The sequence below is a fragment of the Staurois parvus genome, unplaced genomic scaffold (genome assembly GCF_062004578.1).
Source record: "Staurois parvus isolate SC_StPar_1 unplaced genomic scaffold, SC_StPar_1.0 ptg000498l, whole genome shotgun sequence".
Lineage (NCBI taxonomy): Eukaryota > Metazoa > Chordata > Amphibia > Anura > Ranidae > Staurois > Staurois parvus.
In genome coordinates this window covers 2,662,069-2,734,157 of record NW_028318294.1, presented here as the reverse complement: position 1 = coordinate 2,734,157, position 72,089 = coordinate 2,662,069, and positions in this window count along the sequence as shown.

Sequence of the window (72,089 nt, the reverse complement as noted above, 5' to 3'; positions counted from 1 at the left end):
GTTTGTAGTATGGAGAAGTGGTGATAATATAACCATGAGAGACCTTCAATGATGGCCAGGAAAATATACCAAGTATAGGCCAGTATGTTCATGAAACAGTCCATAAATCCACTAGAGGATCAATTGCAATCACTGCAGACCCATAAAGTCCCATGAGGAATAATCCTCATATATTAACAGGTGATGGTAATGGACACAATGATGCCAAAATGAATAATAGACTGTTATCACGGAGTGGGCAATGAGGCAGGAGTGATGTCCTGGACATAACAGTCTGGAATGCAGTGACCAACAGGTGGGTAAGTATGGATGTTTTGGCCGATATATTTGGTATATATCTTTCAATAAATAAATTGTTTTTCAAGCCACAGATTTGTTCTCTTGAGGACTTCTTTTCCAGTGGGTCCTTTACCCACTTGGTTGGTTTTTTTTGGTATTAGTTTCTTTGGTCCTGAGGACACCACCCTCAAGTTTGGATTAGTCGGCATAATAATAAATTAATAGATCTGTATACATCTTATTGCAGTGGATCCCATTTTTGTTTTTATTATTTTTACATGTAGATGGCCATATCTTCTGGAATAAGCATGGGCCCTATAGGTCTGGTGATATAGGTATAAGTTATGGTGTGTACTGCTACCTGTTCCCCTTTGTTTTTGCCAAATGGGACCCCAAATAGCTGGTCTAATTTTCTGATGTCAGCAGTTGTTTTTAGATCTCAGTTGAATCTCCAAACTCTACCCATATCAAGCAGATATATCAGTTGGGTTTCTGGAACCTCAAATACCCATAATGCTTTTTGGATTAAGTGAAGTCTAACAGTGAGGGCAACGCTATCCAGTAGAAAGCTTAACAAAAGTTGCAGCAACCTATAGCCCTGATCTAAATGTAGTTGCAGATAAATTGGTCCTGGCCATCTGTGCGGCCAAAGGAGTGTGACTGAGGGCCATCTTGGCCAAAGTGGTACAATAATTAGTGCTACTACTGGTTACTGGTACAAATCCCCTGAGATATTTGTGTATTAGCAGCAGCAGGGGAAACAGGCATATCATCATTCACTTCCACTGCAAAGTGACAGCATCCTTTTCCAACGCTTGGGCATATAGAAATCTGGAAATGAAGCAAGATAATTTTCTGTTCTGCTATAAGGCAAAAAATGTTCACCTCCGGACACCCCCATAATTGTGTCAGCAACTTAAATATCTCGGGTAGTAATGCCAGTCCATTGTTTCCTAGTGAGGAAGGCTGCCGTGTATTCTGAACCTTGGGAATATAGATCATGAAAATCTCAAACAGATTTGGATGACCCAAAACTATATGGGAGACACTTTTTTTAGGAACATTGCACTTTATGTTCATCTAAATACTCCACTTCTATTCTGTTGTCCTGCAACAGGACTGACCGGATTTTCAGATGGTGAAAAAAGGCTTTTAATGCACAGAATGTTGCTCTCAACTCTAGGATGGTGAATAAGTAAGTGTGATACTTTAAATATTATATGCTACATAGTAATATTCCAATGTGTAAACAAATACTAATATTAAATGCTAAATAATATTACCAAAAAGAGTTACCCAAAAGTTTGTGAAAAAAAATATACCAGAATACATTCATAATGTGCAGAATACACATCCTTGTCAATCATATACATTGCTCAAAAAAATTAAAGGAACACTTTTTAATCAGAATCAGGGGCGTATTTACCACAAGGCAAACAAGGCACTCGCCTAGGGTGGCAGTTTTCAGGGGGGCAGCACCTCCCCCCAGAAGAAGGGATGAAAGAAGGGACATGTACACCATGGGAACCAGGTGGGATCCGAGAGAGGCTGTGTGCTGCTTGATGGTGTATGTAGAGCCTGACAGAGCTGTAAAGATGAGTGTCTTTTTCTCTATCGCCGCGGGAGGGGGGTAGTGGAAGGCCAATGTTGGTGGGATGTTGTTGGTCAATATCAGCAATGTCAGGCTCTCTCCGCAGGAGGGGGAAGAGGGGGTGGTGTTGGTCGGTATCCGTGGGGGAAGGCAATATTTGTGTTGCCTAGGGCAGCACAAAGCCTAAATACACTACTGATCAGAGTATCGCATCAAGTCAGTTAAACTCCTGGGATATTGATCTGGTCAGTTAAGTAGCAGAGGGGGTTGTTAATTGGTTTCAGCTTCTTTTGTGTTAATGAAACAGGTGCACTAGACGGGCAACAATGAGATGACCCCCAAAACAGGAATGGTTTTACAGGTGGAGGCCACTGGCATTTTTTTCCCTACTCATATTTTCTGACTGTTTTTAACTAGTTTTGCATTTGGCTAGGGTAAATGTCATTACTGGTAGCATGAGGCGATACCTGGACCGTACAGAGGTTGCACAGGCAGTACAACGCCTCCAGGATGACACATCAATAAGTGCCATTGCCAGAAGGTTTGATGTGTCTCCCAGGACAGTCTCAAGAGCATGGAGGAGATTCCAGGAGAGAAGCAGTTACTCTAGGAGAGCTTGACAGGGACGTAGAAGGTCCTTAACCCATCAGCAGGACCGGTATCTGCTCTTTTGTGCAAGGAGGAACAGAATGAGCACTGCCAGAGCCCTACAAAATGACCTCCAGCAGGCCACTGGTGTGAATGTCTCTGACCAAACAATCAGAAACAGACTTCATGAGGGTGGCCTGAGGGCCCAACGTTCTCTAGTGGGCCCTGTGCTTACTGCCCACCTCCATAGAGCTCAATTGGCACTTGCCATTCAACACCAGAATTGGCAGGTCCGCCGCTGGCGCCCTGCTTTTCAAAGATGACAGCAAGTTCACCCTGAGCACATGTGACAGACGTGACAAGATCTGGAGAAGCAGTGGAAAATGTTATGCTGCCCGTAACATCGTTCAGCATGACCGTTTTGGTGGTGGGTCAGTGATGGTCTGGGTAGGCATATCGATGGAGGGACGCACATACCTCCCCATATGGAAGAAAAATATATTTGAAATATATTTTTAAAATATTCTTCCCAAATATATTGACATATATTTGAAATGCTACAATTTTGGCCATATTCAATATATTTCAAAATCTATTTCAATAAATATATATATATATACTGTGTACTGTATGTTAAAATGCATTTTTTTAACAAAATATGTGAAAAATATTTTTAAAAATACATTTCAAATATACTGTATGTCTTTAAAAATACAAATCTACATGCATTTACAAACATATGTAAAAATATATGTTAAAATTATTTTTTTATATGTTAAAAAAATCTGAAGAATATATTTTATATATATATATATATATATATATATATATATATATATTTATAAAATAGGAGTATGTGAGTATGTAAACGCACTAAAATGTAAAAGCAGCTGTGCACAAAGGTAACCAAGAAAAACCTCAATAGAAACAATACAGTAAAAGTGCAGCACTAAAAAGTAGTATGATCATAAATTACCTCATGAAAGGGATATAAATAAAAGTTCATAAAATGTATATGTATATGTGTATATATATATATATGTATGATAAACAGTCCACAGGTGACTATAGTCCTCTTAAAGTGCTTGGTGTCCTGGTAAGCCGGTGTCTGTGCAGTGATTATAGAGGAATTGCACACTCAACAGATTTGCAATTTAAATGCACATATAAATGTAACTCCAGATGACCTCAGGATCAGCCAGGTAATGGGGGAACTTCCCTCTGAAGAGTAGGTGGTCATCAAAGGATCCTAGGGCGTTAGTGGTGATCCAACACAGCCAGAGCTCCCCTAGAGGGTTACGTGGGTGCTGCTCCCTGGATGGGTAGGAGATTCCCTCTCTGGATACTGGGATGGATCTTGACCTTTGGCAGGGCGTCTGAAATTAATGCTCCACCAGAGAGTTAAGACAAGGACATGCCCATAGTGTAGTAGGTATGTATACATTTATTCAGAGAAACATAAAAAAATCGATGCATCATCAATTGTAAAGCAAGCTATCAGGACTAACCGTCCACATTTTAAGATGCTCCACGATGCTCCGACGGCTTGCGCACAAAATGCGTAGATTCCAGAAAAACGTTCTTGCCGGAGTACTGCAACTATCACTTTCTGGTTGAGGAGGGTTTCTATGTATTCCCATAAAACATCCTGCTTTTCTCTTGCCAAAGGTAATTTTGTCGGGACAAAGATTCTGCAGAGATCCCTCAGGAACTTCCAAGCATGGCCGAACCGGATGGTGGAAACTACCCAAGGCTCCTTTACCTCTTGTGCCCACACCTGACAGAACTTGAATAATCTGGCTCCTACGCAACAAGACTTCTGGGATTCCTGTCCCAGAGACAAAGTTGGCCTCTTCGACTTGCAGTTCGCAGCCATGTTGGACCATTGACAATTAAATTCTCTTCCTAGCCTGTAAGACTTAGCGTCTCTATCTGTTCCTTGGCGAATTTTTGTCAGCTGCACCACTTCTGCGCAGGAGCCTTTGATCCTGGGGAATAAATCACGATTTCCCGCCTGTGGCATCTGAGATGGCAGTGTCTAATTTATTTCCAAACAGGGACTGCCCCTCAAACGGCATCTTACACCGTCCTTGTTTGGAGGCTGGGTCCGCCACCCAGGGCCTCAGCCATGTGGAATATTTTATAATGAAAGTTTTTTCTCACAGTTCAGTTTTAAGGTATAAGATAAGCCATTTTTTTCAAGTTGGAAAAGAGTGGAGAAAGGTTACAATATCTGTTGGGGGTTTTTTTTTACTGCTATCTGTGTCCCTGCTAGAGAAATATACCCCCTCCATTTGTCCCAGTGACCACTGTCAGCAGTAATGGGAATTCCAAAATTTTCACAGTTGTCACTAGAATAGAAATAGAAGACAACTTTCAGTGGGGGCACTTGGTTCCAATGGTTCCAATGACAACTTGTTTCCTGCTGTTGGCTCCAGGACAGGTAGTGAAGAAAATCTCAACATCATAAAACTACAGGGTTTTATCCACACCCTATTCCACTCAATATTAAAAAAAGCTTTGTTTTTTAACATACTTTAGTTGATATTTTTTATCAATTAATCATATAAGTAATTTTATGATGTACAATCTTACAGCTTTGTGTTTTTTTTCTGCTCTAAAATTCTTTACTTTACTTCTTTTAAAAGTATGAGAATTAGTGAAGCTACCACGGAAGAATTTTTTGGCACAAAAACAGGTCCATCATAGCTGAAAGAAGCCATTTAAAGCCCACTACACCCTAAAAACAACCTAAACCCCCATAGTTTCACCTTCCCTATTCAATTTGACATATTCTCACAATGTTTGCCGAATGTTCAGGGAAATGAAAACTCTCAATTTCGCTCCAATATAGCTTACATTAGCCTGGAGTTCAGTTTTAATGTATCCATTTTCTAAAAGAGAACTTTCCTCTCTTTTAGACAAAGGTAGTAGATTTCATTTTTCATATTGTACTCCATGTCAGCGCTCTGTGTAGTTGCTGCTGCTACGGCAGACATATAAATCTATTTCACGATTGTGAATTTCAAGTTTGTTTTTCATTTTTTAACCACGCACATTCTATAAGATGTAATGTTTTAATGGAAACCTTCGGCGGCGGGGTGAAGGGTAGTCAGTACACCGAGATCTTTTGATTGTAGTCGGTGTTTAGATAAGGAGCTGGTTGCTGCAGGATTGTCTTCCAGCCACAAATATTAATAAATAGCTTCAGTACTAGCATTCATCAAATTCACCTCTTAAGTTTTTTTTTCTGTAATTTTTATTCCTAAGGATGTAGTGTCAACTATAAAATCCCTGCATCGATTTGTAATTCCATGTAGTGAGTCCTGTCACTTTTAAAGTGTTATATTCTTGTAGAGAATATATTAGAGTACAGTTCTACCTTCATGAAAGCTTTCAGGAATATGTGCAGCATAAACAAAATATTTTACCTATTGGAAGTTTATTTTTCACTCTTGTTCTGAGAGGTTTCTATGCTCCTCCATTTCTGTCTCTGAAAAATACTCACTGTCAGTCAAAGTTTGAAGAATCCTGAACATTTTACATTGAGCTGCACACATACCAGTCCATTGGGAATCTGTCTGCGTGATTTGGGTAGTGATGACCCCTAAGGAACTACTAAATATTATGGGCCCTCCTAGCTTTTCCACAGGTAATGTGACCTACAGCTTCCCCAAAACACTCATTGACCCACCAGGGGTGATGACCCCCTAAGAAGCCACTAGATTTTATGGGCCCTCCTAGCCTTTCTACAGGTAATCTGATCTACAGCTTCCCCAAAACACTCACTGACCCACCAGGGCAATAAACCCCTAAAGAGTCACTAGATTTTATGGGACCTTCTAGCCTTTACACAGGCAATCTGACCTGCATCTTCTCCAAAACACTCGCTGATCAACCAGGGGTAATGCCCCTCTAAGGAGCCACTAGATTTTATGGGCCCTCCTAGCCTTTCCACAGGTGATCTGACCTGCAGCTTCCCCAAACCACTTACTGACCCACCAGGGTGATGACCCCCTAAGGAGCCACTAGAATTTATGGGCCCTCCTAGCCTTTCCACAGATGATGTGACCTACAGCATCCCCAAAATACTCACTTACCTACCAGAACTGATGACCTCCTATATAGCCACTAGGTTTATGGGCCCTTCTAGTCTTTCCACAGGTGATTTGACCTACAGGTTCCCCAAAACACTTACTGGCCCACCAGGGGTGATGACCCCCTGTGAAACCACTAGATTTTATGTGCCCTCCTAACCTTTCCACAGGTGATCTGACCTACAGCTTCCCAACAACACTCACTGACCCACCATGTTTGATGACTCCCTAAGGTGCCACTAGACTTTATGGGCCTTCCGAGCCTTTTCAGAGATGATCTGACCTACAGTTTCTCCAAAACACTCGCTGACCCACCAGGGTTGATGGCCCCCCATGGAGCCACTAGATTTTATGCGCCTTCCTAGCCTTTCCACAGGTGATCTGCTAACAGCTTCCCCAGAACACTCACTTGCCCACCAGGGCAACAAACACCTAAGGAGCAACCAGATTTTATGGGCCCTCCTAGCCGTTCCACAGGTGATATGACCTCCAGCTTCCCAAAAAACACAGTGTCCCATCAAGGGTTATGGATAGACCGACATCCACTCTCCCAATCTTTATTTGCAGGTTTTATTATCTCAAAGATCAGGGAGAAGAGGACTAGGGATTACAGGATACCCCAAAACAGCAACAAGTATTCCTTCTGCTCAAAAATAATTCAAGCCAAAGGATAGTGGGGTGTCGAGACCGGCAATCTTCTGTTGTGTATCTTCATGCCGACACTGGCAACGATTGGGGCATGATATTGTGAAGGCGCTCTCCTTAACAGCACCCTCCTGTTTTCCATGCCCTATCATAGGTCAATTCTCAGTCCTTGGGGCTTGGCTCTGAAACTGTTCCCTCCCCGGACAGCAGGCCTGGGATGCAGAGGGCCTCTTTTTTTAGGTACATTCTCTCCAGGAATAGCTCAGGAGGCCAAGGACCCTTCTAGAAAGAATCCCCGAATATGTATCTTCTTCTCCAACCCACGTCACTGACAATAAACCTTCTAGTGATTGGTGGAAGTGAAAGAAATAATCATAACCCACAGCATTGTATCTTCTTGCTCTATCTTCTGAAAGACACTCCTCAGAAGCTAGCAGAATTAAACAATGTCCTAGGTTTAGGGGAAACCCAACAAATACCCAACAAGTGAGGAAAATCAGAGCTCATGACTTCAGTCCAGCTGCCCACTAAATTTGAATAGGGAACTGTTTTAATTCCATTTTCATCCTGCATCTTATTGATGCTGATCTCCTGCATCCTTTTTGTAGCCAATTCCTACCTACACACCATGCATCAACTTCACTTCACTGCTCAGACCTGGAATCCTGTCAAGAGTGAACCATGACTGTGTGCAATGTGTATCCTCACAGCTGCTTTTAGTCTCCAGTGCAGGGATAGGGATAACGCAGTAGCATAAGGGAAAAGTGTTGTCATTCTGTAACGCTTTGTTTACATTTGAATTTCTCTCTGAAGATGGATCCGCATTCAGATCTCTCTTCAGGGAGCATTTGACAGGCAGTGGGGAAGCAAAATATTGCCTCCTTACAGCCTGTTTTAACCCCCTAAATGCCACATTACAGTGCATGATCCTGTTCACTTGAAAGGGTCACGTTCAGTGGGCAATAGCAAATGAGACAGGGGGTATAACTCCAGCTGTGAAGCAGAGCACTGTGGCCATGGCAGCTAAAGAGGGTGACGTTAAGGGGCAGTAAAAACATGGCCACCCCAATGCTGGTGTTAACAAGCCCTATCAGGAATGCCTGAAGAAGGACTTTCAAGACAGGACCATCAGGTATTATTTTAATGAAAACTACAAATTTACGATGATTGAAAACATTGTTTGAAATTGCATTAATGCGTTAAACATTCTGTACACCAATATTAATTCAGATATTTTTAAGCTGAGGATTCATTTTAAAAGTTAGATTAAGTGGAAAGATTAGGGGTGGGATATGTTATGGAAAAGTGATACCTAGGTTTTGAATAACCCTGCACTCAGCTATCAGGTACCATATACTATGCTGAGCTACCAGGACCTACCCACTGTGGAATAGGGAACGATGGGGAGACCACTCAACATTACACTGTAACTCTTGGCAAAACCCCTCTCTCTTCACCCTGGAGGCTATTGTCACTGAGAAAGAAAGAGTGGTTAATGCCAATGAATCAACCAATAATACCCAAGTGCAATCACTCCTATAATTCTGCTTGTGAATATACGTATACTTTGTGTACTGCTGCGCACACTTATGTGTTCCAACAAGTTAAATAAATCAAAAATAAATATAGTCAGTGCCGCGCACTACTATGCAATAAACAGACCAATCTATACCCTTTAATTGCTCTTCATAAAGTGCTCCATGTCATCTCTCAAAAAGAAAATTAAAATTATCCATATGTACCAAACAATTTGTCCTTGTGTACCACTTTAAATATGAATGTCCCTTTAACCACTTGCCAACTGCGCTATAGCCGAATGCCGGCTACAGCTCGGTTGTCCAGTTCTGGGAGGGCGTCATATGAATACTGCACCACTGTGATGACAAATTGGAGGCTGACCAGATCCTTTGTTCCCTTGACTATAGAGGGGTCAATAAACGCCTGATATAAATACTTCCATCCAAACGCATATAATTCAAGTCAGATCACATGTATCATCAGAGGCTCCTCAAATCGTCCCGATCTTGTGGGGCTGACTTGCACAAATATAAAAATTAAAAAGGTGCCTCTCAAAGTGCAGAAAGTTAAAAAAAACATTTATTGAGCAAACAGAAATGCACTTACAAGCATCATAAAATGTATAACGATCATAAATCATCAAACAGCAAGGAACGGTAGAAATGACGATTCTTACGTGATGACGTCACAAGGGAGGCTCTGCCCGACTCATTTCGTCATATCAGACACTTCCGGGGCTAGGAGACACCTGTTTCAGGGACAGCTCTCTAAAAAGGAAACTCCGCTAGCTTTGGGAGATTTCCTCCCACGTACTGTTGCTTTTCTCCCCGTACTATCAAATTTGAAAACAGCGCATCCATGCGGGGCTCCGCCCATACAGACGTACCATTCATTCACGGACTTCTGTGAATGAATGAACTGCAAGTCCTGACAGCCTTGGCAGCTATCGGCTTGTATTTTTTAATGAACTACCACTGCACTGTGGAACTCCGTAGTAGTTCATTGAAGCTTCCTGCCAGAATATCTGCTTGACTGTACATCCCGTATGGCAAGCAGATATTCTGACAGGTCTGCAGGAGACCTGCATGGCACCAGTGATCTGTTGATCGCTGGTGCAATGCTTTTCAGGCTCCTATAGACAAAAATAATAAATGCACATTTTTTTACCTGCAAATAAAGTATTGTTTATTATTTTTGTCTAAAAGATGAACTGATCCATTAACCACTTGCCCTACTGAGGATTTACCCCCATTGCTGACCAGGCCATTTTTTGCATTATGGCGCTGTGTTACTTTAACTGACAATTGCGCGGTCATGCAATGCTGCACCCAAATGAAATTTACGTCCTTTTTTCCCCACAAATTGAGCTTTCTTTCGGTGGTATTTGATCGCCTGTGCGGTTTTTATTTTTTGTGCTATAAAAAAAAAGACTGACAATTTTGAGAAAAAAACTATATTTTTGACTTTTTTTCTATTAAACATGTCCAGTAAAAAAATTTAAAAATTCAAATTTCATAATAAATTTACAGCAAAATGTATTTTGTGACATGTCTTTGCTAAAATAAATCTCAACACGTGTAAATGAATTGGTTTACGTTAAAGTTATAGCGTCTACAAATGGCATTATAGATACTGAAAATTTTTTTTGTCAATTTTTATTGTTAATAGTAATGGCGGTGTTCAGCTTCTAGTGGGACTGCGGTACTGTGGTAGACACTGGGAGGAACTGACTTCCCAGCAGGGGCGGACTGACCATTTGGAAACTCGGGCACTGCCCGAGGGCCCAGGGTCAGTAGGAGGCCCCATGAGATGCCCCTGGTACCTTTTTCATACGCTTTTTTGAGTTTGGGCAAGGACACAGGGGCTCCATGATCCCCTATTGCCTGGGGGCCCCATGAGTTGTCAGTCCACCCCTGATTCATGCACATTTTGAAAGGTCCACTTTAAAACAGCTTCCCAGTGACACCAATACAGTGATCAGTGATTAAAAAAAAGCACTGACACTGTACTAATGGCACTGGGCTGGAAGGGGTTAACATGTGGGGCGATCAAAGGGTTAACTGTGTGTAGGGAGTGTTTTACTAGGGGGTGGTGTGTGTTTCACTGTAATCACACTGCTATGGATGGCTGTGCTGTGCACAGCCATCTACAGCAGTGTGCCCGAGCTGACAGGGAGGACAAAACAGTCCTCCTCCCCATCAGTGATCGTCAGAAATCACGGTCGGAGATGCTTGGCAATCACCGTGTCCCGGCGAGTAATCACTGGCCGGGGCCCGGTAATTGACAGCTGTGGCCGCAAATGGCGGTGCGGGTAGGGTGTGCACGCGGCTCGCATGTGCCCGCTACCAGGAAATACAAAATCACGTATATATATGTGATTTTGCGCACCCGTGCCACCCTGTAGCAGTATTTCTGCTATAGGGCAGTCGGGAAGCAGTTAAACACCCCTTAACAAAACATAAAACCCAGCTCAAGGATTGTTTACTGACTCTGAATGCAAGTCTGTGGGAAATGCATGTTGCCTGGCTGTACAGGACTATAAAGGGACCCAAATCAACAGCAACTTCTAAGGGGGTAGTGCTACAACTGTATAATGAATTACTATGAATGTATGGCCCAGCAAATAAAAATAAGGAAAAGAAAATGTTAAAAATTACTTTTAAGAAAAATTTGTCAACTGTAAAAATAAATATAGAATGAATATTTCCTGAAGTTACAGATCGGCCCCTGTATAGTAATCTATCATTAGTACATTTTGTAAGGCAATTCATTTTTGAAGTTTATTGGTGCTATAATAGTGGTGATGGAACTTAATTAAAATAACATAAGGGGAAGGAAATATAAAACTGGCCTAAGCCTGTCTAAAGATATGACATGTCAGACAACATACACTCACATGGCGTGTTGGTTTTATATGCATCACAAATGACTGCAGAGCAATGCAAATAAATACTTGTGGAACAACACCTGCTTTTACAGTTCAGACTCTATTAGATCACCGACCTTGACCACGTGTGAAATTACACACATAGCTATTTATTGTACGCTTCTTACTACAGAAATGTTTTAGCAGGTGTACACTTTATGTTTTTTTCTTTTTATTTTCTTTCCAGCCTTCTTAATTCTGGAAAATAATATTACAGGGAATTTCTCCCTTTAAGCCAAAATGTTCAGTTTAGATGTTAAGTTTCTTAAGGTGGGAATACACGATTAGAAAATCATCCGGCGTTCATTTGTTGGTGGAAATCGTGGCCCACATTAACCTCCCTAGCGGTATGATTATTTCAGATTTTTGGTGCTGAAAGCGGTACCATTTTTTTGCATGGAAATATGTCTTTTTTTTATTGTAGGCTGTAATTTAGGAATAACTCACTGAAATCTGTCCGAACAAGAGTCTAGTAAACATTCCGGGTATGATAAAACTTGAAACACAAAATCATAAATTATAATTTAATAAATAATCATAAAAAATAATAATATAATAATAATAAATGTAATTCAATAATATAATCAAACCAAAAACACTGAAATTTGAAATATAGCGCCAAGTTCGCACATCGCTGAGCAAAGTCGCAGAATCGTTTTCAGTGTCTGAGGACGAATTTCTCCACGAATCATTATCACTCAATTCTGCAAGTGGTTCTGATTTACTATCGCTGTTCTCTAGCTGGTCTGAAATCGCTTTTGACATAAAGGGACGCTTTTTGGACGCCATGGACTTTTCTAAATTTCCAGGCAGAAAGAACAGTAAAAATGTAGGCAGGGCACAGGACAAAGCAGTAGGGACAAAATGTATGTGAAATGTTTTGAAACAGCAATGTTTTACTATGTAATAATCATTTTTTAAAAAATGATTTTTTTTTAAAAATGTCAAATTTGCCGCCGGTTCTGGCGCCCGTACGTCCCGACGTCACAGGGACCGGAACACGGAAGCCGGATGCCGGCATCGGCCAGAGGAGATGGCCGGGGACGCTGCAGGGGACACATCGCGGGAGCGAAGGACAAGGTAAGTGCTGCAGGGACTCCCTATGCAACACTGCATGGTAAGCCCGAGTGTAGCTCGGGGTTACCGCTTTTGGTACTGAAACTTTACCCCGAGCTACACTCGGGAATACCGCCAGGGAGGTTAACCAATCTAACAAAATTGTTCGTCGGATAATACGTAGTGTTGACGTCTTCCATACAAGTGGAAGTGATGTAGTGTGCGTGTGACCTTGTAGCCACGCCCTTCCGGCCAGAACGAGCGATATACACAACAATTACCAGCAATGAGTATAATATCGTTTATTACATGACCTATATACATAAATAGTGATACATAAAATATAATCTGCAGAATTCTGCTTTCATTATCTCATTAGGCCAATCTACTTTTAACATTTGGATTTTTCGTTCGTGTTTACAAAGATTCCTTGGACATAGACATACAAGTCATCTTCTGTTTCCGCTCATGCATGATAGCGCTTGATAGATTTTTTTTTGTACGACCGTCATACCACCGCATAGAAAATTGGTTGTTCGTATGCAAAACGACAAAAAAATTTTCACTGTTGTTCAACCGGATTTTTTCGTTCACAATATCGTTATCTCTTAAAACATCCTGCTCATCAACAGAGAGAAAATCGCTCAATCAGTGGTTCCACAAAATTTTTCGGACGATTTTCTTATCATGTGTACGGGGCATTAGAATTCTGCATCCCTCTCTCCAATTCTGTCTGCTGCACACACCAAATCCTTTTTAAGATATCTTCATCTCCTGAATACCAAGCAGCCATGGATAATCAGCAGAATAGATGGGAAGAAGTCATTTGCCCCATTCCTCAGAGCACATATATAAAAAAAACAGACCAGGAAGAGAGCTATTGCTTAAAAACACAATAATATACAAAAAGGTGCAGCGCTAGAGTACAAATAAATGAACATATATATACATGTATAAAATCATGCAAAAAACATAAAGTGATGCTGTGCACTCCTATATATGCCACTATGTGGTGGCTAATATAATGTGAGGAAAAAACTGCTGTGTCCACAGATAAGTCCAACGTGAAAAATGTGAACAAGATCCCAATCGATCCATGGACTTCCAACCAACATAGACTGTGCACGCGGTGAGACAGTGAGGATATAGATTACGCACTCACCAGATGCGCAACCTTTATGCGCCTTTATATATTATAGAGACTTCCAATATGTCATCAGAGGTCTGGTCAGGTCTGGTCAGGTCCCCTTCGTTATCCCATAATCTGCATACAGCCTTCTCTTTAGGCGATGACCACTCTGTAGATGCACCTGGCTCCCAGAGGAGCTCAGAAAAAACAGAGAGGGCCAATAGTGCGGTATGTCTATGGATGCTTTATTCCCACATACAGAGACAGATGATAATCAAATACAATGCCAGGGATAATAATAAAAAATGAACTACTGACCCAGTGAAAAGTTGCCGCCGGGACCCCTCGTGGTGCCGGCGGTATTAGCGTCAAACTGCTGCAGCAGACTGACGCGTTTCGAGCGAAGAGCTCTTAGTCATAGGGTTTTGGCTAAACCCTATGACTAAGAGCTCTTCGCTCGAAACGCGTCAGGTCTGCTGCAGCAGTTTGACGCTAATACCGCCGGCACCACGAGGGGTCCCGGCGGCAACTTTTCACTGGGTCAGTAGTTCATTTTTTATTATTATCCCTTTCATTGTATTTGATTATCATCTGTCTGTATGTGGGAATAAAGCATCCATAGACATACCGCACTATTGGCCCTCTCTGTTTTTTCTGAGCTCCTCTGGGAGCCAGGTGCATCTACAGAGTGGTCATCGCCAAAAGAGAAGGCTGTATGCAGATTATGGGATAACAAAGGGGACCTGACCAGACCTGACCAGACCTCTGATGACATATTGGAAGTCTCTATAATATATAAAGGCGCATAAAGGTTGCGCATCTGGTGAGTGCGTAATCTATATCCTCACTGTCTCACCGCGTGCACAGTCTATGTTGGTTGGAAGTCCATGGATCGATTGGGATCTTGTTCACATTTTTCACGTTGGACTTATCTGTGTACACAGCAGTTTTTTCCTCACGTTATATTAGCCACCGCATAGTGGCATATATAGGAGTGCACAGCATCACTTTATGTTTTTTGCATGATTTTATACATGTATATATATGTTCATTTATTTGTACTCTAGCGCTGCACCTTTTTGTATATTATTGTGTATTGGAAGGTTTTATATGGTGCCTTTGGTGTACAGCTGCTACTATTTAGAAGGCGCTCACTTACTTACACATTTTCAATATTGCTTAAAAACATTTTTTAAATTTAAAATCCCACAAAAAATAAAAAGTAAAAAGAAAATCGGTTGTTCGTATGCAAAACGACAAAACTTTTTCACTGTTTTTCAACCGGATTTTTTCGGTCACAATATCATTATCGGTTAAAAAATCCTGCTCATCAATGAAGAGAAAATCGTTCAATCAGTGGTTCGGCAAAATTTTTCGTCCAATATGTGACGATTGCGGCGTCAGACCCCTGACCTTCTCACCAAACTCGTGACCGAAGGACTAGCCAATCTGAAACCGCGATGTCAGGTGCGTAACAATGCCACACCCAGCTGCACCCTGCACAACGATTTTCCAGCTCACTGGACCTCCAATCCATGTACCGGCAGCCTGAATGGGATTGTTACTGGGTCATGTTAATTATCTTGTGTACAGGGCATAAGCCTTGTGTTGGCTATACATACATTTCTAGATTTTCAACCAATTTCTGCTGGCTGGTCCAAAATTCGAGCAAAAATATGGCCATGGCAGCTCCCTTGGTTCAACAAAAGTCAACGCTTCAATCAACTTTTGTTGAAACAGTCTGTCGAACAATTGATGGACAAACAGTGCCTGAATTCCATCCAGCAGGGGGGGAAATTTTTTTTACAATTTTTCTTGTTGCTTCGCAGATTTTAACTGCAAAACACATAAAAAATGCATAAAAACCGTGGAAACAACTCAGCAAAAACGCAATACATGCTTTTCTGCAACATTCTCATTGAAGTGTATAGAACCAAAAACGCAATGTTTTGCGCTCAAAAAAGTTCCTGACCCTCTCCAAAAAAACGCACCGGGTGAAAACGCAGAGATGTCAACCTGTCCCATAGGAAATCATGTTAAATGGACTGTACTCCATTTTTCCGCAAAACGCTGCAGAACACGCTTAGCTCTGAACCTAGGGTCAGTGTTGCTAAACCCAGGACCCTGCATTCACTATATCTGGTCTCCCAGGACCCTGCAATCACTATATCCAGTCTCCCAGGACCCTGCACCCACTATATCCGGTCTCCCAGGACCCTGCATTCACTATATCTGGTCTCCCAGGACCCTGCAATCACTATATCCAGTCTCCCAGGACCCTGCACCCACTATATCCGGTCTCCCAGGACCCTGCATTCACTATATCCGCTCTCCCAGGACCCTGCATTCACTATATCTGGTCTCCCCAGACCCCGCATTCACTATATCTGGTCTCCCCAGACCATGCATTCACTATATCTGGTCTCCCCAGACCCCGCATTCACTATATCTGTTCTCCCTGGACACCGCATTCACTATATCCAGTCTCCCAGGACCCTGAATTCACTATATCTGGTCTCCCAGGACCCTGCATTCACTATTTTTGGTTTCCCCAGACCCTGCATTCACTAAATCTGGTCTCCCCAGACCCTGAATTCACTATATCTGGTCTCCCCAGACCCTGAATTCACTATATCTGGTCTCCCCGGACCCTGAATTCACTATATCTGGTCTCCACGGACCCTGCATTCACTATATCTGGTCTGCCCGGACCCTGCATTCACTATATCCGCTCTCCCTGGACCCTGCATTCACTATATCTGGTCTCTTAGGACCCTGCATTCACTATATCTGGTCTCCCCGGACCCTGCATTCACTATATCTGGTCTCCCAGGACCCTGCATTCACTATATCTGGTCTCCCCGGACCCTGCATTCACTATATCTGGTCTCCCAAGACCCTGCATTCACTATATCTTGTCTCCCACAGTACACACAACATGGAAGTGCAATTATTTTAGTAAATATAAACTGCTAAATACCTTTTCTCAGTTAGAGCAGTCTTGTGACTTCAGCAGAGCACTGGTTAAAGCTTGTAGGAGGAGTTTTCTATCTGCTCTAGGAGGATGCACAACCCCTGACCTCTGTCTGGACAGTGCTGATTGGCCCTGTGCTGATCACATGCACTCTCCCAAGAAAAAAAAAATTCTCTAGCAATACACACCAAACTGCATGCAACTACGGAGTCAGTCTATATCAGCATGGACATTTCAACAAGAGGAGGGGCCTCCATGTTATCCTATGTGTCCATGCACACATCGACTTTTAGAAGCTTTTAGTAGCAGTATTGTTTACCAGCAGGAAAGAGAAACCCAGGGACAGTGCATCCAGGAGCAGCAGCGTATTGGCAGAAAAAACGCTTGATGTGGCTAAACATTAGCTGCATTTACCACTTGAGCATTAATTCATTTCAATGGCCAGAATAAATGATCATTCTGGCCAATTAGATGAATTACCGCCCAGGCGCTTGATGCTTGTAAACGTGCCTCAACACTTGTAAAAGCATTAGATACTTTTTTTCTGTATTTTTTCTGTAAAAACGCTGCAGCTAGGAGGACAGCTTCTAGGAGAGGTTTTTTTTGTTTTTTTGTTTTTGTTTTTTAATGTCCTGTGTGCATGAGGCCTAAAGTTCAGCAATGTACCTTCATAATAACAGCTTGGGTTTTACAATATGTCCTCACCCCGTTTTCCTTCCCACAATGCACTTTAGAGTGAGGGGGAGAGGACATGCCTAGTTTTATGCAAATAACGACTTTCAGAAAGTCATCATTTCCATGGGACACTAAGGCCTGGTGCACACCTATGCGTGTTGCAATCTGCTGCGGGGGAAAAAAAATCCCTGACCCTTTTCCAAAAACACATAGTTTTCTGCTACAGAGTTGCTTTAAAGTGTTACTAAACCCACAACAGTAAAATCAGTCTGTATATGCAGTAAAGCATGCTTGTTATACTCACTGTGGAACCTAAGGGGTTAATCCTCTGCATTGTGTAAAAACGCTGTTTGATCCTGACTTCTCTGATGCTCCCCTTCTACTACTGTCCTCAATATATCTCCTGATAGTACAGAGCTCAAGGAGACACTCTGCACATGCTCAGTTTGGTGTGTATTGCTAGAGAGATAGGTTTTTGTTTTTTGTTTTTTGGGGTAGTGCACATGATCAGGACAGGGCCAATCAGCACTGTCCAGACAGAAGTCAGGGGCCCTGCATCCTCTTAGAGCAAAATGAAAATTCCTTCAAGCTTTAACGTGCTCAGCTGGACACTGATAGAAGTCATAAGACTACTCTAACTGCTGAAGAGAAATGGTATTTAACAGTTTATATTTGCTAAAATAATTGCATTTCCATGTTGTGTGTACTGTGGGAGACCAGATAGAGTGAATGCAGGGTCCGGGGTTTAGTAACACTTTAACTGCTTTAGCGCCCCCCCCCCCCCCCCATAGCAGAAGTACTGCTACAGGGTGGCAGCTGTGTGCAAAATCACGTATACATGATTTTGCATTTCTGGGTAGGGGGCATGCGCAAGCCGCACGCACAACCTACCCGCGCAGCCATTCACGATCGCGGCTGTCAATCATCCAGGCTGGTGATTGCCAAACATCCTCTTGACTTGGGGGGGGGGGAGAACTGTTTGTAAACAAAACAGTTCAATCCCCTTTAATCCCCTGCACACTGCTTTCCATGGATTTACATAGCACAACCACAGAGAAGCACACACACAGCACATAGTAAAACAGCACAGTTAACCCTTTGATCACCCTACATGTTAACCCCTTCCTGCCCAGTGACATTAGTACAGTCGGTGCTTTTTATTAACACTGATCACTGTAGTGGTGTCACTGGGGATGTCAGTAACACCAAGTTAGTCCCTCCAGTGTCAGAATGTCCGCCGCAGTCCCGCTATAAGTCACTGATTGACACCATTACTAGTAAAAAGTAAAAAAAAAAAAGCCCAGTATATATACCGCCATTTGTAAACGCTATAACTCTCACATAAACCAATTAATTTACACGTATTGGGATTTTTTTTTAGCAAAGACATGTAGCAGAGAAAATTTTGGCTTAAAATTAGATTTTTGGATGAAATTTGATTTTTAAAAAAACATTTTTACTGGACATATTTAATAGCAAAAAGTCAAAAATATAGTTTTTTTTTCCTCAAAATTGTCGTTTTTGTTTTTTTGTTTTTTTCTAGCGCACAAAATTAACAACACACAGGTGATCAAATACCACTAAAAGAAAGCTCTATTTGTGGGAAAAAAGGATATAAATTTCATTCGGGTGCAGCGTTGCATGATCACGCAATTGTCAGTTAAAGTAACGCAGCGCCGTAACGTAAAAAATGGCCTAGTCAGGAAGGGGGGTAAATCCTCAGGAGGGCAAATGGTTAAAGGTGCATTGATTGTTTTCATACACCATTTTCTTTGCAAAATGTTGTGGCTCTGTAGATAATGCTGTATCCTTGATAAAGTCTACACACGGGTGTCTGATTTGAACTGTATTGCACTTTTGCAGAGAAGGTAAAGTGCAGACTGTTATGTTAAAGGAAACCATGAGCTTCTAAGGCAATACTGCCATCTTTAGGAAATAAGAGGACAATGCGCCAACAATAAAGCATGTCATAAGAAAACAAATAAACAGACTAAGGACTTTATAACAATAATAAACTGCAAATAGCATACTATATATATATATATATATATATATATGTCAACTCTGCCCAGCATGAAACTATACACTTTGTCAACTGCTTTCACAAAAGTACAGCCAGATATAACTCAAAGTCAAGCGATCATATCTACTATATATTCATGGACTGAATGTTGGTTCATAGAAATAAAAGACTGTTTTAGAGCAGCCTTCATATGCTTTTTTTTTTTTTAACCAGAGAGGAGGATTCCTTGAAAATGTTTTCAGATCTCAAAGAACCCCCACTAAAAATTCGACCAGGTAACTAGTTGGTTGCAGAGTTAAAAAAAAATGAAGATGTACTCTAACCCCTTTTGCTGCCAGAGCAATTTTTGCATTTTTGTTTTTTGGGTTTTTTTCTGCACACATTTAAAAAATAATTTTAGGCCTGAAGGTTGCATAACCCCCCCCCCCCCCGAGAAAAAAAAAGCAGATAACACAGGAGAATAAAATAGTGGTAGTTCCAATTTTCTTATGTCACACAATATTACCACAAAGGTAGTAACAAATACACTAAATTTAATTTTAGGGCACATAAACTCAATAAATTGAACAATTTTTTTTAAATAGTAAATACATAACCAGCATGTCCAACCTTACATTTGTGAGCACCTGTGAAATGGCGACAAACTTCAGTACCCTATATTTTCCATAGGCACGCTTTAAGAGCCCCCTATAGGTCATCAGTTTAGCATTATGGAGGAGGTCTAAAAAATCCCCTCTGGCCAGGGACGGACTGACAATTCATGGGGCCCCCGGGCAACAGGGGATCATGGGGCCCTGTGTCCTTGCCCAAACTCAAAAAAGCCTATGAAAAAGGTACCAGGGGCATCTCATGGGGCCCCCTACTGACCCCGGGCCCTCGGGCAGTGCCCGAGTCTCCAAATGGTCAGTCCGCCCCTGCCTCTGGCGTGCACAGCGATATGTAACATGTATCACAATCGACAATTTCATGTGTAGGCACCCCCGACATGTGTCTTTTTGTTCAAACATGCGTGTATGTGGGGGTGGCCTCAAAAATGTTTTTTTTTTGGGGGGGGGGGGATTTTATATGTTTGGGTGTAACTTTAAATTTCTACAATGTTAAAAAAAAAAGTTTTTTTTTTTTTTTCCCCATCACATAGGGGACAAAAAGTCCCCAATGTGATGGTTTTTTGGTGACAGGTTCTCTTTAATGAGACATCCAGTGGAGTACAGGGGTGGATGCCTCCCCTGTACTCCACTGAATGTAATGCAGTGCAAATCAGAGCTGCTGGACTGCTTTCATGTGACAGTTCATATAAACCAATGTATAAAGTGTATAGTGACAGGCAGAAGTTAGCGTGTCAGATATGTTTAAAACTCCCCACTGTCAACTGGCAGAGAAGGGGTTAAAATGTACTTAAATTGTAGGGGTTAAAATTGTACTCCCAATGCCAGGAAATTTGAAAATCCTCCCTTGCAGTTGAGCTGTGCCCACACTGTAAGGTTTAACTGCATGTTTAGTCTAGGGAAAAGTAAGAGTACTTTAACTTACCTGATCCTTCTCTCCCCCCCAGCAGATGGCGCTCCCCCATGCTTCGGCAGTGGACTGACCCATGGTGTCATCTTATTCAGTGCAGGGCTATGGAATCTGCATTGGTCTTGATGACATCTTTACTTTAGACCACAGGAGCATGGGGGAGAGGATGCTGCAGGGATTGGTCTTGTAGTATGGAAAATCATGGAAGTAGATCGTGAGCAGTGGTAATCATGAAATTATATAAATGATAAAGAAGGCCAGAAAAAAAATTGGAAGTGAAAATTGCAGTGACCTCTTACATTGGTTATCAGTGTGGAGATCAATCTAGCACTGCTCCCTCCTGAAGGAACCCCTAGCAATTTCTGGAGGAACCTTAGGGTTCCACAGAACCCTAGTTAAAGGCTGGTTTAGAGATATGTAGCTATAACATAATTGCTGTGTGTTCTTCATCGTGTAAACTGTTATTAATTACCTTTTCTTTCCTCTTTACAATTTTTGTTACCTTACTGTGTCGTAGCCTCAAATTCAAGAATATGTAAACCAAACATATCATGTTCCTGATAAGTGCCTGCTGTACCATGTACTTGTATGAAAAATATCCTGTTCTCTTTGTATTGCTTCCTTTGTGTGACATCCCTGGTGTTTCTGCCAGTCCCTCTGCTTTCCTATTAAAAACTGACCACATTAAGCTTGAGAACACAGTCTGGTCAGTTTTATGGCTGTGCTGAGTGACACCACACACACACACACACACACACACCTTGCACAACCATTCACTAGGAAGACCAGTGTGCTGCTCTTTCACCTCCCCCAGCATCTGAGAACAAAGGGTATGTGATCACTTATAAAAAAAGGGAAAAAAAGGTATTTATCATGTTTTTTTTTATATTTATTCAAAAATGTTTTGTATTTCATTTCTATTTTAAACTGAATGGGTTATTTTTTAAGATGAGGGTTTACATATACTTTCATTTTCAACTACATTATGAATTGTTTGCAAATAATTATTTGCACGACTCCAGCCACTAAACCTAAAATAAAGGATTGGTGCGATTTTTTTTATGTTTTGATATAACCTGTAAATATTGTCTGTTTCAAGAAGGTTCTACTGTAGCACAGGGGTCACCAAGCTTTCGAATACTGTTAGTTTACTGTCCTTCAGAAGAGGCAGACTGTGGCCAGTAGGAGTAGAAAAGATCCTGATGTCAATGAGAAAAAACACTGACACCATTTGGTATTATTAGGAGGAATTGTGCCCCATTGTTGGTGTCATTGGGAGGAATTTTGATCTATCTTCGGTGTCATTGGGAGAAATTGTGCCCCATCTTTGGTGTAATTGGGAGAAATTGTGCCCCATCTTTGGTGCAATTGGGAGACATTGTGCCCCATCTTTGGTGCAATTGGGAGACATTGTGCCCCATCTTTGGTTTCATTGGGAGACATTGTGCCCCATCTTTGGTGTCATTGGGAGACATTGTGCCCCATCTTTGGTGTCATTGTGAGACATTGTGCCCCATCTTTGGTGTCATTGGGAGACATTGTGCCCCATCTTTGGTGTCATTGGGAGACATTGTGCCCCATCTTTGGTATCATTGGGAGCAGGGGCGGACTGACAACTCATGGGGCCCCCGGGCAATAGGGGATCATGGGGACCCTGTGTCCTTGCCCAAACTCAAAAAAGCCTATGAAAAAGGTACCAGGGGCATCTCATGGGGCCCCCTACTGACCCCGGGCCCTCGGGCAGTGCCCAAGTTTCCAAATGGGCAGTCCGCCCCTGATTGGGAGACATTGCGCCCTATCTTTGGTGTCACTGGGAGGAATTGAGCCCCATCTTTGGTGTCATTATGAGAAATTGCGCCCCATCATTCGTGTCGTTGGGAGGAATTTTGCCCCATCTTCGGTGTCATTGAGAGGAATTGTGCCCCTTCATTGGTGTCATTGGGGGGAATTATGCCCCATTGTTGTTATCAGTGGATGAAATGGTGCCCCGAGGGCCGGATAAAAGCAAGCAAAGGGCTGCATCTAGTCCTCGGGACGCAGTTTGGAGACCACTGCTGTAGCAGAAGCAAAATCAGGAGCCCTTAACACTTCTCTGTGCTGCACATCACATGCAATTACTGAAAATGGAAGTCCCCACAATAAGTTTAGGATTACACTATGGCATTAATTTGGATAATGAGTGAGTGGAAAATATTGCTTTATCTAATTAGTACATTGCTACTTTTAAATTACTTGCAGACAGATTCCCTTTAACGCCTACGGTATTTTGCACCTCCAGTTTACAAATTTTCCTATTTAGGCGATTAATAATTTTAGTTTAATGACACTTTTTTCTTACATTATCGTCCATTTAAATAGAAAGCATTTCTAGCCCTAGACCGGGAGGATGGAGACAAGCCGGAGTCCCAGCATGAAAAGGGTGAAGAAAGGAAGAATTAGAAGGAGAACATTGCCATCTAGTGGTCATGTATAATGAAGGGTTAAAGGGAAGCTATAATAGTCTATGCACAGAATTGCTATTAAATATCTATGTGAATATGATCAGTTTAAAGTGACCCTGTAGAGAAATAAAAACATATTTAGTCTGTCATTGCATAACAGGCACAAGAAAGTGCCAGATTTTACCTCTATCTTGTTCTTCTCGCAATTTCCTTATGCAGAGTTGGAGCTTACACGGGGGTATAAGCCAGCATCCCGTCCCCCCGCCATATGACAGTTCTTGAGCCTATTGATTGGCTGCTCAGGCTCCAAGCACTGCATTATAGGAGACTGTACACAAGTGCCTCCATCCAAGTTAGTATCTTGGTAATTGTAGGGGCTCTGGGGTCCGATCCTAACAACAGGATAGCAAGGTTGAGATAAAAACGTGCAATTTTTTTCTGCTTTCCAGTTTCCCCTAGCCTCTGTACACCTGAAATTTCTAGCTTAACACTCTTCTGCATGATTGCTAAAGGAAGGTTAATCTACATTCACTCCACTTTGACGAGTAGAAGCCAACACCAACACCACCGTCTCCAGTTCAGACTAATAATAAGAAGCCAACGAGTTTCAAGAGAAAACTCTCCCTTCTTCAGGGCTGTTGCTGCACGCTATTACATGGGAAAAATTCCCACATCGGTTTTACTTTGACAAGTAGAAGCCAACATCAACCCCACTGTCTCCAGTTCCCACAAATAATAGTAAACCCTCTTAGGGTCTGGGCTGCTGCCTTTCTGGTACGGCCTTGAGGTCACTGGTCGTAGGTGGGTGGTTGCGTGGGTGGGTAGGGAGAAGTCCTTCTAGTCAGTTGTACCCAATGGTGGATGTTGGTGGTAAACCCTCTTAGGGTTTTGGCTGCTGCGTTTCTGGTACGGCCTTTGATGGTAGATTAGGAGGCATTTATTGAGTGTAACGACAAGTAAATCAAGCCAACGAGTGTCAGGAGAAAATACTCTTCCTTCTTCAGGGCTGTTGCTGCACGCTATTAAATGGGAAAAATTCCCACATCAGTTTTACTTTGACAAGTAGAAGCCAACACCAACCAAACTGTCTCCAGTTCCCACAAATAATAAGAAACCAATCAGAGTTGTCCCTTTTATGTAATCACAATGTCAGTCATCACATGGTGATCATATGTAGGCTGGAGGCATGATTCACAAAACAAGCCTTCAGCTTGTCAATGCTACTGGTGATGCCACTAGCCTGAAGATGGCAATGTGCCACTGATTAATACTGTAATTTTTTACATGCAATTACAATATTTAAAAAAATAATAATCTATTACATTTTGTATAAAATTTTGTTTCCTTTTTTACATTTTTGTATATTTGTCTGTCTATAACTAAAAACACTACAGGGTTTTTATAAAATGGTGTATTAAATAAAAGTCTTTGAAAAAAATGTGAGTATGCAAATTAACCATAAAGATTTAGAAAAGTTAACTAACTCCTATATGAGCATCTAAGTTTACATTACCCTCAGCCATAAAAAGTTAATGTAAGTGATCTAAACCAGAGGTGTCAAAACCAATTTCATTGCAGACCACATCAGCATTATGGTTGCCCTCAAAGGGCTAGATGTCCAGATCACCCCACCCCCCTTTACATTAGATGTCAAGAGTAAGCCCACCCACCATCAGAAGTCAAGAGTCCCTTGCATTATAGTACACTCCCCTTGCCTTCTGCTGCTTCCAGGAAGAAGCTGGGGGAGGAACTGGAAAGCAGAAAGTGCAGATTCTGGAGGAGGACCAGAGGAGGGCTGGTGTCAGCTGCCAGAATCTGCTGAATGCTGAGACCAGGGGAGGTGGAGACAAGTGGGTGCTGCAGTTGCATAGAGAGGTGCAGGATCTGTACGAGGAGTTCTGTCCTCCTCTCTGTTGCCGACTGCTGAAAAGTGGGGACAGATACAAGCCCCTCCAGAGCCAAATGAAAAAGCGCAGGCTGTGGCGGCGGAGTTCTGTTTTCTCTGTTGCTAACGGCTGAGACAAGGGGTGCAGAGATGAGCATCTCACTGGCTGCACAGAGAACAACAGGATCTGGTGGAGGACTTCTGTCTCTCTGCTGCTGACTGCTAAGACGTGGGGCAAAAATTAGACTTTCCGTGGCTGCACAGAGAAGCACAGGATCTGGCAAAGGAGTCCTGTCCTCCTCTCTGCTGCTCACCGATGAGATAAGGTGGGGCATTGACAAGGGGAGGGGCTACAGCTGCAGGAGTGATACAAGCAGGGGCATATTTACCAAAAGACAAACAAGGCATTTGCCTAGGGTGGCATTTTTCAGAGGGGCAACACCCAGAAGAAGGGGCGGAAGAAGGGACACATGCGGCATGGGTAGCAGGTGGGATCCAAGAGAGGCTGCGGGCTGCTTGAGGTGTATGCAGAGCCTAACTCTCATTCCCAGGGATGTCCGGAGCTGCTGAGTGTCTTTCTAGCGCCGGGAGGTGGGGGTGGGGGGGTGGTTTTCCGGTGTATGGAGGGAGGTGGTAGTGGAAGCCTCTCGGGGGGCAGGGGTGTTGTTGGTCAATGTCAGGCTTTCTCTGCCGGGAAAGGGGGGATTTTTGTGTTGCCTAGGGCAGCACAGAACCTAAATATGCCACTGGATACAAGGGCTACATTAAATGGCCTAGTAGGCCAGATTCAGGCTGCAGGCCTTGTGTTTGACACGTGTTCTAAGCAGTTTGTAGTAATGTTTAAAAAAGCTGTTTTATATGTAACGTTTATAAATTTATATGTCTGTACTTGCTTATTACATATGCAGGTTATGCTTCCTACATAAATGTCACAGTTGGTCTCCCTTATAGCATGTCTTCATCCCTCATTTACTAAAGCAAGAAGTAAGGTAAGAAGCAGGAAAGTAAACATTAACCTGACTTACCAAAGTGGAAAATGATGGGAACCACATTGATCATCCATACTGTGAAGAAGCATACACTGTATTCTTTTCAAATCCCCCTGCACCTGATTGGATATTTAAAGTGAACATAGGGTAAATCCTCTTTGCTTTTCATTTTAGTAAATCAGGTTGAATTACACCACTTTGATGATCTTGATGATTGGGAAAGAAGACCTCAAGAGTTAGGTCTGACCTGACAAAAAGGCTAACTGAGCTTATCACAAACATGTATTAGGTTACGTTCCCACACATGCTAAATGGGGGTACTTGGCATGTGTCATTAGCTCTTGCCAAGTGTCCCCCAAAAGCGTAGTAGACAAGCACTTGGCTTGTTACCTACTTCTAGGTTCATCAGGGATCACCTTTTTCCAATCCAATAACTAAATGTGGTGTTTGGGCTGTGGTAGGCATTCACTAGAGGGGCTTTTATCAATGTCAAGAGCGTAAGAGTGAACATAACCTATAACAAACCACTAGGAGGTGCTTCCAAAAATCTCTGTATCAAAATCTCAGGGCAGCACAGTGGCTAAATGATTAGCACTTCCGCCTGGCAGCACTAGGGTCATTGGTTCGAATCCCAGCCATGGCACCACCTGCCTGGAGTTTGCATGTTCTCCCTGTGCCTGCATGGGTTTCCTCCAGATACTCTGTTTTCCTCCCACACTACAAAGACATGCTGGTAGATTAATTGGATCCTGTCTAAATTGGCCCTAATATATGAATGTAAGTTAGGGACCTTAGATTGTACACCCCTTGAGGGTTAGGGACTGATGTGAATGTATAATATATGTAAACCGCTGCATAAATTGACAGTGCTATATAAGTACCTGAAATAAATAAATAAATGCTACATTCAAAAAACTGAACAGCAATCAGGTGATAAACCAATTGACCCTCTCACTGCTGGATCACACCTTCCATCCTGTGGGTGTCCCTGTCCATCTCTTCCCTGCTCTGCTGGTAGGATGATGTTGTTGGTGGGGCAGGAGAAATTAATTAAAATCATGTTTAGGTAAATGCTGCAATAATGATTTGAAAGTTGTTCTTCAAGATTCAAATAAAATGAGTCATGTAGAAAAACATGTATGCCTACATTTGTGTGGTGCAGGGGCAGACTGACCATTTGGAAACTCGGGCACTGCCGGAGGGCCCGGAGTCAGTATGGGGCCCCCATGAGATGCCCCTGGTACCTTTTTCATAGGCTTTTTTTAGTTTGGGCAAGGACACAGGGGCCCCATGATCCCCTATTGCCCGGGGGCCCCATGAGTTGTCAGTCCGCCCCTGGTGTGGTGTGTTTTTATACATGGGTTAGCATACATAATGTTGTGTGCTGCATTACGGTAGTTCAATGTGTTTCTGATGCTCCAAAAACATCCTAAAAATCAGATATGTTGCAAAATTTTTACCATAACGCATGCGTTACACAGCACATACATTGCACAGGGAGCTAATCAAATTAATGGCATCGCAATGTGTCAGTGCATGTAACATGCTGTTATACATTGCAGTAATATATGTAGCAGAAATATATATCAGTCCCCTGCACTCAAGAGTGGTTTACAAAGATGCAACTATGACACATCCTCCATGTATCAAAAACCAGCACTGGTCTTGCTGCCCTCTAAGGGTTGGGGGGAAACCCACAGGAACCAACTGTAAAAACAAAAGAAAACAGGGGGCGCACCAGCTTTGTGCATTATCTAACCTACTAAACGACATATCAGATTGGATGTCGCTCCACTTCCTTAAACTGAACCTCCCCAAAACCAAGCTCCTAGTCTATCCCCCAGCCCGGACACCATCCCCCATTGACTTCTCCATCATGTCCAACAATGCCACCATCAGGCCCGCCCCGCAGGCCAGAGTATTTGGTGTCATTCTGGACTCCAACCTATCCTTCCAGCCCCAAGTCCAATCACTAACTAACTCATGCAGACTCCACCTCCGCAACATCGCCAAATTCCGCACTTTCCTAACCCCAGAAACCACTAAACAGCTCATCCACTCCCTCATCATATCACGACTCGACTACTGCAACTCCCTCATCACTGGCCTGCCTCGCCACAGGCTATCCCCGCTTCAGTCGATCCTGAGTACGGCAGCCAGACTCATTCACCTCACCAACCGCTCCGTGTCCGCCACCCCCCTCTGCCAATCCCTCCACTGGCTTCCGATTGCGCAACGGATCAAATTCAAAATCCTAACACTGATGTACAAAGCTGTCCACCATACTGCCCCGAACTACATCTCCGACCTAATATCCAAGTACCACCCAACACGCACTCTCCGCTCCTCACAAGACCTCCTTCTCTCTAGTTCCCTGGTCCCTCCTCCCATGCCCGCCTCCAGGACTTCTCCAGGGTGTCACCCATCCTCTGGAACTCCCTACCCCAACCCATCAGACTATCACCTACTCTCCTCTCCTTTAGGCGCACCCTGAAAACCCACCTCTTCAGGGAAGCCTACCCCACCCACTGCTAATTTGCCAACCTCCTCCACTCTTCCTACCACTCCATCCCCGACAGATATCTCCTCCTGTACCACTATCCACTCCCTCCTAAATTGTAAGCTCCAAGGAGCAGGGTCCTCGAACCCCATTGTATTGTTACTGTACTGTCGCATGTTCTGTCTCCCTTTGTAATGTACAGTGCTGAGCGAACTGTTGGCGCTTTATAAATACTGTATAATAATAATAATCTAGGGTGATAACTTTAATGATCCATAATAAAATATGCTCACAAACATTGTAGAAACAAAAGCGTGTCAGATACAAAGCAGCCAGTACACAGGATCAGCTCCCAGATTCATGAGGACCCTCTTAAATCTGACGTGTTTCGAGGAGCTCTGAGGAAAAGGAGACAGCTCCTTGAAATGCGTCAGCTTTAAAAGGGTCCTCATGAATCTGGGAGCTGATCACCCTAGATAATGCACAAGGCTGGTGCACCCCCCTGTTTTCTTTTGTTTTTACAGTATGCATTGCAGTAATGCGTGGATTAATTTGTGTGTCCTGCAATGCATAGATGTAAATCAACCCTTAGGGTGAAGTAGAAGCAAAAAGTTTCTTGACCCGCATACTAGTTCCAATGATTCAGTTTACATTCACTGCCCTCAAAACAACACAGGGCACATAGGTCAAAGGGGTCACTGCTTCTATCAGAGCCTAATCACACGGGTTATTTCCATTGTGACAGATTTCCTTTAATCATGGTGGTGGTCCCAATTTTAGCTTTTCGTGTGAATTTAGGCATCTCAGGAAAAGCAAATTACTCTATCTAATAATACCCGTATACTAAGGGATCTATTTACTAAAAAAAAAAAATCAATGTGTGAATGCCTCAGCATTTGCACAGCTGTTGTGATAATCATACAAATGTGTCTAATATGTGTAATTCATATGGTCATCAGCTCCATCTAGTGGCCATAATGTAGTATTTTCCTGAAATACCATGGTCAGGAAAATATTGCAATATGGTCACTAAATAGAGCAGACAATCATAGAAAATACACATATTAGCGGCGCTTGATATGATGGGTTCTCAGTTCTTCCACAACTATTTAAATTGCTTGGTCCCCACTGACACCCCTGTCTAACTTAAGCATTAGTATGCTATCACTCTATAATAATGCACTGAAAATAGGCCACAAGCAGCTGGATGATAGCTTAATTAGATACATTATGGCAAAACAAGGCATACAATTAATAAATCAGTAAATATGGAACTGAACACCTTTAAAGATGCTGTATTAGATAAGGTGAGCACTGACCCATAACATGACAATCAACCTAACTGCAAACCAAATTTTAACTGATGCAAACAGGACTAAAAGGTTCAAAATTAACTAACCCAAAAATAAATGTCCTTGAGTGCACACTATGTATACAGCCCTCACAGTGAGTGAGTGCATGCGTTCCTGTTAAGTGGTTCCCCTTGAGGTGGCTATAAAGTACCTGGTACCTATTTAGCAGTACTAAGTCGGTTATTGTTGGGGCCCATATGTAAGGTGGTGCACATAATGCTGTCCCTTTAAGACTATATTCAATGGATGCCAAATGGGCTGCTAAGTATGGAGCAGTCTTGCTTGATGTTAACTGTGGGCAGTAAAAATTTAGGCTCAGTTATTCTGCTCACCACTCCTGATATGTAACCGATCAGGTGCATTTTGAATCACGGGTTGGGGGCTCCCATGTAGGCAGATATTGCATTTTTATGCAAGATTTGCTTTGATTTTGATTATACCATTTTTATTGCTTCTAGTCTGCTTCCCTATATCCTGTAATTAACACAAAAAGCATTTATTTTAAAACTTGTAACCAGCAAGAGCAAAATATAAGCAGATTAAACTTCAGCTTTAAGGAGGCACTGCAGTACTTAATAAAATGGTAGGATCATTTCAGGGAGGGCATGGATTTGATTACCTCTTGGCCTACTCTTCATATCTAGGCTATTTATTCATGAATGTCAACAGAGACCCTTATCACATTGTTCAGATGAATGAAAAGGAAACATGACATTTAGCTGCTCTTTAGGCTAGGTCCTACAGTCATTAATTGTGATCATCATATCTGAATGGTCATAAATTGATCTTTTGTGAAGTACTGTAAGTTCTCCAAGACGTTACACTAATCATGAATGATTGCCAAATGCAACACAGTCCCTGCAAATACAGCAACCATTGCAATTACATCCTGGTTTTCTAGTTTTGGATAAAATGTACAAGTGTTAGGACCCCTGTCACAATTTTGTTGCTGTCATTTTACCTGTTGGGAAGAGTCACTCTTAATCTGTCCTAATGACCATTGTCACTGGGGTAGACAGGGACATGAAATCCAACATCTTCAGGTGTCACCAGAATAGGATGTGAGGGGACAGATGTTAAAATTGGGATTCCCTTCACATTGGGAAGGTATTCTCTTACTTTCTCTTGTTTCTCTGGAATAGTAATGAACTGGCATAGACAGTAGGAAGAACTTGACAGGGGTTCTACTCATTCCCAACTCTAATCTAAAACCAAAAAAGATTTAAATGAAGTTCTTCTGAAAAGGTCTGCAAATTTCCTTTAAAGGATGGGTTCACATTTTATAACATGTTATATCCGTATTCAGGGTGTAACATGTTACTACTGCAGCTGCCCCTGCGTCCCCCCCTTCCCGAGTTCCCGCTGTCACAGCAGGCCGGGGATCTTCTCCCCATGTCTGCTATCACCATTTTAAAAAGATGTGTGAGCTCCATCCACCCAGCTTTATCATTTAGTCACAGTCCTCTGTGAATGGGAAAACTACAAGTACCATCAGCCTTTACGGCTGATGGCTTGTAGTTACATAGTAAAGGGCCTATAGTTACATAGTTAGTCTGGCTGAAAAAAGGACAAAAGTCCATCCAGTTCAACCATTAAAAAAAAAAAGTTATAATCCTATACCCACAGTTGATCCAGAGGAATGCAAAAAAAACCCAGCAAAGCACGATCCAATTTGCTCCTGCAGGGAAAAAAATCCCTTCCTGATCCAACGGGAGGCAATCAGAAATTCCCTGGATCAACTTTACCTATAAATGTTAGTATCCAGTTATATTCTGTGTATCTAAGAACGAATCCAGGACTTTTTTAAAGCAATCCACTGAGCTGGCCAGAACCCACTATTGAGGGAGTCTATTCCATATTCTCACAGCTCTCACTGTGAAGAAACCTTTCCGTGTTTGGAGATTAAATCTCTTTTCTTACAAATGTGAAGAATACCCCCTTGTCCTCTGTGATGACCTCAGGATGAATAGCTCTACACCGAGTTCACTATATGAACCACTGATGTATTTATACATGGAGATCATATCCCCCCTTATGTATTATACATGGAGATCATATCCCCCCTTATGTATTATACATGGTGATCATATCCCCCCTTAATCTCCTCTTCTCAAGAGAGAATAAATTCAGTTCCTCTAGTCTTTCCTCATAGCTGATCTCCTCCATGCCTCTTAGTTTGGTTGCCCTTCTCTGTACTTTATCCAGTTCCCCAATGTTCTTTTTAGTTCTCAATGAGCTAGCACGGCACTGTGGAGTGTCCTAGCAGTTCATTGAGTCTTCCTGTCAGTAAGTATCTGCTTGCCCATACAAGATGTACGGGCACACAGATACACTGACAGGTCTGCAGGAGGCCTTCATGACACCAATGATCTGCATTGAGCTGTCTACGTAGTTCATTGATTCTTCCTGTTAGTATGTAACTGCCTGCTCATACAAGGTACGAGCAGTCAGTTTACGAAGATAATCTGCAAGAGCCCTGCATTGCATGTGATATCTGCTGATCTTGGGTGCAATGCTTTACAGGCTCCCAATAAAAAAAGTTATAAATTCAGATTTTGTTTTACCTTCAAATAAATCTGCATTTATTTATTTATTTACTTTAAAGGTGAACGTATCCTTCAATTTACAAGTAAATGTGATCAGCCTAAAGCAGCTGTCATCAACCTGGGTTCTGTGGAACTTTAGGTTTCCTTCAGAAGTTGCTGGGGGGGTTCCTTGAGATGTGACTAATTGACCTTCCATTTGATGGTGCCTGTATGGTTCTGGGGACAATGCCACATAGCAGAGTCAGTGGCATGACACCAATGTACTTTTTAAGTTGCCTGTAAGGTTGCCGTTCTGACTACTACTGCAAAGGGGACATTCTTTTCACTGACCACCAATGGAAGAGGCATTTTTTCCCACTTACCCCCAATGAAGTGGCTTTAACAAGGTTCTTCAAGACTTAAAAATTATTCTAAGAGCTGGAAAAGGCTGAGAAAGGCAAGTTTAAAGTGTCTATTCTCCAGGCAAAACATGAAAAACTCTGTTGTGCAGGTTTCCCACATTTACAGTTTGCTTCTTTAGGCCTCTTGCTCACAGGTGTTTGAGCCTGAACAACATAAATTAGCATAGTTCCCCCCGCACGGGAAGCCAGGGGGGTGCTTACAGCTGCCTATAGTCATGAATGGCTGTGGGTGGCTGAATTTGGATATATGACATTGCTCACATAAATGCAAGTATAGCATACAATGTACTGAAGTACAGCCATACACGTCAACCAACATTAAAAAAAAAAAAAAACAAAGTAAGCAAATATAAAAGTTACAGCTAAAAAAAATCTTTCAGGTAAATATTATAATGATAAATAAAATTGTGTACTCAGCTAAAATAAATTATGATATCTTTCACAAAGCTTTCTTACTGCCTAAACATCCATTCATGTAGTAGCGCATTCTAAAAGAAATACCTTGATAGTAGTCTTACAGCAGTGCTAAACCCAAAAGCAAATATTTATTATATTGCAGCTTACCAAGATGTGTTGGCTGCATTTGTTTTCTATTTTAGGCTTTCTTTCTTTTATTTTGCGCTTATGATCCAGCCAGTAAGCCTGTTATTTTTCAGAAGCATATACTCTCCAGAATGTATCACTTTACATGGATGAGACAAACCACTTTTATTTATTTTTTTTATTTTAGGTACTTATATAGTGCTGTCAGTTTACTCAGTGCTTTACAAATATATTGTACATTCACATCAGTCCCTAACCCTCAAGGGGTGTACAATCTAAGGTCCCTAACTCACATTCATACATACACATACAAGGGCCAATTTACATAGGATCTAATTCACCAGCATGTCTTTGGAATGTGGGAGGAAACCGGAGTACCCAGAGGAAACCCACGCAGGCACAGGGAAAACATGCAAACTCCAGGCAGGTGATGCCATGGTTGAGATTCGAACCAAGGACCCTAGTACTGCCAGGCAGAAGTGCTAACCATTTAGAAGCTGATTGGTTACTATGTACAGCTTCCCCAGATTCTGACTGTACCAATTTTAGTAAATCTCCCCCATTTTTAATTTTTTTAAAGTCCGTGGAGGTGCTAAAAACAAAAACCCGTAAGTGAACAAAAAACGTGCAAGTGCAAAACAGTGCACTTAGGGGTGTGCTTTAGTCCACCCCCCCAAAGGGGTAGGACCTCTACCCTGATCCAATCTCCCCCATAGTGTACATAACCATAACTAGTATGCACTGCTCATACATAAACATACTAGGGCCAATTTAGGCAGGATCTAATTCACCTACCAGCATGTCTTTGGAGTGTGGGAGGAAACCCACGCAGGCATAGGGAGAACATGCAAACTCCAGGCAGGTGGTGCCATGGTTGGGATTCAAACCAGCGACCCTAGTACTGCCAGGCGGAAGTGCTAACCATTTAGCCACTGTGCTCATGTGACCTTTGTACCAAAAGGAAAAAAACGTTGTTGTAACTGATTACAAGGTGTAAGCTGAAGGTTGGCTTTACATTGTTATTTTATTCAAATCTGCTAATACATTTAACACTACCAACCACCTTCCAGACTGACTGTCTGCTGTGCCACCTGTGCTCCTTCATCCAGAGTGGCGGCACTCTAATACAGGAGGTGTGTTACTGGTCAGATCACCAGGTAAAAACAGAGGGGAAAAAAGTCAAAGAAGCAAACACTGGTGCAGCCATCTAATGATTGCTAAGCTGCAATATAATACATTTTTGGTTTTAGATTTAATACTGCTTTAAACTTTTTTGAAGTTGCCCATAATTTTTAAATAGAGCTTTAATGGCTGAGGAAGGAGAAGGACTTAGAAGCATCAACATTTCTGCCAGGTCAACCTGCCAACACTAACATATCATTAAACTGTTGTGGCAATTTAAAGTCTAATAAAGCAGAAATTGTTAAAAGGGCACCTTTAAACTTACATTTTATACCAATCTTCCATCCACCCTCCAGCAGCAAGAGATTAAAAGATCAGTATACATTACCTAAAATATCCCTCAATATGAGCACCCTATTAAAGCAAAACTAGAACCAGAGGTTTACTTTTTATTGTTCTTTTTCTTGCCCCATTGGCAAGATTCTCTCCTACTTCCTGTCCCTGTGACTACTAGTCACCAGAAAAAGAATTAGGGGGACTTTTTTCCATTGAGTGCACTGACCACTTTATCCCAAAAAAAGAGGTTTTACCTGGATTTCCACTTTAGGTGAACTAACTTAAAATAATACCTCCTGCCCACCCTACTGCATTAAAGGTGTAGCTGAGTGCTGCAGCCACCCTCTCTCCCCTCTCTCACTGCTGCTGACAGGGAGGATCTATGTGAAATCCCCCTGGCTCCTTTCTCCCTCTCCATCCTGGCAGAGAATTAAGCCCAGGGGTGGACTGACAACTCATGGGGCCCCCTGGGTAATAGGGGATCATGGGGCCCCTGTGTCCTTGCCCAAACTCAAAAAAACCTATGAAAAAGGTACCAGGGGCATCTCATGGGGCCCCCTACTGACCCCGGGCCCTCGGGCAGTGCCCGAGTTTCCAAATGGTCAGTCCGCCCCTGGTTGAGCCAATTATGGAGCAGGGGAGCTTGAGCCAATTTATCATGAGAAAGAAACCTTGCTGTGTTGCAGAGCCCCATGGGAGTTGTAGTTCTTAACCATTTCAATATCGGGCAATTTTACACCTTCCTGCCCAGGCCATTTTTCAGGTTTCAGCGCTCTCACACTTTGAATGACAATTGCGCGGTCATACAACACTGTACCCAAACTAAAATTTTATCATTTTCTTCACACAACTAGAGCTTTCTTTTGGTGGTATTTAATCACCACCGGGGTTTTTATTTTTTGCTAAATTAACAAAAAAAGACCAAAAATTTTGAAAAAAAAACACATTTTTCTTTGTTTCTGTTATAAAAGTTTACAAATAAATCATTGTTCTTCATAAATTTAGGCCAAGATGTATTCTGCTACATGTCTTTGGTGAAAATAACCCAAATTAGGATGTATTATTTAGTTTGTAGGAAAGTTATAGAGTTCACAAACTATGGTATAGATCTGAATATTGATCAATCCTGAAGTACTGACGGCCAATCTAATTTCTTGAGGTCCAAGAATGTCAGAATAGTACAGATATCCCCCAAATGACCCCTTTTTGCAGAGTAGACAGTCCGACGTACTTCATTAGAGGCATGGCGAGTTTTTTGAAGTTGTATTTTTTTTGTCATAATTTTTCGGAAAATGAAAAAATTAAAAAAAATATTTTCACTATTTTTTTTTTACATACTGTCACCAGTGCAGTACAGCGTCATCATATAACTGGCATGGCGGTGAACAGGGACACTGACTGGTGACAGTATAAAAAAAAAAATTATATATTTTTTTAAATTTTTTTTTTATTTTTTTATTATTTTTAATTTTTTATTACATTTTTTTTTATTTTTTTTAAGATTTTTTTTCATATTTTACTATGACCAAAGTAGTACAATGTTACCATAGTAACATTGTACTACTTTGGGGAAGTGATCAGTATTTTTTTTTTTTTTATACACAATTTGCTTATAGCAAAGAATTACTTTGCTATAAGCAAGCATTTACCTGAATGAAATCGATTCATTCAGCTTTTTTTTTTTTTTTTTTGTGCTTAGCTGTGATTTGGTCACAGCTAATCACATGACATGTGCATGTGATTAGCTGTGACCATTCACAGCTAGGTACTAGTATACAATGGATGGCATGAATGAAGCCATCCATTGTATACAACTGTCATGTGACCTGCTGTGATTGGTCACAGCAGGTCACATGGTACCAGCAACGGGAGCCGGTACTCGGATCTGTCATCGGCCATGTCCGAGGTACACGGCCGGTGACAGATCGCGCTGCTGCGCCGCTCTGCATTAGCGCAAACTGCGCATGTGCGGGAGCACGCCAAATGGCGTGCACCCGGAATGCAGCAACACATTTGAAGCCGCCAAACGGCCATTGGCTAAATGGTTAAAAGAGCACAGAACAAAACCAGTGAATAGCAGAAGGGATGGACTCTAAATTACAGGAACAAAGATCCCTATCTACAGAGTAGTAGAGACAGGACTTTTTTCCCAGGTGAAGGAGAGGGACTGATTACACAGGTCTGCGACTAAAAAGCTGTTTGATTATTTTCATCTAATTTCCATGTATTTTGGTGTGCTGAAAACAAATAAAATATTGAAAAAACTCCTAGACATCATGATTTGCCACAAAATGCAAAATTGTCTTCAAATTTTTTAAATTTTTGGGGTTTTTAATATTATGGGTTTTTAACCAAATTTAAAGTCCAAATTATTATTAATTAATTCACATAAGTGCATTTAAGATATAAAATGCCAAAAAACCTTAAAGGGGTTGGCCGAGTTATGTAAAAAAAAATATAGCACTGTAAATCTGATGGTCAGCAATATATACAAAAGCTAAGCAAGTTTTAGGGAAAAAAATTCTATTTCCTCATTTCCCTAGTTCTCTTCTGGCCCTTTGTTGTTATTTGCAGGTAAACAAGCTCTGCCCCTCCCTCCCTGCAAAGGGGGTGAATACAAGTGCTGCTCTGAGTGACATGTCTGACTACTGGGATACTCAGCAGCATGCTGTATGTGTAAGCCTCAGCCCTGAGTCTGTGCTTCTAATGGTAGAAGGGGTTAATCTTTCCTGAAGAATCCAGTGGGTGGGATACCAAATACCCTTGTTTTCTGTGTCTATGGGACAGTCGAGACCGACAAAATCACTGGACCAAGAAGAGTTGGCAGCCGAAGGTGCTAACAGTCGGTGAAAAAAATGTCCTCCGGGAAACTTTGGTACCTTCCCATAAAGTTATTCTACCACCTCTCCACATAAAATTGGGATTGATGAAGCAATTCATAAAATCACTTCCAAGAGATGGAGAATGCTTCAAATACTTGGTCACCAAGTTTCTAGGCCTGTCGGAGGCAAAATTGAACGAAGGTGTGTTCGTCGGACCAGACATTAGAAGGCTTATAGTTGATCAAGAGTTTGTCAATACCATAACGGATCCTCAAAAAGAAGGGTGGATTGCATTTAAAGAAGTCGTACAGAAATGTTTAGGCAATAACAAAGATCCTCACTACAAAAAGATCGTCGGACAAATGCTGAAAACATTTCAAGCTTTAGGTTGCCTGCTGAGTTTGAAAGTGCATTTCCTCCAGTCCCACCTTGACTACTTTCCTGAAAATTGCAGAGCTGTGAGTGAGGAACAAGTTGAACGATTCCACCAAGACATTAAAAAGATGGAAAGGAGATACCAGGGAAAATGGAGCATTACAATGATGGCAGACTACTGTTGGGTGCTTCAGGGAGACATTCCAGATGCTACTCACAAGCGTAAATGCACCAAGAGGAGCCTCACAGGGAAGAAGAATCGAGTTTAGTGTGTGTAAGTGAGCTCATTTCAGTTCAAAAAAGGATTTTCATGAAAAAATTGTAATAAAACTTTAATTTATAAGTCTATTTCCATTTATTTTGAGGTATTGCCTTATTTAACATAGTTACCTAAATTGTCAGGAAACGTGATGTCCTATGACAAAATGGAGGTCATTTTCGGATTCAGCGCACCAAAAAACATAAAGTTTATGTGGAATAACCAAAACAGCTCTTGAAAAAAAAATTTTTTTTGCAGATCTGTGTTATTCTTGTGAAGGGATGCTGTGCTGAGAGGACTTGCTTTGGGACGAGCAGCTGCCTTAGAAAAAAAGAGTGCCACAAAGAGAGGTCTTGCTGCTGGTGCCTAACCTCCTACATCCAAGGGAGGACAGTCCTGCTGCTTCAGCTTACCAAAGACTATGCGAGTGTGTACCAGAGCTGAGGGACTGAGTCTCCAGAACCTGTCATCTGGAACTACCAAGTGTATGGAGTTGGACCTGTCATCTGCCAGGAGTTGTGAGAGGAGAACCCACATTTAACCCCTTGGTACAACCTGCTCTGCAAAGACTGCTCCTTACTTAGAAGTCTACAGTTATATATCCACTCACTAAAGGGACAGACCCTTGAGCACTACTGATAGTAGGGCCCCACCACAAGCCGGCCAAAGCTAGCTTTAAAGAGCCAGGTACTTGTCACCACCTTTAAAGGTTACCCCGCTCAGGATCATAGATACTCATATTTGGGGTAGCTTAATAGAGTGTACTCAAGAACATTTTCCATGAGTTAGTTGAGACTAATATAGCTCGATAGAAGTTAGTCCAGTTAAAATGTGGCTTAACACTAATGTAGTACAGTTTGTTTTTCCAATTATAAGCCAGTGTTCAATTTATTCTGTTCTGCATCTTTGAAGTATCTATTTGCTACCTGGAAGTCTGGGCCTAATTTTAATTGTTACATTGTTGTGAATCTCTAACAGTTAAGTTCTCCAAGTTTAAATGGTCCTCTACCTCTAACGTGGTATGTCAGTGGGGTCTGAGCAGTTTTAAGAGTTGTGGCAGAGGACCCAACAACATCAGCAGCTCCTGCAGGGGTAAGCGCTACAAAGCTAACCTTTACTTATGTAAATTTATAGACTACTATTGCCGATCTCCTTCTCAGAATGCTAATTGCCTGGCTATCTCTACCTTCAGCACTCTGATAGTTGAGCAAAGTGGAAAAATAGCTCTGGGCCAGTGAGGTTATCTTATTGGAATTGCTATCTTAAAGTACTGATGCTGATGTAAATAATCTGGTTCCGAGGCAGCTGAATTCTACACCCCAAAGGATCCCCTCAATATCCTTGGCTTGTAGTGTAATGTAACAAAAAATGGAAATTGAAGCCAAACCAGCTGCTGACAAGGCCTGTGCATATAATCACACTGCAAGAACCCTAATGAAGTGGACATTTTTGAACCTCCCAAATGCATTGGATACGTTTTGGATTATCCCCCTGAAGTCTACTGTAATAAAGTTGTATCTGGACTTCTAAGCAATGGTTTGGTGCCTTGATTTCTACTATTGTTTCAGTACTCTGAGTCATTAACCTGGAACAAGCAGGTAGGATGTGAAGGTGTATCTAAACCTAAAAAGAAAGTATTGAGTATATTGCAGCTTACCAACCCTTAGATGTGGTGGCTGGATTAGGTTTCTTTTTTCAGGCTGTTGTCCTTTTATTTTCACCTGGTGATCATGCCATTAACACACATTCGTCCCAGGGTGACAATTTTCAATCACTTTACTGTATCTATTGGGAATTAGTATTGTTACCCTAGGAAAGGACTACAGAACCCCCTCCCCCTTAATCCATAATATAGAGAGGAGGGGTTGTGTAGTCCTCATTGATAGCTAGAGACAATGTAACTGATAAGAGTGCAGAGCAGACACACTGGATATTATCAGCTCACAAAGTCTTTCCTGGGATTTGCAGGGATTTATTTTGCAATTACTGAATAGAATAGATATAATAAAAGGCTTTCAATGGTTGGTATAGCGGTTATAATCAATTTAGATACAAGCAAACTCAAATAATGCAGGCCACAGATGGGTTGTTTATCGGCTGAATTTTTGTCCACATGAAAAATCGGCCGATATTCACGCCGTTAGTGGGGCCAGCCCGTCAGCCGTTTTTTGTGGATCTTCTCCTTTAGTTTTATCGGTCTTGCTGGAAAATCCGTGAAAAACCTGTTTTTCGTGGACATGGGTGACAGCATTGGCAATGGCCTGGCTATGGCCTGCCTAAGCCAACTATCATTGATTATTATATGCAACAAACAAGGTAATGTTCTGCATATTAGCAATCAACTGCAATTATGGATTGAAAATACGACCTATGGGTATAAATGTAATCAAGCTACTAGAAACAATTATTGAAAGTGTAACTAAAGGCAAAACTTTTTTTTCATTTTGGAAAGGGTAAGGAAGTTATAAGCCCCACCAGTTTTTTTTTTGCCATTTGTGTTCCATTGGGGAGATTTCCCTTCACTTCCTATCCCAATGGTAAAACAGGAAGTGCGAGGAAATCCCTCTAAAGTGAGAGAATCCCAAGGTATCATCAGGGTCACCAGACCTAATTTCCCCACTGGAAGATTTCATCTCTATTAGTGTTCTGATGTCAACCCAAAATTTGGAATTTTCTTTTACTGTCACTTTCAATGATAATGGTATACAGGACAAATTGAAAGGATGAATCTCCCTAACAGGGCCACAAACAGCAATAAAAACAGACGAGTGTTCTAATCCCTCTCCACTCTATCCAAAAATTTAAAAAAAGTTTCGCTTTTAGTTACACTTTATTTAAACAAAGAATTGGGATCAGTTCTTCGACATGCACATGCATATTTGTTAGATCAGAAGTGACCAACAAAATTATGTCGCTTCCAATCGAGTCAAAATCAATAGAAAAGTGGTTAATGTTTCGAATCGAGGGTCTCATGACTTTTATTCAATTTTATTAATTTAGTCGCATTGAATGACAGCTTGAAGGCCATCATGAAGAGGGACCAATCAAAGGAAGTTCATCATATTAGTGGGGTCATCCATGACTCAAATAGCATTAATGACATTAAATACACTTGACTTCTAAGACAAATTTGAGGAGCATTGAAAAGCCAACAATGGAAACCTAAACATTTCTCTCAGTACAGGTTTTCAGTAAATTCAGACATGCCCAAATAACCCCAGAAATACTTATCTGGCACCACTGTGGGGTTTCGTAGCATAATAAGTGTGACCTTTGGCATTGTGAGGTATGAGTTCAATAGATACATTTTTTTTTAATAAATATGTGAAAATATGAGGTGAGGTTTTGAGGGGACTGGAGTAAAATGTAGAGCACAATTCCAACTAAAATGTGTTTCTTACTGTTCCCTGTTCCCATTAAAGAAATTTCTCAATGTTTCCTGCCCTCTGAAACATTTACACCAGGACAGAAACCAGGACCTGTTGGGCAGGGATCAGAGACAATAACAGAAACCACACCTTTATAGGTGGTTCACACTGGTGCAATTTCTGATACGACTTGAGTCACACAGAATCACATTATAGGGAAATCACATTATTTTGGAAGGTGCTCGTTAACATCAATGCAAATCCGTACAGTGCGATTTTAGAAAAGATTTATATGCTACTTTGATGCAATTTGACTCCAATGAATATGCTAACCACATCCAAAGTCACTTCCCAATTGCACTATATAATGGCACTGAAAGTCGCATCAAAGTCACGTCTCAGTAGTGTGAACTAACCTTAAACACTCTACTAAACTTATGTTTGTTACTGTATCTGTTCCCATTAGAGACATTTCACCTGCTCCACATTCCAATGCTGGGTTTTCTGTGTAAGTGGCCAGCAGCTTCCACCAGCATCTAAACCAATCTCAGATCAGGCACTGACTTAAAGGGCTAGCTGGTGTGTTATGAGTATAACCCAAAAGTGCCACGCTAAAAATGCTAAAAAATCAATACTGTAAATAATTATATGAATGAATACTGAAGGCATAAGTGCGTAAAGAATAATGATAACAAATCAAAATGTGCACTGTGACAATGAAATCCCCAAATGTGAAAAGAACAATGACAGTCCCAAATAATAAATACTCCTAGACCTTTCCACTGCCTTTGACACCGTAGACCACCCGCTCCTTCTCATTAAACTCCACTTAATTGGCCACCGTGACTCTGCTCTCTCCTGGTTCTCCTCTTACCTTTCTCAACACACTTTTAGGGTCACATACAACAACAATTCCTACACTCCTCTTCCTCTTTCCGTTGGGGTACCCCAAGGCTCTGTCCTTGGGCCCCATCTTTTCTCTCTCTACACCTTCCCCCTGGGCCAATTGATAACCTCCCACAGCTTCAATACCACTTCTATGCTGATGACACCCAGATCTATCTCTCCACTTCCAAACTCACCCCCTCAATCTCATGTATCACAAATCTACTAAGCGACATATCAGTATGGATGTCACACCACTCCCTCAAACTCAATCTTTCCAAAACCGAGCTTGTAATATTTCCTCCTCCCTGATCCCCCACTTATGACTTTACCATTAAGATCAACAGCACTGTCCCATTCCTCATGCTAGGGTGCTCGGTGTAATCCTAGACTCTGACCTCTCCTTTGGGCCCCACGTCCAATCACTGGCTAAATCCTGTCGCCTCAACCTCCACAACATTTCCAAAATCCACCTATTTTTGACCAATGACACCACAAAACAACTTATCCATCCCTTGCTTATATCCTGCCTTGACTACTGCAACTCCCTCCTCACTGGTCTACCGTTACCCAGGTTATCCCCCCTTCAGTCTATTATGAATACTGCTGCTAGACTCTTACACCTTACCAACTGATCAGTGACTGCTGCCCCTCTCTGCCAATCCCTTCATTGGCTTCCACTAACCTAACATATAAAATTCTAAATACTAACCACAACATAAAAAGCCATCCGCAACACTGTCCCTAGCTACATCACCAACCTCATCCACAGATATCGTCCAAATTGCTCCTCTCAAGACATCTTTGTCTCTAGCTTCCTTATCACCTCCTCCCACGCTCACCTCCAGGACTTCTCCAGAGACTCTCTCATCCTCTGGAACTCCCTGCCGCAGTATGTTTGGTCAGCCCCCACCATGTCTGCCTTTAGGAAAACTCACTTATTCATGGAAGACTACGCCACCTCCACCTAAGAACTGTACTTGAGCCACCTCCACCAGATCATCCCCTGCAGTTATCACCTTTTGTACCACCTCCCCCTTCCTTTAGATTGTAAGCTCCACGAGCAAAGCCATCCTATTCTTTGTGTACTGAAGTGTATTGTAATTGTACTGTCTCCCTTTATATTGTAAAGTGCTGCGCAAACTGTTGGTGCTATATAAATCCTGTATAATAATAATAGTAATAATAATAATAAAAAATGAAAAATTATGTAGACAAAAAAAGACAGTCCCAAAAAAAGTGTCAATAGCAGTCCTCAATAGTAAATGGAATCTTGATCCACACTGTCAGATGACTCTTCAGACACCATGACATTATACGTTCTCCTCCACTTTGTGCTTAAAGAGAAGCTTACTAGAGCAAATGAACTCTTTGGGGGTTATTTACTGAAACTAGAGTCCAAAATCTGGTGCAGCTCTGCAGAGACCAATCAGCTTCCATGTTTTATTGTCAAAGCTTAATTGAACAAGCTGAAGTTAGAACCTGATTGGCTACCATGCACAGCTGAACCAGATTTTGAGTGCTCCAACATTAGTGAATCTCCCCCATTGTGTCAAAAAAGAGTTAAGTGCACTTGTGGGTCCTATTGGTCCCCACTCGGGGTAATGTGACATCTCTGGGTCCGGTTACTTTCTCATTTGTACCTCCTCAATCAAGAGGGAATACTCAGACATCTCATACCCTGCTACTTCTCCTGCAGCTGGCCAATCCACTCCTGAGCACTGACCACACACCACAACAGATCTATACCTCCGCCATGGCTTCAGTAGTGGCATAGGCAGTAGTATGTGGAAGTGGAGGCTTACATCCATCCATCCATCTGGGTGGCAGACTATGTAGTTGGATGTTTATCATTTATCCATCCATCTATCCATTGTTGGAATTTCTCCTTACAAATGCTGTTAGACCTCCTATACATTGAGGTCTAACCTTTTGGTAAACAGCTTTGGTGTCACACGGTTTAGCACACAGCAGTGGTTTTGAAGAGGAATTAATACATATGACCTTGGGCTGCTTTTTTTTTCCTTTCGTCTGGATGCACTTTTCTCTCATGTAGAGACTTTTTGGTGCATTTTATCTTTATTGGACTTTTTCATGAACTTTCTAGATTTTATTATTTATTTATTATTCCATGTATTTGACATTTTTCACTTATATGCTTTTTGAATTTATGCATTTGAATTTGTATTATTAATTCACTTTATTGATTTGCACATTTTATACATTTCACATTTGTTTGCTTGGCAACGCAACACATTTATGCTGTTTCATGCTATATATTGTCCTGTGTGAGGGTAGTGGTGAGTGCAGCTGTCAGGTTTTGTTGTTTTTGATTCTGATGAATTTTTTGGCACTTTTAATGTAAGATTTGCGTTGTTAATATTTGTCCTTCCTGCTCAGTAGCTATTTGTTCTGGTGAGTCAGCGGTCTACAGCCTGCGAGCCATCAGCAGCAAAGTCAATCACCCCTTGCTCGGTGACCAGGTTACTAGGTGACTCCTTAGATCCTGCACCTTGGCCCTTCTCAGGGTTCTCACCTCCACTTGAACATGCTGGCCCTGCTACTTCTACTTCTACATCCTGTGAGTATCCTTTATCCAGTGTGACCAGTGCCACATCTGTCTTCTGTCACTCTGGGACCCTAGGTACCAGTGCCCCTGGTGACCCTAGTGGAACCAATACATTTCAGTGCCTCCTCTATTGCCTGTGCCTCCTCTATGGCCTGTACCTCCACTTCATCTCCCCAGTTCCTGGCCAGCCTGTTCTTTGTGGACTCCCATCCGTGACATTCTCAATGGTTCATTCCCCTCTGAGACACAGTTACTTGGAAGTCAAATATTTGCTTTTACATCTAGAAAAAGAAGATTTACCTAGACAGATTTTATGTATTAGAACAAATATACTATTTAAGCTACTTGTAAAAAGGTAAGGAACACACTAGCCAATTCTGCACTCTGGGACAAGTCTTATCTTGTATTCCCCGTTCACACAATGGTTAGCACTATTAAATCCTTGAAACTTTTAAGTAAACTCCTAAAGGGAGACATCAAAGGTTTTGGCGTAACTATATTTTATACGTTTTAAACTGATGTTTTGTAATATATATGTCAAGACAATGGATTTCCAGAGCACCATGGGGTTCCTAAGCACATTAGAATTTATCTGCTTTTGGACTGGCTGTCTTTCATTAAATTCTCATTGGGAGCCATGCAGAGAGACAGGTGGACTCATTTCCTCAGGTGTAAATAATTGACTTTGAACTTTGGAGATCAAGCTGCTGATTGCATAAAATAATTCATTATATTTATATGTAAAATGTTATATTTGCAATATGCATCTGTAGGGAATAAGGCTTAGTGGACAGTTCCCAGAAGAGTTGGCACTTTACCTGTCTAGACCAGCCAGCACTTATTCATAACAAAAGTGTTTTGTTGGATGTTGCAGATATGTACATTTTACACCAGTGACAGTTTTTATTTAGCTGATAGGGTCTCTATTTATTATGGTCAGGACTAAATAGATGCTGTTTTTAAAGAATATGTTTTCTTTTTTTTCTCCAACAAAATTAACTTATTGAATGTGAATATTATGTAGTCTTTTATCTGCACACAAGGTAGAATTTTTGGCTCCTTTTCCCATTTCCTTCATTTCCTTCCTATCTACCACCTGCTGCAAAACTTATGTTGTTTACAGAGCTCAATAGTTCAAGCTGAAATTTAAAGTACACAATTTTATTAGTAAGATTTTCCATCAGAGATTTCAATCAGGCCACGCTGGTCTCAAGGCAAGCAACTTCTGATGTGCTGTCTCTTTAGCCTTGCACCCTGGGAATCCTTTGTTATCGATTGAATGTTTACTTGTAGAATAAAGATTGTAGATATATAGCAAAAAATCAGTTCAGAATTGTGTAAATTTAATTAAAAAATCGAAATAAACTTGATCTTAGACCAATGGTTGAAAAAGCATAGTGATGATGTGTAAAGTGATGATTGGTGACTTGCTGCAATTTAATAATGCAGCTTACAAGCTGCATTATTGCATTAGTTTTCAGTCACACCAAATCTGACTTTGAAATTGTGCGACTTCACTTGAAGTTGGATGTGGGTGCAACGTCAGGTGTGACTTGGAAGACATCTGTGCGTCTTCATGCAAGTTGTACCTGAACTTGCAAAAAATAGTGCATGAAGTACTTTCAAAATCAGTACAGCTCTGACAGAGTCAGAATCACACTGATATGACTGCTTTCATTGCAAACAATAGGGTGCGACTTGTCATGCGATTTGAAACTATCAAATCACATGACAAGTCGCACCGGTGTGACCGGGGACTTACTGTTAAAGTCCAAAAATTACATCTAGCTATTAAGGACATCCCAATTTTTACCATTTCATTATAAGCGTATGGATCTAAACAGGGGCGGACTGACAACTCATGGGGCCCCCAGGCAATAGGGGATCATGGGGCCCCTGTGTCCTTGCCCAAACTCAAAAAAGCCTATGTAAAAGGTACCAGGGGCATCTCATGGGGCCCCCTACTAACCCTGGGCCCTAGGGCAGTGCCTAGTTTCCAAATGGTCAGTCCGCCCCTGGATCTAAATGATATGCCAGTCTTCATGATAAAGTTCAGAGGAGTCCTATCATTACTGTTCTTTTCAGTTTACTAGCCCTCTGTTTTCTCCATTTCAGTATATTTTTTTTTATATTTGGACAAGTCTAAAAAAGTCACGATAGTAAACTTTTGAATTCTTTACTTTTCTCCTACTTATGAAAGCAAATCTTAATAAGACGTGTATAGAGAAATATGTACTCCACCAACACCATGGCTACTGTCAACTGTCAGAAGTGGTAATTGCTCACAGATTGCTTGGCCCATCCAGTGCACATGGCGTCTTTCAGCTGCGCACAAAAAAAGCCCTTCAGTAGGTGCCAGCAGCTGGTTTTATTGAACAACTACATGAAAAGTATAGAGTGTCACAGAAATAAAAGCAGTCAGCCCCTTTCATTTGAACATCAATAAAAGGAATACATGCAAAGACACAAGGTTGCCCACAGGACCGGCAGATCAGTTCCTAAACTAACAGAGCACGCTGCATTCTCGGGAGTTTGTCTTGGACCTGCTAAAGTTCAAAGTGTGTATACAATGACTTCTGGGTAATACTGATGCAGACAATGCCCCAAGGGCACAGAGAATGCTGAAGTAGAGCCAGTTGCACTATGCAAGCTTAACAGGGGGCACTCCAATACAAAGCTATTGGTTTGCAAATGATGTAGCTCTGAAAGAGCTCTTAAAGCGGAGTTCCACCTGAAAAAAGAAAAAAAGTCATCAGCTACAAAAACTGTAGCTGCTGACTTTTAAAATACAGCCACTTACCTGTACCTAGGTCCAGCGGTATCCTCGCCATCGCTGGTTTCACCGGCCATGTTCTCTCCCTGGAGCTGGTATTTTCAGTGTGGGCACCCGGATGTGAAAGCTTGCGGCTTCACAGCCGGGTGCTCACTACGCTTTGTGAATGGCCTTGTAGTCTTCTGGGACCTGTCAAGTGTCCCAGAAGACTACAGGGAGGGAGGAGGGAGGAAAACTTCTGCTTCTGATCACCTAGGCAATCGCAGTGGAAACGGGAGTGGATACCTGCTCCCCCCCTGCTCCCCAAAGGTTCCAATCCTTAATGGGGAGCGGGGGACAAAGACTTAAAGTGGAGATTCCCCTTTTGGGTGGAGCGCAACTTTAAGGAGCAATATCATTTAGAAAAAAAATTGTATTTCAACTGTATGTAAACCCTAACAAGAAATTTCTCTTTTTTGCTTACTTTGGTCTGTTAAGTATACCACTGAAAGTGTTTTTGCTTTATCTGTTTGATGAGTGCAGAAAATACCTGTCAATTCTCCCAAAAATCTTTTCAGTTGATAACTTCCGGTGCTCTCTGTCTGTGCTGACTGTTATCAGTTAGCATTGTTCTCATTTCTCTCTCTGATTACAGAACACAACCCCTCTATGTTATAGAGATGAGGAGGGAAAGAGGTGGTCTCTAGCCATAAAACACTTTTTATCAGAGGATGACAATACTGCTTCTCCATAGATACAGTACAGTGAGTAAGCCTTGTCACCTCAGAACAGGAGGTATAATTGACAATGGTGATGGCAGCTGGCAATCACTGGACCTACAGGTAAAAAAGCTTGTGTAGCACACCCACTAAGGGGCCGCACACCCACTAAGGGGCCGCTGGTGAATTTGGTCCTACTTCCCCCTTAGAACACACACAGCCAGGCACACAGTATTGTTTTCATTCTTCCACCTGCCAGAAAACAGTATAGGGGTTTATTTTAGGGTTTTTATTAGGAACGATGAACTGGGATGAGGTATCTCTTTTGCTGAAGGTGACCTATATTTCTTCCAGATGTAAAAGCTAGATGTAGTCACTTTCCCTCCAGCATTGAGGGTCAACTACTCATTTAACCACAGAATCATCAGTAGCCTTCTGCCAACATCCACTAGGCTCTTCCTAGTGAGGGAGATGTAGACTTACGCCATCATAGGACAGTTGGACTCTTTCCCACCAGCTTCCTCCTGGCTCTCTCCCGTGAGCTTCTCCAGACCCAACTTAATCCCAGGACATGAACTTGCGAATAGATCCCCCAGCTAGGCTTAGCTGGGACCTCGATGTCTTCACAAAGGCTTCAACTCAACCCCAGGACTTGAACTTCCAAATAGGCCCCCCAGCTAAGCCTAGCTAGGACCCTGTGTCTTCCTGAAGACTTCCTCTAGAATTGTGCACCGGGGCAGAGCCCCTGCACATGGGTTTTCTCCAGCAGGTATAGACCCAGAAACACTGCCCTGCTGTCTCATGTCAAAGACTACTTATGAGCTCTCTCACCACCTACTAGATGTACCTCCCCAGGGATTAGCCGGAGTCCCATAAATATTCAGGCTGCTCATTCTGTCTTTCCATCCACTATGTTTCTAGAATCCGCTAGAAGGCAAGGGGAAGTAACACTGAGCAGCCTTAACCAATCAATCCCCCACTTCTCTGATTGCAGGTAGCGCACTGGGCCACATCAGATCCCACGCATGCTCAGAAACGTGTTGCATGCCAATGACATCACACGCCAATGCCGCCGCTCCGGACTCTTCAGTGACCTTCCAGGCTTTCATATGAGGCGCTCCAACATCTCGCCAGCGCTCCCTGCTGTCTAGCCTAGCTGTCTGTCCTCTCTCCCTTCGATTCCTGAACTTGGCCACTAGGCACTGTGCACAATTAACCCTTATGAGCCTGCTTGTCATTTCATACATGGTTTTTTTTTTTTTTTTAAGTCCGCAAACGTGCAACTATAACGAAAAAACCCGTAAGTGTTCACAAAAAAAGTGCGAGTGCAAAACACCACACGAAAAAGTGCACTTAGGGGTGTGCTTTTGTCCTACCCCTAAAGGGGCTGGACCGCTACCCTGATCCCCCGAGGCACGAAGCTCCTGACAGGGACAAGGTTACCATTTGGTCCTCCTGGCCAAAAGGACTGGTGGACCACCGTTCCTTGTGTCTAGCCGAAGCCGGACACCCAGTACTTGGTCAGGGGGCTCTCCCAAAGAGAAAACCCCCTAGGGAGGAAGGAACCAAAAGGCCACACATCCTCCCCCTAGACTTCAGGGCAGGCCCGAGGACCCACACCCTCCATCCTGTGAAAAACACACACAAAAGTAAGAAAAAGTGACAAAACGTGGGAGTGATAATAAATTAAATGTCATTTCATACATGTGAGTTGTTAAACTTACCGTTTTAACCATTAAACTACCTAACACTCTACACTCAGAGGCGCTGTGTTTCTACCACAGCTTGCCCTGGTAATTGAGACTTTTTACCCTCCTGTCAGATTTTGGACCCCATACCCATCCAAGAGACTATGTGGACTGCCTGTTCCATGCACCTGTTATTCCAATGATAGTAAATGTGAAAAGACCTGTGTAACTCTCTGTTACTGGAAAACACTGAGGTATTGAAATTATCTACATTTTTTAAACAAATTAAATTTGAGATACGGTGTAACTTTAGCATTGTCCCCTCATGTTGTATTTGGATTAGCACCCATCGATTGCTGCCAAGCAATGAATGGAAGGATTAATTAATTTATGAACTTGTCCTTATAGGCCATTGATTACGGTGTCCTCCCTTAAAGATTTCATTATGCCTAAAGTTAAAATGTTTGCTAATTATTGCGTTTTATCTAATTGAATCTTTGTATTACATATATAGTGCAAAGGTGGAAGACAGTTGACCTTTCAACTATTGGGCAGGATGAGGATTTAATTAGAGCCATCATTGGTTTGGAATAGATTTATCTGAATATTCCCAAGCAACTGTTCTAATTGAAATTGTTCTTGACAATGACATTTATTTAAAGGGGAATTATTAATTAATAAGTGCGACACTACATTTTAATAAGATGTTTTCCCAATCGCATTGCTAGAGTTGTGTAACTCTTCAAACAGAGAAAAGTTTATATTTAAAGTGTTACTGAACTCAGGACCCTGCATTCACATACACAGAACATGGAAATGAAAATATTTTAGTACATATAAACTGCTAAATACCTTTTCTTATCACAAGTTAGAGCAGTCTTGTGACTTCAGCAGCAGGTTAAAGCTTGTAGGAGGATGTGAAACCCCTGACCCTCTGTCTGTACAGTGCTGATTCGCCCTGTGCTGATCACATGCACTCTCCCAAGAAAAAAAAAACCTCTCTAGCAATACACACCAAACTGAGTATGTGCTTGTGACTATGGATTCAGTCTGTATCAGGTGGTCATTTCAACAAGAGGAGGGGCAGAGAAGAAAGGATCAAACAGCCTTAACCCCTTAGGCTCCACAGTGAGTATAACCAACATGCTTTACTGCATACAGAGACTGATATTACTGTTGTGGGTTTAGTAACACTTTAATTTGTAATAAATGCCATCTATAAAAGCTGAAAAATTATTGACCAAACAGAATGTGACAACTTATGTTACCATGTATTTTCCTTTATGATGTTCTGAGGGATTTTTTGTGTAACTTTCTTTCTTTGAGCCCGTGGTGTGGTGTGAAAAACAAAACATCAAAAAAAACTAAAAAAGGGCATGTGATCACACACAAAAAGTGCATTAGGGTGTGTCAAATGGCGCCCTTCCGAAGAGGAAGGTTACTTCCCTAACCTCCCAGGGTGCAAGATTCCTGATAGAGCTAGGGCACACTAAGGTCCACCTAGTTAAAAGACCCAACAGACTCCGCTCCTCATGCGTGGCCAAAGGCAATCAACAAGCCAACTTCCGGAAGAGAGACAGTTTGAGGCAGGGGAGGAAGGAATCCAATGGCCACACATCCTCCCACTAGACTTCAGGGCAGACACAAAGACCCATACTCTACAATTCATGAGCAAAAAGGTAGCACAAAAAAGTGCAGTGACAGATAGTGAAAAAAATAAAAAAAAATGCAAAAGTGCATAGCGGCCTGATTGCAAAAATTGCCCCAGTCTCAGCCAAGAGGCCAAGCCTATGAGGCGTGGTGCAGAAAAGAAGCTTAGAAGTCATACCCTAGTGCTGTTTCCCACAGAGGGGTCCCAAACCCATAGTGTTACTCTAGCAACCCCCGGAACGCTTGACACTGCAGGCCCTCTGCTTTCCTAGCCCATAGCCAGACAAGGTAGCACGGTTCAAATCCGGAGACAATGGATCCTCCACACCAAGCAAATGCTCTTGACACCCACTTAATTGTGTTTCTTTTTCTTTTGAAGATCTCTTGGGACACCGATCATACCAGAAGGGATATTATATAGCCAATCACCCCAACTGGAAGGCCAGATTGATGGTTGAACACCCCTTCTGTACACTCATAAGAACATATAAGATAAGAACAGACACAGGTAAGAACACTTGATCTTAGCTGAAAGGCCAAGAAGCAATATTCTATTTATCCCCTTGGTGCTGAGCATACATGATTATGGGGCCCCACTGAACTGGGCTTTTTTCTGTGGGGCTGCATATTTGCATATCTGTCGGAGCACTACCAGCACAAAGACTGTGGTCTCACTGAGAGACCCAGGTCCTGTACTAACAATCGGGACCCGGAACTCCCGATTCCGGTTCACCTGAACGCTGTGATAGCTTCTGATTAGCTATCATAGTGATCAGTCACTGTGACGCCTGTCCTCGTGTTTTCTTTCTCTGAATGGAGGCGAGAGATACATTGTAAAAAAAAAGCTGAGTGTGTAAAAGAAAAATAAATAATAAAATAATAATAATAATACCAACAATTAAAAATAATTTGAAAACATTTTTTTTAAAAATGCTGTGATCAAGGTTTGATTTAGGTCAACTCCAGGGTTAGTGTTTGGGTCAAGGTCAAAGGTTAGGGTCAGTATTTTTGGAGGCAGGATTTATTTTTTTTTTTTTTTTCCATTAGTAACTGTGTCAGTTAATGTCAGTGTATTTTAGGTAGGGTAAAAAAAAATTTAAATGTGCACTATTGTTTCTGGGTTGTATTGTGGGTACAAACAACTGACATACACATATGTGGTATTGCTGCAATCGTCAGGAGCAAGAAGATTTATTTTGGGTCTCTGTTTGGTGGTAGGTTATGGAAGTAGCAAGAAATATGCTGCTACATATTAAGAAATGATTTTTTCTTACTATTTTTGGGCAGTTTTCCCTTGATAATGAAAAAAAAAATCAGGAGATATCCATTACCATTTACCACCAAATTAAAGCCCAATTTGTCCTGAAAAAAGCAAGGTTTAAACCACATGGATGTTTTATTAACACATCAAAATTTAAAAATTGTGCTTAGGCATTAACATTTGTTTTACCCTTAAAAGTGAAGGGGTTAACTTACTTGAACAGACTCATGCAGGACAATAGACCCATGCAGTACCTTCTTTTCAATAAAACGCAACATGCTCTCTACACATTCTTGCACCTACTACCCCTTCAATGATAGAGACTGCCAAGTAGAGACTGCCAAGTCTCCAGAAAACATGGGCCCTAACAGTCTCTGAGACACAAAGAGAAGGGAGATGGACGGGGAGTCTGAGACAATGTCCCAGTCAGCACTTCTTGCCTATAAAAAGTCTCATGAAACCAAGCTGTGCTTGCTGCTGCAGGATTGTTGAACCAACTGATATACCACCTGGACAGGTCCTGCTGAAATGGGCATGTCTTGGCATCTGAAAAGCTTTGGCTTTGTGTATTTTTTAAAATTGGAATAAACTTCTGTCTGGACTATAACATTACATGTGTTTCAGTTCTAGTCCTACCCATTCCAGTCACACCTCAAGATGTGCAGAAGCTGCCATCATATTGTCCAGACAAACTACACTTATTGAACCCTTAGCACCAACTTTCACTAGGCCTTTGATGGAGTTTTGAAAGATGGGAAGCAGAAGTGGAGTTGCTAATAACATGACCAGTGCAAATGACTGTTGCAATGGTCAGGGTCCCTGGCCATCAGCTCCTGATTGTAAAGGACTCCATCTTGTACCTCCTATCAGGGGCGGACTGACCATTTGGAAACTCGGGCACTGCCCGAGGGCCCGGGGTCAGTAGGGGGCCCCATAAGATGCCCCTGGTACCTTTTTCTTAGGGTTTTTTGAGTTTGGGCAAGGACACAGAGGCCCCATGATCCCCTATTGCCCAGGGGCTCCATGAGTTGTCAGTCAGCCCCTGCCTCCTACAGTTAGGTGATTGTTGGGATACAGTAGATGATAGTTTCTGTCCTCTCCACCCTTAACTTACAGGCAAGAGGGTACATTTATCAGACAAATTAGTTTATGTTTATAACCTTTAAATTATTCCTATTGATGTTCTCCACCATCACAGCATAATGTTTCCTTATAGCCAGGTCAGTAAATAGTTTTTTTCTTTCCCTCCTCTCAGTAAAATGGTGAGACCAACAACTAGAGATTGGAAACATTTCCACAGTGCAAATTCCGCTGAGAGCAATTTGCGAATATTGTGAAAAGAGATAGTATTTTCCAAACTCTACAGGGGTGACAAAACACATTCTGGCATGCCAGAGGTGCCCTAAAGACATTAAAAAATACTTTATGGAAATAAATAATGAGGACCATAATGAAAGTGCAAGTAATGTTTCCCTTCAGAGTTCTCACTCCAGAAACACTCTTTCTGCTGCTTCTGGATCATCAAAAATTTTAAAAAGCAAGTTTAGTTTATTTACTGAATAAGCTGTAGTTTTATTTCAAGCATAATACTTTTATATAAGCTGCATTTCACATTCCCAGTTTAACAAAATGATTTTCAATTTGTAAAACTACTCTACGCTGAATTTTATTTCACTTTTTCTGAAAATGTCCATTTTTTTCCAGAAAAAAAAAACGGAAAAACATTTTTTTTCACATGGCTTCAAAATTTCTGGAAATCTTACATCTCTAGCCACAACCTTACTGATGACAATATGTTTGACCACTTTCATAATGGCTTTGTCCTTAACTCTCTAGAGAAACTGCCCTCCTAAAACTCATTCATGACTTAGTAACTGCCAAAACCAATGACCATTACTCTACACTCATACTTTTAGACCTTTCTGCTTCCTTTGACACAGTTGCTCCTCCACAAAAAAAACTCCATTCACTTGGCCTCCAAGACTCTTTTCATGATTTTACTCATACCTATTTCATTGAACCTTCAGTCTGCTCCTTTCATTTTCTTTTTGTAGGGTGTAATCTAAGGCTTGATCTTCGGGCTTCTTCTATTCTCCATCTATATCTCCACCCTCAGGTCACCCTGAGACAACCTTCCTCAGCTTCCAATATCAGCTCTATGCTGATAACCCCCAAATCCATTTCTCTACACCTAAGCTCACCCATTCTGTTTCTTCATGCATCACTAATTTACTAACTGACATATTAGCCTGGATGTCACACCATTTCCTCCAACTCAACCTGTCCAAAGCTAAGCTGATAATATTTATTTCCCGTTCCCCAAATTCTCCAATGCAATCAAAGTAAAATGATCAACCCCTCCCTCTCAGGCCAAGGTGGTTTTTGTAATGCTGGATTCAGCCCCACTTCCAATCACTTTTCAAATCTTGTGACCCTAACTCTTGCAACATTTTCAAAATTTTCCCCTTCTTAACATATAGCATCACAAAGCACCTAATTCACTCCCTTGTTATTTCTCACCTCAACTACTGCAACTACCTCCTTCCTTCTATCCCCCTTCAGTCTATCATAAATTCTGCTGCAAAATGTATTCACTTTAGTCGTTCAGTGGCTGCTGCCCCACTCTGCCAATCCCTCCACTGGCTTCTGACTGCCCAATGAATAAAATTCAAAATACTAGCAATAACATACAAAGCCGCCCACATTTCCTCCCCAACCTGTTACCAACCTTGTCTCAAAATATCACCCAAAACTATCCTTTCTGCTCCACCCAAGAAATTTTACTCTCTAGCCCCCTTGTCACCTCCTCCAATTCACACCTTGAGGACTTCTTCAGAACTCCTTGCTTCATCACAAATTCCTTATCCCAATCTGTTCTCATATCTCCTACTCTGTTCACCTTCAGGCCATCCTTGAAAACTCATCTCTTCAGGGAAACCTGTCCCACCTCCTCCTAACAGTTGTATTTTTGACTTTCTCCGTCAGCTCATCCCTCACAATTAATGCCTTTTGAATCATCTGCCTCTCCATTTAGAGCAGCAGTCCCCAAACGTTTTGGCACCAGTTTCGTGATAGACAATTTTTCCAGGGACTGGGGGGGGGGATGTGATTTCAGGATGATTCAAGTGCATTACATTTATTGTGCATTTTATTTCTAATATTATTTTTGACTTTCTCCATCAGCTCATCCCTGACAATTAATGCCTTTTGTATCACCTGCCTCTCCCTTTAGAGCAGCAGTCCCCAAACGTTTTGGCACCACTTTCGTGATAGACACTTTTTCCAGGGACTGGGGGGGATGTGATTTCAGGATGATTCAAGTGCATTACATTTATTGTGCATTTTATTTCTAATATTATTTTTTACTTTCTCCATCAGCTCATCCCTCACAATTAATGCCTTTTGAATCATCTGCCTCTCCCTTTAGAGCAGCAGTCCCCAAATGTTTTGGCACCAGTTTCGTGATAGACAATTTTTCCAGGGACTGGGGGGGGGGATGTGATTTCAGGATGATTCAAGGGCATTACATTTATTGTGCACTTTATTTCTAATATTATTTTTTACTTTCTCCATCAGCTCATCCCTCACAATTAATGCCTTTTGTATCACCTTCCTCTCCCTTTAGAGCAGCAGTCTTCAGACTTTTTGGCACCAGTTTTGTGATAGACAATTTTTCCAGGGACCTGGGGGGGGGGTGTGATTTCAGGATGATTCAAGTGCATTACATTTATTACATTGTAATATATTATTAAATAACTGCATAACTCACCATAGTGCAGAATCAGTAGGAGCCCTGTGCTTGTTTTCCTGCAACTAGACAATACCATCTGGGATGAAATCTTGTTTTGGTTGCTGTCACAGCAGCGCTAGCATCATCACATTCACTTCACCTCAGATCATCAGGCATTAGATTCTCATAACGAGTGCGGAACCTAGATCCTTACGCAGATCCATGCGCAGTTTACAGTAGGGTTCCCTCTCCTATGTGAATCTAATGCTGCTGCTGATCTGACAGGAGGTGGAGCTCAGGCAGTGGGGAGTGGCTATAACTACAGATGAAGATTCACTCAGTCACCCCTCACCTCCTGCTGTGTGGCCCACTTCCTAACAGGCCACAGACTGGTACTGGTCCTTGGCTTGGGGGTAGGGGATCTCTGCTTTAGAGTGTAAGAACTCACAACCAGGCCCTGTCTCACCCTTCTGTATCGAATTGTATTGTAACTGTATTATATCCCTTTATTTTGTAAAGAAAACTGTTGGCAGAATATACAGTAAATTCTGTAAAATAATATCATCTAATGTGCAAGGAAAATTGTAAAAAAAAAAAAAAGATTTTTCTTAACATCTCTTTGGATATTTAAAGATTATGAACATTCTATTCCTTAATCCCTTGGCACCGGCGCCTCCCGGCCCTTTAAGAGTTCCAGAAGCCGGGAGGCGAGGCGGGGTTTAAGGGTCATGTGACCGCAGTGATTTGCTGTCATGGCAGTCACATGATCGGAAAAGGTCCCGATCGAAAGAGGAGATCGGGACCTTTCCGTGAGTACCAAACATGTGTGCTGGGGTAAAAACGGGTATGTGGCACACTCTGAAATGGGTTAAAAATCATGTATGCGGAATGGACTAAGACTGAAAACAAGGATCATAGTGTAATGGGAATATATATGTGTGAAAAACAATATCATTTGGAGATTGTTATTTACATATATATATATATATATGGTCCTTATGATGGGTAGTCCTTATTAAAGTCCTTTTAAGCAGCTGAACTAGAAGGAAGCCAGCCAGTGGAGAGCTAGAGCGAGCCCTTTGGAAAATCAGAAAAGAAGAAGGTGGCGCCCTCTAAGTGCAGCATTAAAACTCTTTAATATAGCTAAAAATATAATACAGGCCACTCACAAAGGCATGGTGGAAAAGCACTTGCAATACGGAATAATAGGCATCCGCTGTGTGAAGGGACGTGGGCCTCTATGCACACAGGATGGTCCGGTATTAGGTGGCGATGCTGGTGGCTCCCAGCATTTCCTCCGAGTTCCAGGACTCCCACTGGATGGAGAAGATATCAGTTCTGGTCACTTGATGGTGGTGGGTAAGTGTACAATCCAAACACACACATTCCTGTGTTAAAAATGGCTGTGTGTATAAGTTGGTGTTGCAGCAACCTGAACGGGAACAGCAAGAGAGAATGTCACTAGCACACCGAGGATCACCAATATGGGTCCAAAATTTTTAATGAATGATCACATAGTTACAGCAAGGCAACATTTGACCACATGCCTGATGAAGGGGTCCTGCGAGACTCCGAAACGTTGCCTTGCTGTAACTATGTGATTGTTCATTAAAGCTTTTGGACCCATATTGGTGATCCTCAGTGTGCTGGTGACATTCTCCCTTGTGATAGTGGGGGGTGGCACGTGTTCACAGCATGATTTCTCCCTCTTCAGGCCGCTATGCAAGACGATCGAGACCCGGAAGCCGGTCACCTGAAGATATCAGCAACCGGCGGTGATTTCGGGGGACAGCGCATCACTGGACTCTAGGTGAGTATAGTAAGTAAGTAAATACACACTTTAACATTTTTGTAAGAATCTCAGTACAGTTATTTCTGGTAACAGTTTAGTCAATGCACAGAAGTGATATTTAATCTAGCCAATTAAAGTATGCTGAAGACCAGGTGATTATTTTGTCAATATAATTATTTCTTTAGTAACTGTGGTATATTGATATCACATTAGCTATAGCAAACTGTGTCTTGTAGATAAATGCAGGTTAACTGCTATATAAAAATCTCTGTTTATAAGGATCGTATCAGTTGAAACATATATTAGTTGAGCTGTGTCAATGCATTTCAAATTACTGAAGTAAAAATCCAGCTAAATTTTTTTTGCTCTAGATCCCTGGCGTCCAACCTGCAGGCCAAGGGCTGCATGTGGCCCTTTGGTATAAGATGTGCAGCCCTTGGACCTCAGCAGCCTGCAATGGGAACATTATTTAGGGTAATAGCATTGATCTGTACAAGCCTCATGTAATACATTCCCAGGCAGGGGCGGACTGACAACTCATGGGGCCCCCGGGCAATTGGGGATCATGGGGCCCCTGTGTCCTTGCCCACACTCAAAACACACCCAAAAAAGCCTATAAAAGGTACCAGAGTCATTTTATGGGGCCCCCTACTGACCCCGGGCCCTCGGGCAGTGCCCGAGTTTTCGAATGGTCAGTCCGCCCCTGGGTATGGGTAATGGGCAGGGGCGAACTGACAACTCATGGGGCCCCTGGGCAATAGGGGATCATGGGGCCTGTGTCAAAAAGCCTATGAAAAAGGTATCAGGGGCATCTCATGGGGCCCCCTACTGACCCCGGGCCCTCGGGCAGTGCCCGAGTTTCCAAATGGTCAGCCCACCCCTGTTCCCAGGTTTGTGTTCTTTTCTGCAGCATATCCCCAGCCAAAAATAAAGCATGTCTACACTCTCTGACCCCCATTTCTTCTATTAGGTTTGCAGCTTCTGACTGTCCTCTCAAGCATTACATATACAGAACATTATGTGTGGCTCTTTGGTGATGTTATGGGCTGCATTTTAGGCACCCATTAGCTCATACATTGACAACCACTGTTCTAGATAGAGCAGAGGTCTCCAAACTTTCTAAACAAAGGGCCAGTTTACTGTACTTCAGACTTTAGGGGGGCTGAACTCTCACTGAGAGTAGAAAAGGTCCTCACGTCAGTGGGAAAAAGCAATGCTCCATTATTGGTGTCAGTGGGAGGAATTGTGCCCCATCGTTGGTGTCAGTGGGAGGAATTGTGCCCCATCATTGGGAGGAATTGTGCCCCCTCATTGGTGTCAGTGGGAAGAATTGTGCCCCATCATTGGTGTCAGTGGGAGAAATTGTGCCCCATCATTGGTGTCAGTGGGAGAAATTATGCCCCATCATTGGTGTCAGTGGGACAAATTGTGCTCCATCATTGGTGTCAGTGGGACAAATTGTTCCCCATCTTTTGTGTCAGTGAAAGGAATTGTGCCCCATCGTTCGTGTCAGTGGGAGGAACAGTGCCCTGTCAATGGTGTCATTGGGAAGCATGGTTGTTTATCATTGGAAGGAATAGTGCCCCATCATTTGATGTCAGGGGGAGGAATAGTGCCCTATTGTTGGCGTCATTGGGAGGGATAGTGCCCTATCATTGGTGTTATTGGGATCCATTGTTGTATATCAGTGGAAGGAATTGTCCCCCATTGTTGGTGTCAGTGGGAGGAATTGTGCCCCATCATTGGTGTCAGTGGGAGGAATTGTACCCCATCATTGGCATCATTCAGAGGAATAGTGCCCTATCATTGGTGTCATTGGGATCCATTGTTGTATATCATTGAAAGGAATTGTGCCCCATAGATGATGTCAGTGGGAGGAATTGTGCCCCAACAATGGCATCAATAGGGTATAATAGTACCCTATCATTGGTGTCATGGGATCCATTGCTGTATATCATTGGAAGAAATTGTGCCCCATCGATGGTGTCTGTGGGAGGAATTGTGCCCTATCATTGGCGTCATTGGGAGGAATAGTGCCCTATCATTGGTGTCATTAGGATCCATTGTTGTATGTCATTGGGAATAACTGTGCCCCTTCATTGATGTCATTTGGGAAATTATGTCCCATTGCTGGTTTCAATGTATGAAACAGTGCCCCAAGGGCTGGATAAAATCAAGCAAAGGGCTGCATCTGGCCCCCGGGCCACAGTTTGGAGACCACTGAGATAGAGTATTGAAGGGTTAAAATCTATGTGTGTGTTTTCTTTGTCCTCATTGAGGAGATTTCCCACCAGTTTCCATCCCAGAGTCATAACAGATAATGAATGTAAACCTTACGAAAGCAACTGGAAATTACATCTTTGACAGTTGTCACTGGAATAATTGCCTCCATATGTCATTCTGCTTTTATGGCAGTTGTAATATTTTGGATATCATCTCACTTTTATCATGGACACCATGGCCACAATGACAAATAGAAAGGATGGATCTCCCCAATGGGAGCACTGACAATAGAAAAAAAACCTTCCCTACTCTATCCAGAAATAGAAAAAAAATCTGGGCTGCAATTCTACTTTAAATGAATTTGTAAATACTTGTCTATGCATTATACAAACAAACATCCAATGGCCGCACATCCAGGAAATCACCGTTATTTCTTCTTATTACATATTCCACAAACATGACAGGGGTACAGGACTCCACCTAACGCGTTTCACGCTCCACTAGTGCTTAGTCATAGCATTGAGCCATGACTATGCGCTAGTAGAGCGTGAAACGCGTTAGATGGATTCCTGTATCCCTGTCATGTTTGTGGAATATGTAATAAGAAGAAATATAGGTGATTTTACTGGATGTGCGGCCATTGGATGTTTGTATATTGGAGTCTGCTGTGGACAGGGCCAGCACCTGGGATTCAGTGTGTGTATGATAGAGGAAGAGGGAACCGACCTGGAGCAGTGTTTTTTGCTTACATGTCTATGCATCAGAAGCTCAGGACCTATCCAACGCACATGGGAGGAGTTCTGTAGATTTTTGGATCCATCCTTGACTGCTCACAAATCACTCCTTACACTTTGCCAACTGTTTTTTTACTTGCTAAAGATTTTTTTGTGCTCCCTAAAACAAACTTTATAGAAAACATGTTTTCTTTCTTTATTACAAGAAAGAGTTAGAAGCTCTTTTTTTTAATACTGCCTGGTATTAACAGGAGATTTTCCTAGTTCCTGTCAGGACAGGAAATGGGAAATCTCTCCAATGGGGTCATAGACAAAAATACAGGTTTTTTTATTGCTGAGTGTGTATTCCTGCCTCGGGGGCAACTGTTGTCTCTATCTCTTGGCTTGGCGACCCAAGGGCAGGAAGTAATGGAAGTTATTTGCAGTGGGGTCAAGAATATAAAATCAATATTCTTGGATTCTGTAGCCAGATTCTGGATTACTGCAGTGTGGTGACAGAGTTATTGCTTTTATTCTGTTTCCTTTTTGCTGAGACACTGAAATTATGCTGCACCATTCTCTTCCGGTCAATACGGGGAGGACTAAAGCCAAGAAAACCCATAGACTTCCATGCAGGATGCTGGAAATCATGGGAGGTGCAGTCCAAAGCAACATCCATGTAAATGAACAACTGTTTTCCTGAACTACAGATCCCTATAAGCTTCAGGGCACAAGGGGAGCCAAGGGGGGATTAGGTAGAATGACAGGGAAAAGCCGCTATCTTGGTGCTGTGGGAGTTGGTCCTTGTCTCCAGGGAGGCCAAGTTATTCGGGCTCAGGGCCATTCACCATCAGAAGCGCAAGACATCCAGTACCCTTGATCGCATCACAGCTTCTTCTTTCATTGGTGCCGGGAGACCCAAATGTACTCAGGCTCACTGCTATTGACCGCTAGACTCTAACTACATCATAGTGAAACTTAAAGGGCCCCCTCCACCGCAAGAGCCTACCCCTAAGCCCAGGAGTTAGTGAAAAAGCTGTGAGCCCACGTTTCTTTCCACTGTTACACACAGAGCCATTGAGAGCAGGACATCCAGCCATCTGAACCCTCATACTCTCAAATGATCCCAGCACTCTTGTTAATAATTCCACGCTATATCCCACCCAAAGAGTCTGAGCCATACTAAACTGCATCTGTAACTGATTGCAGCCACCAAGAATTATACTGAGACAAGCCAGCACTTACTGCTTATTCACTGCATGCAGGTTTTTAAGGGGACTTTCTTCAAGCGCACTAATGTTCTTAAAAGACCCCAACGGTAGCCGGTAGAAGAATCATATCATAGACTGCCACCCCGTTACTATTGCTACACTTCATTAGTCTCTTTAAGTATCCAGTCATCTCTATGTGGTCTGGGCCAATCCAGTCAGTTTAGGCCTAGTATTGCTGCGAAGTACGTGTTAGCAGTATAGCTTCATTCATTGGTCGTTCAAATGTCCTCACTGCTCCTGCTGTACTTCTGGTGGCATTGTTACTGTTTTTTCTGATCTGGAGGTCAGTTCCAAACAGAGCTTTAGACTCTGCCAGTGATTACCCTGAATGTCAGTTAATGTCAATACTATGTTCAATCCATTTTGTGTTTATCTGGTTACCCATTGACTTAATTCACAATGCATTGAGTTATCTTTTACTATCTGATTTGGTGTTTGTCTCTCTGATAGAATATCATTGATCCAGCAGGGGTTGTTGTGCTATATAGGCCTCCACCCAACTAGGTGAGTCAGAGGGGGTGAAGTTCATGAAGAGCTCAGGGCCAAGAACAATAGCACCCATTCTACTTAGCAGTTCCTGAGGGGGTAGTGCTAGAACTCTAATCATGGCACAAAGCTTAGGCACTTGCCAGGCTATCCTACATCTTTTGACTGCAGCACTATCAGCTGATCCTGGCTCTGGATCTGAGCTTAAATGAGTGGAGATACCCATCCCAAGCATATAGGAAGTGTTCAGGGGGACAATGGTGGCCTTCATGAAAAACATTTTACTATGCCCAAGGGCCCGTATCACCTTTGATAGTTACACCACCACATAAGGGTACAAGGACTATCTCTAGCTAACACTCGGCTCAGGTAAAGTTCTTCTTTCATAGAAACAATATTGCACTGTGTTTCGGTTTGGCAGAGTTTCTCTCGGCTGTCAATTCTTCAACCAACAGTTTATAAGTTGAACATATTTAACTTCAATCCTTGTGTGTTAATTTCGGGTTATGGCAGGGTCTTTGATCCCTCAGAGAGCCACACTTTCTAATATACTGCTAACTTAAACAAACAATAACAATAGTTCGGTACACTCTGTAGATTTGTCAGTTAGTTGGTATTTTCTGCAGGGTTATTTACAGTGTCAACCTCTCTCTTGCACCTCACAGAACTGCGTGTGTGTGTTTTACATTTTCGAGATTTATTTATGTACCCCATCATGTTGTGTGGAAGCCAAAGAATAAAGCCAAGTTTGGTTTTAGGAATTCAAAACAGGCAAAGTGCAGCCAAATCATATTTCTATTTAACCACCTGTGAAAATGGGCCAAGATGAAAACTGGGGACATGTAATAACTTTGTTAATCTGGTACGCACTGGATAATGTAAATACTTGTACTGAACCTCTCCAAATACCAAAAGGTCAGCTTAAAGTGATTCTGTTGCTTGTTTTGCTTGAAAAGCTGTCATCTCTAAAATGAAAATAATTAATACTTACCTGACCCAATGCCCTCTCTGTCAAACTCCACTGGCCTGGCGGTGCACCATCTTCTTAAAAATGTATGGATCACTTGAAAATATTTTGTATAGTGACAAGGTTTCTTTAAAGTATACACAGGGTCTTCTGTGTTTATGATTGGTTTATACAGTGTATTTAGTGACAATGACATGTTGGCCATGTAGTCCCGTGAAGAAATATAACATCTGTGACCAAGATCGATATGTCTGCCTTTTTACACTAGGGTTTGCCCCTTCCACAGGTTGGAGTCCCCATTAGTCAGAACATCAATTTTTTTCCTAGTGGTTGTGGTACTTGTCATTCTAGTGAGGAAGAAGCAAGGCATTTAAGGGAGGGGTGGTTACAGAATAGAGAGGAGAGCCTGCAAAAAGAAGGATGTAGGGCACTGAGACCCTACTTACGTTTTCTCCTTTGGTAGGAAAGCTGTTCCAGGGCAGACCCCTAGATGGAAATAATGTGGAACACTACAACAGTATGTGACCAGAAAAAAAATCAAGAATCTGAGTTTGTGCTCAGTGGGGACTATCAGCACATGTACAGCCAACTTGTTAAGGCAAGAATTTTAAGGTTATTGGTTTAGACTGCTGAGCTGGTTGTTATGATGCAGCCAATGCCTGGGGGAGTAGACATAACAACAAGATCTGCTTTTGAATTGGTGGTGTCCTAGTGAAAGAGGGTCCAGTTCTTTGACGGTGATAGGAGATTTTTCCCTGGGTGCACATGCCTAGTTACCTTGGCCCCCATGCCTTATGAACCTTAGGTGTTTGGCAGGATTTCTTGCAGATTAGGCATAGAACCACTGAACACAAAGGAGAGGCCTCTCGTAAATATGTATGCCCGTGATTCCCAATATGGCATGAGGGCCAATTTAAGTGTGGAACCTGAACAGTGTAGTGAACTGGAAGGATGTTTACTAGGGACCCACCATCACCAAAAATGGAAACTGGTTCTGAAGATAAATTTTTTTTACCTTAATTCAATCCCTGCATTAAGGTAAAAAAAATTCTGTCTCTTGATGTCCCCCCCCCCCTCCTCATTACTTCGATGAGTCTAGCATTGATCCAACAACTTGCCTGTCTGCTGGTCTTCTCTCCTCTCTCTATGCTTTCACAAACTTGGCTGAAAGGGTGGGAACCATTGGCTCCTGTCAGTCAAATCCTGTAGGAACAGAGTGGGGGGTGGGCCGGGTGTGTTAATGGGTGCACATAGTCTGATTCGGGATTGACCCATACATCTGCCTCCATAGCAAGCACTTTCTATGGGTACAGACACAGAAGAGGAGCAGCCAAGATCACCAGCTGTTATTTTTGACTCTTATAGGGGGGGACTAGTACAGAGTAGCTAGGAGTACAGAGTAGTTAGGCTGTCTCTGAGTTCCAGTGCCACACCACAGTGTCAACAGGGGCAGATTGACAACTCATGGGGTCCCCGGGCAATACGGGATCATGGGGCCCCTGTGTCCTTGCCCAAATGAAAAAAAGCCCATGAAAAAGGTACCAGGGGCATCTCATGGGGCCCCCTACTGACCCCGGGCCCTCAGGCAGTGCCCGAGTTTCCAAATGGTCAGTCCGCCCTTGCCTGCCAATGAGTTCCAAGGTGGTCGGACAACAGTTGGAGGATACTTCTGTGACCACTGATCTTGTCTTCAGGTCTCCTACACAAAGATAGATGCCGCATCATCCTCAGGGGTCCCTGCAACTGTAGGTTTCTGCAACATTTATCTGGAGGTCATCTCTATTAATAACTATATATACCTGGGTATATGTGCACAAATCCAACAGGACTCCTAATGAGCCCTTTTGTTGGTAATACCTGATAGTGCATTGAATGTATGTATTGTTATTAAGCTCTTCTTATAAAAAGCTTGTATTATTTCCATACTGGTATTCATCTATGTATTTATGGTTAATGTTATATGCTGGTTTCAGTAGTTCCTTTGCTCCCAATTACATTGATTATATTGCTGGTTAATTTCTCAGAAAGGGAATCCTTTCTGTTCACAGAGTCCCTGTACTGGGTGGAGGCACTGCCAACTTTATTATCAAACCCTTTTCTTTTACTTAGTGAAGGTTTTAGTTCTTCTATTTTCCTACAGGTTTAGTGCATATCCTGATTGGGGAGGGCCATTTCTCATCCCCCCCCAGTGTTTTGCCGCCAAGAAACACATGACAAAGAGTAAGGAGAGAGACTTTTCTAGTTTATCTAGCACTGTAAAAAGGTTTGGTTGGAGTTAGACAAAAATCATATATTAAAACATTGGTTATTAGCAGACAGGATACCTGCTTCATGTCTATAGCATTCATTCTGACATCTGCCTTTGCAACTGGTTGCTGTATTGACTAAATCAGTATTGGTACAGAAACGATGTCATATGATGCATTTTGAGTGGGAGTCATTACTATATATATCCAATTTGGTAACTGGTGAGCAAAGAGTGGGGACACCAACAGCTCAACAGTGTATGCATATAATTGCAAAAAAGACTTCTCTGCCTTCACCCTGCGCAGACTTATATCATGTAATATAAGCTTGTGTGCACACGCAATGTTTTCCGATGATAGACATGATTTAAAAACACACATGGAAAACAGGTCAGCCAGTTGCCATTTGCCTCAATGGTGCAGTGTGGATTACAGTTCTAAACCTATATTTGGCCTGGTCTATATTGTGATATGTTTTTCTGGATGTAGCATATCCTACTTGTAGGGTAGGCAGGTGGTACCTCCTCCATGTTCCCCTCCCCTTTGGGCGCCAAGTGTGAGTCACATAGGAAGCCTACCCGTAGGCATCTGTAACAGGCAGCCAGGGGAATGCTCAATCCTAAGGCGAGTGTTCTTGCTCAGAGATGAAACGTACACAATTGCACAATAACTGTCCTCCAGGTTACTCTTGGGACTCCGTGTAAATGTAGATCTTCCCACTATAGACTTGCTATTAGGAGGGACGCACTGAGCTTTGTTCACAACCACCTGTCTAGTGCCTAGTGTTTTTCTCTACCATTCCCCAATAGCAGAGCGGGTCCTGCCGTGCACCTTGCATGAGCCCAACATCTGTACTTACTTAACTTTTGAGATGCGTACCCTGGCTGCTAGAGGCTGGTCCACCTATAACAGATACACCCCATTGACAGGCTGCTTGACTACCTGTAGACCTCCCTTACCCATGGCAATCACATGTAACACTGCATCAGGATGATCTTTAAGCACTGACTCTTCATATCCCAATGTGCTAGTGACCCAAAATTGTAGAAATGTGCTGCTTTCTTGCACTGCACTCCTATGAATAACGTCAGACCAGACAGAAGGCAAAGTTCAACAATTTACTGAATCAAAGTGAAAAATATTACAGAGTCCAACAGATGAAAGCAGTCTTTTCCTAGATTCCTATGCCCTAATCCTACTCAGGCTATGTGCTGCCCCAGCATACCTGTAAAGGTAGAGTCCATGTGCTATAAGGTCCACCAGTGACATTCTCCAACAGCTGGTGTCCAAGTTGGTGGGTTTCACATCTCTTGCTCTTCAGTGTCTGTAAAGTACTCTTTACACGGTAGATGGACCAACAGGGAGGGTCTCAGACACCTCCGGAGAACTCCCTGGCCCCAGACCACTGTCCCCTTTTATTTCCACAGTAGCAGAAGGTCAGACCCAAAGATCCCGCTAAAAAGAGGAACTAAGTTAATCCTAGCCCTCCTGTCCAGGGCAGCACCTAACTAATTTGAACCTGTTTATATACTGAGATATATTTGCATTGATGGCAAAGCAGGCCAAATCCAGTCTTTTGCTGTGATTGGGGTTCAAATGTACACATGGGAGTGCCACTGCATTGAAAGCAAAAGCCAGTACTTGACAGCAACGGCAATGTACACACACCCTATAGGACTCCGGGACTACGGTCATGAGTGGCAGATAAAGACTGCCTGCTCAAATGCAGGACTGAAAGTGCAGGTAAACCAATACAACAATAACGGTACCACCAAAAAAGCATTACAGTATCTAAATATCTATCTATCAATTTACTGATTCTATTCTACACTTTTTTTTGGTATTGTACTTTATCAGTTAATCAAATTAGATATTTAACCTTTAAGATATATGAGCCCAGAGAACATTATTAGGAGATATTAGGCGAAGATGAAGCAAGTTACCATACATTCCTTATAAAGACATTCCAGCTGGTATGTGTGCACTTTATTGACTTGTCTGTGGACAGACAACGGCAGTGGAAAAGTCCCATCAATAATTACCTAATGAATACACATTAGAAGAACGTCTTTGCATCGGCTGAATCCAAATGTCACAAGATCATTAGCAGCGCTCACAATTAAATTGCAAATGGGATGCTAACGCAATACCTGGCATAAAGGAGAAATGGTGCCCCAAGGCAAGCCCTACAAATGGTTTGTTAGCTATCGGCTACATTGGCAAATAGACATATGTACAAATTAAAGTCACAGACAGTTTTTACTGTGCAGAATTTCAGATTCATTTTTGCTTCTGTCAATGTTAAATGTTGAAAAACAAGTATGTGCATGTAGGCTTAGATGTCTATCATGGAAGGCAAGTCCTAGTACCAAGGTAGAACTTTATCAGAGAGGTGCACAAGGGACGGATTTATGGCTAATAGAGGTTATAGCAGGCACTTTGTGGAATTCACTCTTAGGCAGGGCTTTTAGTTTTTGGCTAACAGCTTTATTTTTAAGTAAACCTGTAACATAATGTAAACTGAGACTGCAATCTCAAAGCCGTCCCCATGAGGTGCCAGAACTGACCTTTATATTTTGTCCCACCAGAGCCCCTGGAATTACCAAACTTCCAAATAATGGAAAGGATTGACACAACCCTGCCACTTCACACAATGCCATCCATTACCAGGCTCAAGAACAGGCAGGAAAGAGGGGGTAATGGCTATGCAGAAAGATTGTTTTTGCATAGGTGTTTCCAGGGGGAGAGGAAGAAAGTTGTCAGGTGTGATATGGCACCACATTTTGCTGCAGCAAAATTAATATGATTTTAGCGTGGTGCGGTTACTTTTAATTTTATTAAAGTCCAACTCTGTTCAAAAGTTTTGTTTCAGTTTTGAATAGAGTTGGAAACAGCAACTACTTCTGTCAATATTCGTATTACTGTGTGTGACTCTGATTGGGAGATTTTAGTTCATTTTGTGTCAGTGTGGTCACTAGACCAGGAATACACAGATAGTAATCCTACCATACCACTAGAACCAGCACCACCAGGTGTGTGGGACAAAGGACCAAAGTACATGTAAAGCTCAAATAACAAATCAATCCCTTACAAGTACTACTATATTTACACCAATTATAGCAAAACTAGGTGTATCAAAATGTGTAAACTTTATTATTACATATGTCTCCTAAACATGGACACACAGGGGTTGCTTTTGCAAGGGAACTGCAGTATTTGCTTGCACATGGTTGGATGATGGAAGTCAGGGGAGTTTCATCTTATCTACTAACCTAAGGGAATTTTCCCTTACAAAGTGAACAGTCCATTCGCCTTTAGTAGGTCAACCGTATGAAGTAAGTATCTAAAAAAAATCTACCCAAAGTAGCCAGCCCACACATTACCAAATATTAGCCAGTGACCAGGATACTCACTATGAACTCCATCTTGGCATGACCCGGACCACTGAATTAATAGTAAGTACAAAATTATTCAGCGCCGACCTTCCAAACAAATAATATAAAATGTGTGAATGCTATCAAAAACTAAGTTAAACTGTTTTCTAATATATCTCCAAATAATGTTTGACAGAATTAATAAATAGGTAATTAATAGTTAAGTAGCTAGTTAATAATATTAAATAAATAAAGCAATAATATAACAATAAATCTTAGAAGCAAGGTGGTAGAATCCACGGATGGTTAATAATGCTGAATAATAAGGGGTAGACAGTTCTACATGTATTGTGACAACTGTTGCTTCTTTAGGAGCTTCTATTTTGTACACAATGATTGTACCACTTAGGCAGGGGTGGACTGACAACTCATGGGGCCCCCGAGCAATAGGGGATCATGGGGCCTCTGTGTCCTTGCCCAAACTCAAAAAAGCCTATGAAAAAGGTACCAGGGGCATCTCATGGGGCCCCCTACTGACCCCGGGCCTTTGGGCAGTGCCCGAGTTTCCAAATGGTCAGTCCGCCCCTGCACTTAGGTTGACTGTTATGTTATCACTTTATTTATTTAATATTTATTTACTAGCTATTAAACTTTGTAATAATTAGCACTTTATGGATTTCGGCAGACATTAGTTGACAATATATCAGAAATTTAGTTTCTCTTAGTTCTTGATAGTAATTACACATTTTGTATCATTTGTTTAGCTGAATAATTTATTCTGTACATACTATTACCTTTAATGGACCAGGTCATGCCGAGGTGGAGCTCAAAGGGAGCCCCCCCGTCAATGGTTGATGTTTGGCATATTGTGTTCTGGTTATTTGGATACTGGACTATATTTTAATTGTTTTCAAATGAATGTGCGTTTTTTAAGAGATTGTATATTTTGTGTGGATACTCAGTTTCTGTGTCTACATTTAGGATATACACGTAATAACAAAGTTGACACTTTTTTTCATACCCCTGGACTTATTTATTTATTACAGGTACTTATATAGCGCTGTCAATTTACGCAGCGCTTTACATATATATTGTACATTCACATCAGTCCCTAACCCTCAAGGGGTGTACAATCTAAAGTCCCTAACTCACATTCAAACATACATATACTAGTGACAATTTAGACAGGAGCAAATTAAACCTACCAGCATGTCTTTGGAGTGTGGAAGGAAACCGGAGTACCCGGAGGAAACCCACACAGGCACAGGGAGAACATGCAAACTTCAGGCAGGTGGTGCCATGGTTGGGATTCGAACCGACGACCCGAGTACTGCCAGGTGGAAGTGCTAATCATTTAGCCACTGTGCTGCCAGTTTTGATATAATTTGTGTATATGTAGAAATGTGAACAACTTTTGAGGGATTGCTTTGTTGTTTGTTGAGTAAAGATAGCCCGGCAGAGGTGCTGACATTTCTCCATTATACTGTAGAAAAGGTTTTTGGTCAGTCTGTGTCCCCACTGGACAAATTTTCCATTAAAGGATACCTAAACCCAAAAATGATTGTAATATACTGCAGTTCACTAATTCATAGATGTGGGGACGGTATTATTAAAAGCCCAACTCAAGGCAAACTTTTTTTTTCCCATTTAGTGCGGCTGTACCCACACTGCACAGGTCAACTGCCTTTTTTTTCTAGTGGTGAGCTGGAAACTTATACTCACCTGATCCTTCGTTCCTCTGAAAAACAGTGCTCCCCCACAGTCCAGCGGTGGGTTGTTCCTTGTCTGAGAGAGCCTGCCCTGAGCAT